A 57,458-nucleotide genomic window follows, 5' to 3' on the forward strand; every position below is an offset into this window, starting at 1 on the left:
GGGGATTATTACGCGGGGCGGAGGGACAGCCCCCTTCCGATAGAAAAGGGGCGGAGCTTTGATAGGAGCCGACTAACCAACGGTCGAGCGCGATGGCTCGATTCCGCCCGACAACTTTTGATATTTTCAAGTCCCCCCCTGCACACATCCCACCTTTCCCCCTTTTGGAAGTTGTGAGCGCAGGAGCCCCGCCCACCACAACTCGGTCGGCCCCTCCTCTGACGTCAGCACTTGGTGACACTGCCATCGAGATCCCTCCTCCTACCGTTTTTTTCCATCTCGTTCCATTCCGGTTGTTGTTGTTGTTCCCCTTCTGTCTACACGTAGAACGACAAAATAAACGCGAGCCAAAGGACCCGCCCAGTCTCGACCCACCTCCCCCCCCCTCCCTCCTGTTTTTCACTTGTGCACAGGAGGAGTCCCTTTGAGGATTTAGGGGAACAACTTGGTAGTAACGGGCGACATTTGACACGACCGACTTGATGCCGAGTGGACGGACGGCCAACTCGCTCCCAGTTTTCACCAAAAAAAAACCCCAACAAATTTGTTTTCCAATTGAAAATCACCAAATCAGACAGAACCAAAAAATCTTGTGGGATTACCTGCGTTTTACAATCGACTTTGCCGCTAAAGTGACACACATTTCGTTCAAAAAACCTCCGTGCCAGTTATTATTTTTTTTTTTTATTCAAAGTGTCGACCGTGTGTTTAGTGAGTGTTGAATTTCCCGCCAATAACCGCTCGTTTGAAAATTTGAAAAAAAAGTTTGTCGTTTCGATCTCGTCACCTTGTCTGCCCCCCCACCCAGTGAACGATTGAATTGATGATCAAAGGGGGTGGCGAGCGCACCATGAGCTGTGCCCAAGTGATGTACCAGCCGTACGTGCCCTACTTGTCGTCTTACGACCGGTCGGCGGCCGCAGCAGCCGCCGCAGCCGCAGCCGCCGCCGCATCGGCCGCCGCCTCCAACGGAGAATCACCCGAAAAGGTAAAAAAACCAAAAACTAATTTCATTTAACCCTCCGATTCTTTTCTCCTTCCGGACTGATTGAATTTTAAATTTCAACCAAATTACGCACGCAGAAATATCGGCTGCATCACGACGGATTGACGGACACGGGGGCCGGCGGCTCAGAGAGCGCGGCCGCCAATTACGCCAGTAATTACCTGCTGCTGAGACCCAATTACTCGTCGGCTTCGACATCGTCGTCGGCCGTTCTCAACGGGCCCAGCAGCAGCAACACAAACACCTCGGCCGGAACGCCCGTGCCGGTCGGCTCCAATCCGTCGTCTCCGGTGGCCGGGCCGTCGTCATCTTCGGCCGGGACCAGCGGCGGAGTCCTGATGCTGGAAAACGTCTCGCCCGTGGGCAATCGATCGGGATCCTCCTCTTCGAATTCCCAGCACCTGATGGTCCAACAACATCAACATCATTTCCAGCAGCAACAACAACAGCAACAATCCAACGAGGATATCAAACGCGACTTGTCCGATATGTGCGGCCAGCAATCGGCCGGCCAGCAGGAAAACATGCAAACCGATCACGACGCCGACGACTCCGACCTACACCACCAACACCACCAGCAGCAGCAGCAACAACAACAACAGCAACAACAACAACACAAAGAAACGCAGTACATTTCGGCTAATTGCGTCGTCTTTATGAGCTACTCGGGCGACACGGCCTCGGTCGTCGACCAGCATTTCAGCCGGGCCCTCAACTCGACTCAGCCGGAAAGCGCCGGCGGGAACAGCGGGTCGCCCTACGCCGACGCCTCATCCGCCGGCAGCAGCAGCGGCGGCGGCGGCAACAACAGTCAGAAAACCTCGTCGGGGATTTCTTTAGTTAAAAGTAAGTCACAAACTTTTTTAAAAAACAAATTCATTTGAAAGAAAAAGTGGCTTGAGGGGTCGTTAGTTACAAGTCGCTTTAAAGGAGGGAGGCGCACGCGCTCGTTACCGGACAAAACATTTGAATGAACTTGGTAGCTGAAGGGGAGGCTGATTTTGTGTGTGTCTACTCGTTTAACGACCTTTAGTTTTTTTCAAAAAAGAAAAAGAGAAAAAAGATTGACGGATTTCTTCCAAAAGTGACTTTGTGTGTGCAATCGACTGTGTGTGTGGAGTAACAATATTCAAATCTAGCTAGCTCTATACAAGTTGGAGAGAGAGAGAAAAAGAAACAAAAGCTTGTATAGTCGTTTTCGTCTTGTACACACGTCGCATTTGGACAGGCTAGCAAACACCCGGAGAATCTATCCTCTGCCCTTCTTCTTTTCAATTCAATTCAATTCAAAAAAAGAAAAGAAAAGAAGGGAAAAAGAGATTAGCATCATCATCACATGTACTAACACACAGAGGGGGGAAGAAAGAAACGGGTTTCCTTTTTCTTTCTTTTTTCGGTTGTTGAGGGAATTCGACTCTAGTCGAACCGAATCAAAAGCCGACGTGAGCCACATTGAATCCAAAAGCCAACTGGGAAAGTGTGAGGAAACATCACAAATGATCTGATGGCCAATGTGTTTCCCTTCTCTCAACTTGATTTGCACAATGTTTTAAACGAGAGAGTCGTATGGTCCGCCATCTGGAAATAGCGCGACAACAGGTATCTGCTTTAGGGGTACATGCCAGTTGTTTAATCATCGGATGGGGAGAGAACAGGTCTTCTTACTTTGAGCGTTTTAAATTTAGCTTCTGCCAGAACTTCTTCTTCTGTTTTTCCTTTCGGGTTTTATAAGCAGCAGCTGCTGCTGCTGTTTGTGGCTGTTTCGATATCGAAACGCAATCTCTCCCACCGAATCAATCAAGAATTCCAATACGTATGTATCAACTGATGTGTCCTGTCTCTCCAAACTCGCCAAAAAGAACATATTTTTTTTAATGACGGAGAAGAAAAACAACTCAAAAAGACAATGACGAACGCAACGGGCAGGTTTTCTATTTCTCTCTCTATACTTTCCCAAATAACGTCGCCCGTGTGTGTGATTGTGTGTGTCGCTTTTCTTCTTTTGTCTTTTTTTTCTTCACTTGATTCGCCTGGAGAAAAACAAGAAACTGGGCGACTCTATACGTTGCATATACCAGGCAGCCGGGCCAGCAAGCGCCCAGCCAGCCAGCAGCACACACAGTCACACACATTCCATTCCGACATGTCGGATGCTTATCGGCTTCGTATCCTTTGGCCTCGTCGATTCATTTTCTTCTTTTTTCTTTTTTTGAATTTCCCTCCTAAATAAATAAAAAAGAAGGGCCTCCTCCTCCTCCACCAGCTCTCTACTCTCACAATAACACTATTACAAAAACACAAGAAAAGTACACACACACACACACATCTCTACCCAGTGTGTGTGTATATATAGCTTTTTTAGAGATTGTGGGGCGGGATCAATCTCTGCATCACATCACGAAATCATCCATCAAATCCGCCCGCCTATTTCCCCCCCCCCTTTTTGGCTAGGGGTAAAATAAAAAATAAAAATAAACGAAAAATTTTTATTTCATTTTTCAAACCAAAAAAATAAAATTCAACCGGCCGACTTCTACAATTTACTATTGGGTTTGTTGGCTAGCGCACCCGTTTTTTTTTTCTTTTATAAAACCATTTTTTTGTTTTATTCCTGTACTCCGTTGCAGTAGAATATTTCGACATCAAAAGAAAGAGAAAGGGAAACGTCTATAAGTGAAATAACAACTGGGAAAAAAAAGGAGAGAGACGATATGGATTGGATTTTTTTCCGGGGATGGATGGCATTTTTCGAATATCAACGGCCGGTCCCGCCGTCAAATTCCAATAAAGAAAAGAAGAACGAATCTATCTCTATTCCTAACACACACACACACATCCCTTCCAGCCATTTTGATTGTTTCTCTCCCGTCCATCCGTCCGTCTATAGTAGTACACTACCCTTTTTTTGATTCCCCCCTCCCGTCTGCGTTCAAAATGTCGATCGAGCCGCCAGATCGCCGGCCACGTCAGGTGATGGAGCACTTGGGGCGCGATAGAACCGATGGATTACACACACACGGGTTCCATCCATCCATGATGATGACCGCCCAGCGAGATGATCTCTTAACTGGCCAACTGGTTGTTGGGTTTGGTTGGGGTGCCCCGTCTGGCGATGCCCGTCTGTCGGATCAAAAAAAACGATCGAAACAATTTTTCCCACCAACAGTCCAGTCTCTTAACAGTAAAACAAAAAAATCGGAATCCCAAATAGAAAAGGCGATAGGATCGTCCGACTTGGCATTTCAGCATCCGACTCTCGGATTCTATGACCAGAAGAAGAGGAGGAGGAGGAGGAGGACAGGCGACAAAGTTTCACGTTCGAAATCGCTGAATGGTGTGCGACTATCGAAGTGAACGATCGATAAAAAACCAAATACCTTCGCATCCTCGCAGCCAAAGGAGAGAAAAGAGAAGAGAAGGAGATCCTGTTTACATTTTCCGAGTAGTTAGACACACAGAGTCAGTAGGACAACAACAAGAGTCTCTCTTTCTGCTTTCCTCTTTTCTCCCATCCAAACGCCATCGCCTCTGATGATCTGACACATAACAACCACCACAACAGCAACAACAAACAAGAAAAAGAAGAAAAAAAAAGACAGGAGAGACGTGTGATTCTCCCATTTTTTCTTTTCCTGACCGTATCTTGTTGGGAAATCATCTTTTTCACGTATCGACGCGTTGCCAGTTACACGTTCGCATTTGATTTTTGAAACTCTGGCGCGAGTTTCTTACCCAACAAATATTTAAAAAAAAGAAAGAAATGAAAACTCGTGTCAAAAGAAAAAGAAATAACCTGATTCAGAAAAACGAACTGGATTCAAATGGTTCCATTGATAATCAAGCGCCGCCGCTTTGCTACCCAACCCACCCAGCACCACCGACATTCCCGACAGTTGGGAAATCACGCCGTTATAGTCCAGTATAGGCCTCGATTGGAATGAATAATTTCATATTTTTTTTTATTGTGTTCACAACCCCTGGGAAAAACAAAAGAAATAAGAAAACCCAAGAAGAAAAATATGAATAAATAAAAAGAAACAAATGAAAGCTTTTTGGTCGCGCTGTGTGTGTCGCCGACCGATCAAAAGATATTTTCGTTGTTGTTGTTGCTGTTGTTAGTTGTTGTTGTTTGGTTGTTTGATAATTTTCCCTATACGGTAGGACAAAAGAAAGTCACCGACAGCCCCTCCGCTACCCAATGACGTACACCAGCACCAGAGAGAGCAGAGACGGACCCAAAAGCCAAAAGGTTCCGTTCGTCGTCCGTCATTTTCGTTCGTTCGTTCGGGACACGCACTGGGAAAAAAAAATGAGAGACAATGGCTTATGCTGTGCGCTTCTATATACCGCCGGGGGAGAAAAACAAGGAGGGGGGGAATCTATTTTCAAACTTTTGCGCACTATTCAAATCATAAATTGATGGCCAGTCCAGGGAGAAAAGGAAAAGAAGAGAGCGCGGCTTCTCCGCCATTTGTCTTTAGAGAGAGAAATTTCGCAGTTGCACTACTCACGTCCTATATGTTATCCATTGGTATCGTGTACAGAATATTACCTCCTGTTTCTCTTTTTTTAATTTTTCAATGTTTCTAATAACGGCCCGCGAATTTTCCAATGTTTAAAAAAACAAAACAAACAAATACTGGAAAGGAAAACTGGATTTGTTTCATTTCGCCGCCGGAAGAGTTCTCCGAAAACTCGGACGTTTTACAAAGGCTTTGGCTGATGTAACCACACGTCTTGGAGACTATCCTGCGAGTCTGTATATAAGTGCCTGCGTCCAATCGTGAAAAAATGGACATTTCACAAAAGTAAAAAAAAAAAGCAAAATCAGAAACGGCAATCAAAAACCCGTTTCTGATTGCGAACAAGTCAATGGAGAAAACCCAATGGAATTGGACATTTTCTCGTTCACTAATCTGCAGAGAGAGTCTATATGACGCAATGTCCAACCGTTCAAAAAAAAAGATGAACTCCCGAACAAAATAAAAATGGCCAAAAATGAGAAGGTCTGACCACCATCGAGAATCTCTTTCTCTGTGTCGGCGAAATAGAAAATCAAATCAAAAAGAGCAAAAAATAGAAAGAAAATAAAAAAAAGATGACACAACGTCCTCTGCCCAGCGTGATGAATAACCTGGCAGTTTTTATCCCGTTGTCTCTCTCTCTTCTCTTATTCTTTTTCTCCAAAGGAGACACATGCACATAATGTCATTCATTTTTTACTCTAGTCGACCAAGTCGGCTGTCATCGTAGCGACCGACTCGTTTTCTTCCTCTTTTGATAAATTCGACGACTGCGCTACTGCATCTTTTCCTTTTTCCCACCATTTTTAGTTTTACCTTCTTTTTCGGTTGGCGAGGGATGGAAAGGTTCTTTTTTCCCCCCTGGAAAAACAGACTGTCGGGTTGGTTGGGTTCAGGGGGGCCCCTCTTTAACCGAAAAGCCGCCGCCGCCGCTGCCGCCCAGGACTCGATGGAAAGAAGAACACAAATACCAGTAGCAGGTAGTTGTTGTTGTTGTAGTAGTAGTGGAGTGGTAGCAGTGGTCGAGGGATGTACGACATCGGCAAGAACAAGGCCCGGCCAGCAACTAAATCAAAATGCGTAAAAATAAAATAGATGAATATTACATATTATTTTTAGCTGGCGAGACACACACACATGAGCATTTGAATCGAAATAAAGGCGGCAGCAGCTTCATTCCCGACAAGAGAAAATGGCTGGGGGTGAATCAAAAAATGATCGGAATGCCAAGAACTCAGCCGAGAGATCTTCCGTTAAATATATCCCTGTTAGACATTTTATTCCGGCCAAAACAAACAAACACCTTCATTCACTACTCTCCGGTCAACAAACAAACAAACAGACAGATAGAAATGTGCGTGATCTTTATTTCGGGAATATTATATATACTATGTAGGCCTATAGCACTAAATAACAAAAAAGGGAGCGATGGATTCCTAAACCGCCTTCCATGTTTTCATTGTTTATCTTTGATTGAATTCCGGACGCTCTTTTTTTTTTCTTCCCACCCGGTTCTTTAACACGCAAGCCGTTGGGCGCATTTTTGTCCTTCCAAAAGTCACAAAACAAAAGGTTGAAACACCAGTTTCCCCCCCATCCGAAAATACTGCACATACAGCCGGGGATGATATCATTAGCGCATTACAAACACCAAACTAACTGGTTTCTTTTTGTTGTCTTTTTTCTTTTGTTTTCTTCTCCCCACCAAAATTCTTCGTGGGCGCATTTTCATTCATCAACTGGTGAAGGCGGAACGTCAATGGCTCAAAGGAGTTTCCCACCGTCGTTTTGGAACAGCAACTACCAGCCGCCAAAGTGTCAGGTGCAACAACTGCAGCAGCACCAGCAGCAGCACCAACAACAACAACAACAGCAACACCTCCACCAGCAGCAGCAGCAACAACAGCAGCAACAACAACAGTTGTACGGAGCGATGGGGAGCAACCAGCAGTCGGCGTCGGCGGCCAATCAGCAGCAGCAGCAGCAACACGATCTGTTCAGTCAGGCCGAGGCCTATCACGCTCACGCGGCGGCCCTCAATCATCATCACCATCATCACGCAGCCGCCCATCATCACGCGGCCGCCCACCATCACGCTCACCTGACTCACGCGGCCCAGTCCGACCCCTGGACACACTACTCGCTCAGCTCGCAGGTAAAATTGAATTTAAAAATGGCCATTTTCAATTTTGGCGGCAAATTCAAATGGGAAAAAATTTCAAAAAATTCGATAGGCCTATTCGGCGCATAATCTTAGCGGAGGTTACGCCGGAGTGTCGGGCGTGTCTGCGGCCACTTCGGCGGCGGCCGCTCGCTTCGGCAGCCACCACCAATCTTACGGCTCTTTCCTGCTCCACCAGACGGCCAATCCGGCGAGTCACCGAGTTCTTCCGGCGGCGGCTGCAGCGGCAGCGGCCGCCGCAGCCGCAGCCGCCCACTGCTCCATCAAATCCGAGCCGTGGACTTCCGTGTCTCACCACCGTTACGGCCACCATCCTCACCATCCGCACGCCCACCATCCGGGCGATCCGCTGGCTCTGACGGCCCACACCGACCTGTCGACGGGTCATCACCATCCGGCCATCGATGCGGCTTCCTACTCCGCCGGCCACTCCTACACCAACATGCCACCAGGTAAAAAATTCTCATCCGACTATTCCGGTTCACTTGATAACGTCCAAAAAACGATCCATCTCGGAGATTCAAAAGAAGGAAAGTAGTCAGCCGATTTTGATTGGTTTCCGCCGGAACGTGAAGGTATTAAATAGTTAGGCCCATGATCAATGACTGTCTCCCGTCAACACCCCCTCGCATAGTTGGCCCATCAGCTCAGACTCCGTTGTGTTGTGCATTTCCAATAAAAGCGGATGACAATCCGATCGAGAGATTTTTCCTCTCGACGCTTTTATTTTGCTTTTTATTGAAAATGCAAATATCAAACGGGGTTGGCGGTAGGAGTGGGGGGAGATCGGACGGTGTTTGATCTCCCCCCCGACATTGTACACGATAAATAATAGGACGGTTATATCTTTCTTCCGCGTCCCTCTCCCTCCCTATACATCTATCCAATATGTCTAAATAGGCGAAAATATCGCAACAAGGACGACACAAAAGATGATCTATAGATCCTACCAACAGCAGAGTGTGGGGGGAAAAAGGACACGTGTTCCATAAGCGACACAACTCTTGATCTCATCTCATGTGTGCGACAATCATTTGTCGTTTCCCCCCCTATAGGTGATGGGTGATAGGGGGGAGCTATTTCAAACTCCAAGCCAAGGTATATTGTTGTACACGCCATGCTATAACATGTAGGCGATAATAGACCGATGGTGGGACATGACCCCCACCGAACGACAGAGACACGCGCCTTCTCGTTTCTCTCAGACTCCCGGTTTATGTCACACACGGCTCTCGCTCGTGACTCTTACTGCGCAAAAGGGAACCTTTTAATTAAAAATCTTGTCAACTACTAGAGACTAGAGACTGGGCGTATTACTAGTGCTAGTTCGCCTCGATATGAGATCAAACTTGTTGTATATTGTAGTACAGTCTAGTGTAGTGCGGACATGGTGTGTGACTGTAGACAAGGTGGTGTCCCCTATACACAATCTACTACATAATATCCCCTACTTGAAAACGGATCCTGCCCACTTGAAAAACATGTGAATACATCCTCCTCCTCCTCCCCTCTCGGAGAAACAAGTTCCATATGTGAGCAATCTCTTCTATGGGCTCCTCTCGTCTAGGGGGGGTACATATAATGTCGACTGGTAAGAAATATTATTTGTTTTTTTGTTGGGCTGCGCATCGAATGCTATTGGACGACTAGGCACAGTTGAATAGGTTACCAGGATGGACGGAACAAGTTAAGTTGAAGATATTATAGGTCTATCTATATATATATGAGATGAGAGAAGAAAAGGAGAACGACATCAAAGAGAGGCCTCCCGATATTGCTACGCCCCCCTGTTCTTCTTCTTCTTCTATGACAATCAAAAAAAGACGACGACGACGACGACACGAGATGGGACCGAAAAAGGACGGCCGAGAGAGAAAATAGGAAGGAACTCAAGCCGAACGAGATCTTTTATATTGCGGGTAGGAGAGAGTGCCGAGGGCGTAGAGGCTTCTGGGCGCATTTATTGCGTCGACGACAATCCAATTAGCTTTGATATTACCATGTGAACGAAAGAGAGAGAGAGAGAAAAAGGCAGTCAGCGACACACACACGATCGAATATATCCAAGCGTTTGGAATTGGATGGCAAATAATTAAAAAAAAGGAGGAATTTTGATGTTTTCGATTTCGATGGTCTTTTTAAAATAAATTCAATTGATATTTTTTGATATTCGATTAGGTTTGGAGGCTGGACAGGTGCAACAAGAGCCGGGCAAAGACCTTTACTGGTTTTGATTGATGACATCATCATCATAATCGTTTGTGTGTGTTTTTTTGTTTTGTGTGGGGGATAATTCCGATGGATCACATGACGCGCGCGGGACGGACGGAAGGATCGCAGCATCGATTATTAAAGACAAAAATTTCGTTTTTTTGGCGCCAATGATTTCAAATCAATTTCACATTTTATATTATCCAAAAAATTCATCACCATTGTGCGTGTGTGTTATTTTCGTGTACGCGTTTACATTTCTTTTGACAAAATAATTTTCTTTCTTTTTCTTGTTTTTGTGTTTTCAAAAACTTTTCCCCTCCCCCCCCCACACTCTTACCGCAAAATTTCTTTCGTTGACGTTACCGGTTCGTATTTTTTAATCAATCAAACCCAAATGACGAGCTATAATAATCTTTATACATATACATTACATACAATAATATGGAAAAAAAAACCTAAATAATTCTCATGTGTGTGTGTGTGTTTGTAGTTTATGGTTATTATATTAATCAGTCGATTTTTTTAAATTGAATTAACGTTTGGACGGGAGAGGCAGAGACTAGGTGACAATTAAACCAAAAAATGTTGGAAGAAAAAAAAACAGCAATTAAAAATAAAAAGTTGTGCAAGTTTTACAGTTCTTTTTTTTTCACTACTACTACCCATTTAAAAACCCGGAAATTTCAAGTTTTCCCAGTGTTTTGTTTTTCTCTTATCTCCGCTGTCGAGCGCTAAAATTTGAATCTGATATGACATTCGGTTTGGCGAGCGTGGTTTTTATATTCTTATCCTTCTCGTCTTGGGTTTGTTTAATTAAATTTCAGAAAACTCTCTCTCTCTCTCTTTCTATGATTTGTGTGTCTGTCATTTTTTCCGTGTCTGTGCTATGGCGAAACAAACAAACAAAAAAAAGAGGCAGAAAAAATGTGTGTTTTAATCGTCAGTGGGACTTTTTTTCGACTAGTCAAATAATGTGGAAAACGGCAAAAAGGAAAAAAAAATCAACAAAAAAATAGATGGGATAATGACATCACCACTACTTTTCCAACCAAATAATTGCAATTAGAAATTTTGAAAGACACAAACACACACACAGAGAGCGCGCGATCCAATCCAAATGCAATCACCAACTGTTCACACGTATCCGTGTAGTAAAATAATCGTCGCTATCGACATTGTTTCCTCCTTCTTTTCTCGATTCTTTTCTCAAATCATCTGTGTCTTTTTAAACCGTTGCTCCTTGATTTCTTGATCAAAAAATTTCTCGATTGATTTCCCCATAGCTCTACTTCACCTCCCCCCTCCAAGTGTGTAAGCCTGTCTTTCTCGACACGCCCACACGATGAATGTTGACACGCCCCTCTCAATGACAACCCCGAAACTCTCCTTATTATACATATTTGTATACGTCCTGGTTTATTAAAATTTCTGTTTGAATTCAAATTCAATTTTTTTCTTTTCAATGTCTGTTGGTCGGTCGGTTTTTTTTAATTATCTCCTTCAAATGTGAAATTGTTTTTTGTTTCTTTGTTATTATTAACTCCCCTCACAGCTGATAGCCACCACCACCACCACGAAAGAAAAAAAAGCAACAAATCCAATAATTATCACGTCAACAGTGTGTGCTATACTACTACTCCTACTACTACTACTATATATTATATATAAATATACATAAATGGAACTGAAAGAAAACCGAGTTTCTTTTCTTTGACTGTCTAAAACCCAAAGTGGAAGTCACACACATGTTTGTGTTGTTGTTGTTTTGATTGGTTTTTCGACGGAGGGGCTTTCCAGCGTGTCTCAACACGTGAAGAAAAAGACGAGAAAATAAAAAAGGGGTTCGAAGACATTTGTGTTGAAGGAAAGAAGAAGTTGTGTGCCTTAATGAGTCGCGCCGTAGACGGACGGACGGATGGAGGGATCGTGATGGATGGGAAGTTCCAACGGATCCTGGGCCGTCGTGTTTTTGGCGCGCTGAACTTTGAACCGTTCGACCGAGAGGTTCGAATAGCCGGAAGAAAAAAGGGGGGAGGAAACATAGCACACAGAGTCCAGCAGCAGCATCCGCTCAATGATGTTGCCCATGTAGATCTATAATACCCCCTTCTTTTTTAAGGACTTTGTGTGTGGGTGGGTGGTGCCTTCACTTGATGGGCCCAACACGTGTCGAGTTGGACTCGTTTAAAAAGAGAAATACTCGGCAACAGCCCCTCGGAAAAAAAAACAGAATAAAAAAGTAGCCCGGCACTAAGACGGGCGACATGTTTACGGCAAAAGTTCCTCGTTTGGATCCCGAAAGGATTTTCCCCTTTTCGCACAATAGAAAAGAAAAGAAGACAAACCCTTTTACACTTTTTCGACCGGCCGAGTGTGTGTCTACTAGCGTACAAACAGTTTCCAAAAAAAGGGTGTGTGTAGGATATATTTAGGGGGAAAACAATAAGAGCAGTAGCAGGAGCAGCACGCGCGTTCTAGGAAAGAAAAGAGCCGTCGCTGGCCCATCAAATAAAGATTGAGCCTTTTGTCTTTGGCTTGAGCTTCTCTTTCAGCTGTTGTTTTTTGGTCGAGTGTGTAAAACAAAAGCCCTTGCTGCACACACACACACAACACAACGCAACTGTATTCTTCTCTTTTTAACTTTTAATGACTTTGACAGTTGGCGGCGCTCTTCAGCTCCTTTCGTATTTTTTTGAAAAGGGCGGCGGACGAAAATGGAGCTGGGATGTGTGTGGATCATTCGACGCGGCCATGTTTGATATCGATCGTGCGCTCACAGTTCCTTCTCTACGTGGAAGACAAGTCCAAGACAGAGACGGATAGTTGGAGAGCGACAAAAGCGGAAGAAGGCGGAGTTTCATCCTTGCCTTCAGATATAGAAGATGCCGGCCTCCCACGCTCGACCGCACTTGCCCGGATTGTTCTACGCCCGGCTCTCTCAATCGACGAATAAGGGGGGACCAATCGTCGTACAAGGAAAAAATGGGAAGCAGCTATAGTCCTGGGCATAGGCATTCCTTCATGCCAATATCAAGAGAGACAGACTTTTCTTTTGTTTTATTTGTATTATAAGATATTCTATTTGTTTTGTACGATCCCCCCCCTCTCCATTTCGTCTTCTTCTTCTTCTTATCAAAGAAAAATCCCGTCTCTTTCTCCGTCACGCTCCGCAGAAGAAGAAGCGGAAATATATATCATCCAGCGCGCGCAACCCATCACACACACAAGACGACTCGCTTCTTTCATTCTCTATCTCTCCGCGTCAATCTCAATTCTTCAAACTTTTATTTGTTTATTTTTCCTCCTTTCGATTGTAAGTTTAATTTAATTGCATTTCAATTTTTCTCGAGCAAGAGCATAGAACGCGGTGGGGAGAGAGAACGAAACAATTCACTTCCGCGCTATTGGAGGCGGGAGATGCGGCGGTGCGCAATCACGCTCTGGAAAACGTCGCATGGAAGCCGACACGCTCTACTAGGCATCAGACACGTCGTCGCGATAGTGATATTATTACTGGAACACACATCTGCATGCGGCTGGGAGGAATAAATAATAAAAAATATTTCTTCACGGTTTGGCGATTCGAAATTCAAATTTTCAACATCTTCCCGCCGAATTTTCAAATCGAAAAAAAAAAAAATTGGTAGACCCCACAACCCCACAAGAAGAGAAAAACAAATAGAAACAGACCTTAATGGGGGTCGCGTACCCTCGGTAGACATACACTACTAGGCCTAGTCTGGAACAACAGCAACATCAATCTAATTGATGTACTACTTGGTGTACTAGCGCACAAATGACCGTGTCACATGGAGTGGTTCACTTTCTCCAGGCTGTATCACTTTTCCCTTATGTCTAGAGCGGGAGTTGTTGAAAGATGAAGAAGAACATCCAACGAGTGGGATGCGGTTGTGGTGACAGACCCCCCCTCTGGTCCTTCTATCCTCCGTTTTGGTGGAGAAGAGAAAAAACTCATAAGACCCCTGACGAATCTTTCAACCAGGGAATCTTCGTTGTGTCGGTACTTGTACAACATCCGGAAAACCAAACCAAACGACAAAGTAAAAAAATCGAAAAAGGCAAACAACCTCCCTCCCAAAAAAATGACGATGCCACCAACGACGTTTTGATAAATTTCTCATCCAATCTTTTTTTCAAATTCCCCGCCATTTCCTCCTGTGGGATTATTATTTAAAAAAGAAAAAAGACTGCGGTAAGAAGAAAGACCCGCTATCGATGATTATCCACCAGACAAATCTCGGCCCATCTTTCTTGTGGAACCGGGAAACGGACCGACACACACAAGAAACCCAGAGGCCATCCACTCTCTGCTGCAGAGAGGAGAAACACGGGAGGTCTTGGAACGTATATAGGTACAAATGGTTATCAGTGGCCGAAGATCACCGAGGCACATCGGAAGATGAAGGTTAACTCCTCATATTCGGACGACAATGAAACCGACCCCCCAAATCAAAACAGGAACCAAAAGAATGACCACTCTATTTCCATCGCAGCATTCATTTAAGTGCCATCCTCCCAATTAAAAAAAGAAAGAAAGAAAAAAGAAAAGTATCGGGTGACTATTTCCATTTTGACAAATGAAATTCGAAGGGAAAAGAAAAAAGCCCCTCCTGACTTTGCCGTTGTCTTAATTGTAACACAGGCACAAGAACAAGACCAAATCTATTATACCTGTCTCTGCTGAGCTCTGAGAAACAGTCGCCGTTGCTACGGCAACGTCATCAAAGAGAGAATGGCTGCTGCTGCCCCACCGGTGTAGTACAGTAGATACGAGAGTCTTGACTGTCTATATTGTCCTTTAGATGATGGACTTTTTGGGCTGCTGCTGCTGCCGGCCGGCCTCTCCTTCCATGTCTCTGATTAACGCGCCCGGCTGGACGATTCTTCATCATCATCAGGTTCTCCCGGTACTAAATAGAAGAGGAACACATATATGTACGCTTTCTAGGTGGAATCAACGTACAAAGGGGGGAAAAGGGATCGTACGTTGTACAGGCGGAAGAGGTTTTGATTACAAGCCGAGGGACTAATAAAGCGAGTGAGCTCTCCTTTCGGCGCTGCTAGAGACGACGACCCCTTTCATTTAATGGACCAAAAATCTTATTTGAAGATAAAGAGGAGGCGCAGGCCGGCCAATATAAACGGCTCGGGGGATTCTCAACAACAATCTTTGGTCTTTGGTCTCTGTGTGTGTTTTCCGGTTTCTTTGGTGATGTTAATCAAGCGAATCAAACGGCAAAGACCGGCTGGCGTCGGCTGGCGTGTTGATTACACGCAGGATCAAGAGCTAGGAGAGATATTTAATGTTTTCAAGCTGACTAAACGATTCGTTTTTTATATTACAATTAACATTAATTTGATTGGCCGCCGAGGAATAAGGCAAGAGAAGGATAGAGAGAAAGAGCTAGAGAGATATTGGCTCTGCTGAAAAAAGACACTCTTATCTCTCTTCTTTCTCTCTAGCTCTCCTTGGAGCTTCTTCTTCTCTTATTATTTTCGAGACTGAGATGTGGATGTCTGTGTAACTATGATGGATGTGGGGGCCCCGGCCTCCGCCGCTTCTTTTTTTTTTCCTCCTTCCAACATTGGAAAATACATCAAACATCAGACAGTAGATAATAATAAGGAGGAGGATCATCTATTTTGGGAGCATTTCCTCAGTTGAGGCCAGTTCCTCCTCCTCTCTGCTCTTTTAATATGCTCCTGAGCTTAGCTCCTGCTGCTGTCCTCCTCATTTATGCCTTTGGTTGCGTTGACGTTTTTCTTTTCGGGTTTCGAATATCGGCGCTTCTTCTTCCCCCCTTATTATTGTAACTATGATTTCCAGTGGCAGTTAAGGAGGGGGCTTTTCTGCTCTTATTAACATATTCATCTTTGTGGCTTTAAAGCTGATGGCTATAAAAGGAGGAGAAAAACAAGGAGCTCAAAGAAGAAGATGGGAAAAGAAAACGAGATTTCAAAGAAGTGAAACACACACACACATACAAAAAAAAAAGCTTTTGAATTGAACCGATGCCGCCGTTGCCCTTCATTTCTATCTTGGAGGGGGGGGGGGGGGGGGGGGTTTCGTTTGTTTCTACAATGACGGATGACTCCCGTCGGTCACCGAATTATAACAAAAAAAAGTGAAAAAAAAAATAACATAGGACGTCCGTTTCTTTTTGAAATTGTGATTATTCCTTGCTCCCTTCTTTCTCAGTCGCATAATTTTGGTCTTCCTTCGTTTCCTTTTTTAAAAATCGTCAATTATTCACGAACAAAAATAAATCTGCAAAAAAAAAAAGGGACGAACGCCAAAGAGAATCTCAAAGATCTGCAGACACAAAATAAACGAAGAGACGGGGATATCTGTAAAATTTTTGTCGGGCGCCAATTTCGTGCCAAATTTGATAGATGACGAATCAATTCCCCAAAGACAAAATCACCGGCACAGCAGCAGGAGGCCTATTTACATAATACACACTATACACCGTTTTTTGTGCGCGACGGGGTGGTGTTAAGTGTTTTAAATGTGTATTATAGGCCTATCCACCGCCCCTATTCGCTCTAGTCGTGTTCTGCTCCGGCGGAGCTGCAAATGGGCGAAGCCGGGAGAGAGAGGGTCTCGCTCAACAACACGAAGAAGAAGAAGAAGAAGAAGAAAAAAAGGAGGGATAGGCAGCAGGAGGAGTAAGAGGATTGCCGAGTAGTCAAGGCGATAATAACACACTGGTCGTAAATCAGCCTACACGCGCACCACATTTACACTACGAGCACTAAATCAACCGCCGTTCAATCACGAAATTCTCCCCCCACTTTTCCTCTATCCGGTTTATTTTACAGTATAGGCGATGATGTCACTCTTAGAACAGGAAGAAAGAAAGAAAAAAAGAACACCATAAAAATATGCAATAAAACTTTCAAAAGAAAACGACATTTTCAAAAAAAAACTAAATGGGAAAGTCGATGGACTCGTGTTCCTGATTTTCCAGTTCCCTTTGTGTCTGTCGTCTTCCAGTCTTCGTATATTCGACCGCCGACGGGCTCACGAAAAATCAATAATTACGGACGTAAATATCTATTATTGGTCGCTGGTATACACGCGCACCCACGGATTTACATTAGACATTACAAATAATCCAATAAATATTCATCTCAAACTGGACACGACAAAGATACCAGTTTAATGGCTCTGTGGTCGTTTTCTTTTTCTTTTCTTTTTTTAAACCTTCCGTCAAACAAATACATTTAAAAAAAAAATAAAGAATCAAATGAACTAAAACTTGCTGTTCTGCGCTCAGCTGTTTTAATTGTTTTTGTTTTTCCGCATCAGCCTTTTTCTTTGGGGAAAACCGAATTTTGCAAGTACATCACGTAATCAGGGCAATTGGCTCTCACATTGGCCAATTAGTACACGAATTGTGACAGTTTTTTCCATCTCAAAAGGGACACCGCCACTGCTGGCCTCAACTGCCGCCGCGGCAGTTGATTGATATTCCAAGGTTTCGTTCGTCTACTCTTTCATATTTCGAGATCCCTTTTGTTCATTTCTCTTTGCGCGTACACAATAACACCGTAAGACTAAGAGTGAAAGTAGAATCAAAAGACCTAACCTAAGCCACTATCTTTTCAGCTATAGCTCTCTCTCTCTCTGTCTATTTCGCTCTGACGGGGGGTTAAAAGCGCAGAAATAAAAAACATGAAAAGACGATAACATTTTTCAATAAGAAGAAGAAGAAGAATAAAAAAGACGATGCACAATGTGCTCCTCTTATCGGGTGGAGAGAGTGCGGTGATGCAACGTGCCCACCGATTTATCATTCCTGGCCGTCGTTGCATCCAAGAGACCAGGGGTACGACGACGAGACGAGAGAGTATAGGTATATAGCAGCTCTTTAGGTGTGTAGAGTAGCTCAGACCCAAACTTATTGCCCAGGAGCTAGTCTTAGCCAAACACCATTTTCTTTCTTTCTTTCTATCCTAGTTTGTTTTTGTTGTTTTTCCCCGTCCAAGAGTTATGCGACCGAGCCCCGGTGTACACAAAATTTCCCACCGTTTCCAGCTCACGTACGAATTTCAAGTTTTTTGTTTTAAGAAATAGAAAAGAAAAAGAAACGTTCAGGTTGATCATGCAGCTGTGCCATAGCTCCTGCCGCCGCTCTTGTGTGCTGTTGGATCGACTAATGTGGATGTGTCACACTGGCCGCGCGGCGGCGGCCCTTACACAAAAGCCGCACCGCGCCGCCATAAGGACAGCCCGAGAGAGAGAGAGAGAGGAACTTGCGCTACTCTACCAGGGACCCAGATCACCGCTTACTCTTCTATATCAAATATAAAAACAGAAATGGGAAAGAAAGGCATCACCGAAAAGTCTCCCTTTGGATTCTGACTGGACTGGCACGGCTGCCAAAAAGCAAAAGAAAAGAAAAAGACATGGGACAGTCTCCAAGAGTCTTGGGAACCACTTTGGTGGGGGATTCATCATTTGACCAAATCAAAAGAATCAACTCTTTTTCTTCTTCTTCTATTTCATCTTCTTCTTCTTTTCCTCTTCATGTCTACAGAAAAGAAAAGAAGAAAAGAGCCGCGCTGACTGTTTCAATGTCTCGAGGAATTCGATAATAGTCCCCACTTTATCTCCCAGCTCTCAGCTCTCGACTATAGTTTATAGAGAAGCATCAAAGTGGACAGAAGTCGTGTACGGTTGTATCAGTCACCTGGGTCACACATCGATGGCTACCGAATTCCCCCTTAAAGAAAAACAGCGCATAACCCCTCATTCAACCCCTCCACCTCCTCCTGAATAATTAATTAATTATTCGTTTTGCGCAGAATTGTCGTTCCGACTCGAGTATCGAGTTAATAAATGATTGCCTCGTCAAAAAACGGTTGGAAACAAACGGAGCGAGGTGCTGACCGATGAAAGGAATGCAGTTCGGACCTTGTGTGTATAAATACAGCGCCGGGGTCTTGTAATAGTTGGCCACTCGCTACCGATGGCCCGTGGGAAAGGAGAAAGAAACAACAATGTCCCACCGTCCCACCATCCCAGCACCAGTCTTTATTAGAGCCTCCACTCTCTCTCTTTCGATCCAATACGGCTGCAGCCCAGGAAAAGGCCAGGCAGCCGCCGAGTCCAGGAGCAAAAGAAGAGAAAAACAGAGCTACTACTACGACGACGACAAAAACAAAATGACTTCCCAATAATTCCGTGATGGCCATCCATTCCGGTAGATAGAGAAGGAAAAAAATAAAACCGAAAATAAAATAAAAAGACAAACCCAACCGGCACTCATCCATTTACGTGGCTGTGTCTTGTGTGTCTCTGCGGCCTAATATAACATGGACGAGTAAAGGGTCTCTCTTTTCCTTTCTCGATTCTTTTTCCGTCCTAAACTTGTTATCTGACAACCGCAATCGGTCGATTTATTTCAAACCTCATACAAGAACTGTAGACCAGTCGTCCCCCCCCCCTCAAGAAAAACCTCAAAAGACACAATCCAAAAAATCAACAACATTATAAAAGAGAAGAAAAGAAAAATTCCCGATTGAATAACAAAAATAATCCGTGGCCGGATGTTGGAGATTGAAATCGGATTGCCGAATGAATGGAGCGGAACAGCCACCACAAGTCAAGTGCAGCCCCCCACCGAAGAAACAAAACTAAATAGGCAGGCAGCCCCCCAGTCGGTGTGTATAGGGTGGATTTCTCCACTCACGAAAAAGAAAAAAAAGAGGTCTATAGCATATCTAGATGTCTATCCCATATGAGGAGAGAGAAAGAGAACGAAGAGAAGAAGAAAAAAACAAACACTGTGTGTGAGGAGATAGAAAAGAATTTCGGGAATGCCTGAAATTCCCGGCGAGTCAACATGAGCCTTGACGTCGGCGTTTGCGGCTCGTTTGGTCGCTGCCCGGACCGCGACACGGATGAAAAGGTAATCAAAAATTGTTTGTTATTATTATTATTCATTTTTGCTTCCCTTTTCCCACTTTTATAGTTTTTTTTTGTTTTTTTTTTAACTCAGCGCTGTTTACACTTTGCACCAATCAGAGAAATCAAAACATCATTTGGAAAGACAAAGAGAAGAAACAAGAAGCTTTGCTAAAGAAATTTAATTTTTTAATGCTTGTTTACTCGTAGATTTCGAGGCCCAGGTGTGTGTCTGGGACCCGACGCACCTGACGTCAGAATTAATAAATAACAAGAGACTCCCACCCGGAGACTCTCTCCTTTGTCGCTGGCAGGGAGGGGGGGGGGGATACGCAATAAAAGTGGATGGATGATTGACATGTGGATTGGAATGAAAAGAAAATTCCCAAACGAGAGGGAAATTACGAACGAAAAAAAAAAATCAATTTCTCCCCGTTTTCGGATAACGACACTGGGAATAAGGGAGCTCTGGAATATGACTAGCGTCTCTCATCATATCTAACTCAAAAAGAAAAGAAGAAATAAATATATATCAAAAAAGGGAGGAGGATATAACATCTGGTCGCCAGAAGTTCACCTCCCTTTCAAGAGGGGGTTAAAGCACTTAGAAATGAAAATCGACAAAAATTGTAATAATATCAGAGCGAAAGAAGGGGGACACAACAAAAAATAAAATGAAAAGAGTTAAAAAGTCCCTTTCATTTTCTTCTTTCAGGCCGTCATTATTTGTCGCCGGATGATATTCAAGCGAGAAAGAAAAAGAAAAAAGTTAGAAAATGAGATCCAACAGAAACCGAAGAAGAGAAAAAAAAAACCTCCGAGACTATAAGCAGCCCCATAAATCCAATTAGATATCCGCTCAGAGCCCATTTCTTTGGCTATGCAGAGTCGCATCTGGTGAGCATCAAAAGACGTGAGTCTGCTCGGCCCTGTGTGCGTGTGTTGCTGGTCCGCAACTCGCACGGCAGGAAGTTGTACATATCCTCAATTCTTACTACTAGACGATTCCACCCTGGCCTGGAAAGGTGCACCGGTCTGATTTTTCTTTTTCGGTTAGAAAACGGAAGGGAAAACGAAAAAGCAAGAGCTGCTGTAATAGAACTTTCGCTTCGTTCCCGAGAAAGGAAAAGTAGACCTCTTATTTAACGCGATTGGAAATGGAGAAATGGAGGTCGCACTTTACGGTAACAACATGGGGACCCGTTACGTTCCAAAACTCATTGTCTCCACCATGTGTGTGTGTGTGTGTGTGTTGAGGACAAGGGTCTCAACAGAGCTCCTGTGTCTATGGCACTTGTCTATTTTTAGGGACGGCGTCTCCAAGTCGTCGTCGTCTAAACTTTTTTCCTCTTTTTTTTTTTCTTCTTTTAATTTTATTTTGCTTATTTGGCGTCGTCGTCTACTTTTTTTTTTCCTTTTTTCGTTTCGGGGGTTGACATTCGGTATCATCCATTTCTGCCCCCGCAGTGATGGAATAGCGCGGACCAGCGAGTTTCAACTTTGAAGTCATCGCTGTGCTATCATCCATACACCCCCTAGCCGACCCCCCTCCCGCCTTTTTTTTTCCAGAGGAGAGAAAGTGTGTAGACGATAGGTGTGTGTTGTAGATTGTCAGCGGATCCTCCTTCCCTAACAAACCCCTACCCCACCCCCCTCTCTTCTTCTTCTTCAAAAAATGTGTATACCAACAACAGTTGACATTGGTTTAAAAAAGTCGAAGAAGAGAGAGAGAAGCTGAGAGACTGATGCGCCTGTGGAGAGTTGCAACGAGACACACAAACAGCCACCAGATAGAAAAAGTTCGAACGAGCGAGAAAGAAAAAGGGAAAGATGTCAAGTCGTTGATGGATCGGGATGTTTCTACCGACGGAGCAAACCCTCGTCGCACACGATCTATCTTCACTCCTCATGTCGGTCAACGGAGACGCACACATACAGAGCGGAAAAGAAGAAGGAGAAGAAGAGTGTGTACGTATGTGTGGGGGAGTCCAAAATAAGCCACAGTTGACTCAGTCTGGCGACAAAATAAAATACGCAAAAATTTTCAAAATTAACCTAGAATTTAGTAGCCTTCCCCAATAAGATATTTTGGTCTCATACATTTGCAACGCGCTGTATTATTACGATAATAATTATCGCCATTTTTCAAATATTAATTCAAAATTGGCGCGGTGAAAGCAATTTCAAATGCACGCTCCTGACATCTAGCGAACAAAAAGCAAACAACGCACAACTTGTGCCCACCTGTTTGGTTGTTGATATTCCAAGTCCACAACAACATACAAACTGGGATTTGGAGCTCGACATTGTCCCAAAAAACGACCTCGATTCAAAAGGAGCGTTGCAATAAGGAGGCGCGACCTACTTGCCCCATCATGAACACTAAAGAGGCAAAAAGTGGTAGGTAGTACAGTTATAAACATGTTCAATCGCCCGATGGGATTGCTGGTCGACTAAAAACGTTTCGAATCCTCCAGGGTAAATACACGTCGACTAACATTCACGCCACGTTATTTGACAGTTCAACACACACGCCCGACTCAGCTAACAAGCTGCTGACGTGAATTTCTTCCATTAAGGTGTGTGCTGAAAAGCAATACAACATTAAAGTGGACAGAAATAAAACAAAAGTTTTCGTCTTGAATTAAGATGGCTGTTGTCAACATGAGAGACAGCAGGGAGTCAGCTTCTTCGCCAACTTTTTTGGCACCCAGGTACACACTTGCATAAAAATGTTATTTTCAAACAAAACAAAACACACCTAACCTCTATTTCTTTTGTCAGCCCACCAGAATGGACTTGGATGTCGTTTCCCAGACGTTACCTCATTGCAATTATGGCCTTTTTTGGATTCTTCAACATCTACTCTCTGCGAGTGAACTTGTCCATTGCAATTGTGGCCATGACTGAGAACCGGACAACAATCCATGCAAATGGAACCATTGGATATGTGAGACTTTACAATAGGCCTGCACACAGTTTTCAATTTAAACATTTGCTTTTTGTTTGCACAGGACCAAGACTTCCCATGGAGTTCTAAAGAGCAAGGCCTTTTGTTAAGTTCATTCTTCTACGGTTACATCACTACTCAATTGCTGGGAGGCTGGTTAGCTCCAAAAATGGGCGCAGGCAAACTCTATGGATTGGGGATTCTCACAACTGCTGTATTGACTTTGCTGACTCCCCTAATTGCTGATTTTGGTCTAGTGCCATTAGTTGCCATCCGCATTTTGGAGGGAATTTTCGAGGTATGCAATAATTGAGGATAAAATCAATGAGGATAAAATTCGTTCAAAACTAAACCACTAAACCACTAGGGGGTCACGTTCCCAGCGATGCACGCTCTCTGGAGTAGGTGGGCCCCACCCCTTGAACGGAGTAAACTAGTTACGATAGCCTACTCAGGAAGCTATTTCGGCACGGTCGTTTCAATGGGAGTTTGCGGATTACTGGCTGAACACCTCGGATGGGCTTCCATATTTTACGTCTCAGGTAATTCAGAAAAAAACAAACAAAAGTAAAGCATCGAAAATCGTCAACATCATTTTGATTGCAGGTACTTTTGCCGTCCTCTGGTGGATTCTGTGGTTCGTTTTGGTGAAAGAATCTCCCCAAGAAGATCGTTTTATCAAAAGAACGGAACTGGATTACATTTCAAATTGCCTCGGCTCAACGGCTGATCAACATGTATACAACACGCTCAAAAAATGCCAAAATCAAAATTTCATCTCTAATTGTTTTCTCTTTTTTCTTTCTTCAGAAATTAAGTGTGCCTTGGAAATCAATACTGACGTCATTACCCGTTTGGGCGACCGTAGCCGCTCACTTCGCCGAAAACTGGGGATTTTACACGCTTTTAACACAACTTCCAACATTCCTGAGCGGTATTAATCTTGTTTTGACACTTTAGAAAAAAAGATTAATAGCTAATGAAACATTCTGACTAAATTTGACAGATACGTCTGACCTCAAACTGGATAAAACAGGATTCCTTGCTGCCATACCGTATCTGGCCATGGCCATAATCGTTCAGACGGGTGGCCAGCTGGCCGACTGGCTCAGATCAAGATGGCGTGTCGAAACCACAAAAGTCAGTAAACATTTAAGATTTCAAATACGAGCCGAATAATAACTTTTCCTTCGCCCACTTACAGGTTCGAAAAATCTTTACGTGCGGGGCTTTCGTTGCCCAAACGATCTTCATGCTCGCCACGGCTTACACTCACGCGGTAACAGCAGCAATCATCTGTTTAACCATTGCAGTTGGTTTTGGAGGATTCGCGTGGTCTGGATTTAGGTAAAAAATTTTAACAACAATTTTTCCCCCATAGTAAACATGCCTATCATATTTCTATTCTTGTTATTTTTTAGTGTCAACCATTTAGATATTGCGCCTCAATACGCATCGCTCATCATGGGATTATCGAATACCGTGGCAACCCTCCCCGGCATTGTGAGCCCCGCCCTAACTGGCTACATTGTTCAAAACAAGGTGATTCCAATTTCTCGCCTGTAAATTTTCGGAGGAAAAAAAAGCATGGGTTGCAAATGTTTTACACTACTAACAAGTTAAAATTGCATGGGATAAGATAAGCTGACAATTGGAATTGGTCTTTTGGTTAGACGGAAGAGGGATGGCATATGGTGTTCATGATAAGCTCCATGATCTATTTATCCGGAGCGAGCTTTTACTGTTTCGGCGCCAGTGGGAAATTACAAGCATGGGCCAGCCAGTCATCCCGACCTCGCAACTTTTTAGACTCGCTAAGTGGCCAGTCCGAGACGACGGCGTTCCTCCAAGAGACGGACGGAGAATAAAATAAAAAGTGCCTTCAATAAAATCTGAATAGACTAACCCGGAAGAAAATCAGAACTTTTTGGGTTTAATTCGCACAATCGTCCTCAAAGAACTCCTATTGCTCATCGCCATTACTTCCAATGTGATTTTACAGACTTCCAGCGAGTGGCATCTTGTGTTCTACATCTCAGCCGGCATTTACATGATTGGTTGTGTATTCTACGCTTTTGCTGCATCGGGAAATCGACAGTCATGGTCCCAACCCACTGAAGATACTGACCCTAAAACAGGAAATACTCTGGCACTGGACTCTGTCAACTAGACGACGAAAAAATCTGAGATGAAATTGACGCTCTCTGTTGCTAGAACTTTTGATACGAACCTATTGACGAATTTAATGTTACATGATCTGATATTTAATGATAGTACGCCCACAAAAGATGAAAGAATAAGATGTTTTCAATCTATGTTTCGGTGCCTTTAAAATATAATTCCGTATAATTTATCTCAATTGAACAGAATTTTTCCTCTTGAAATATTTTGTCTCACACTACCAAAATCAATAATCTCATTTCTCAAGTATGAATGGACTGTTGAAAGGTTATCAAGAACCACTGGCAATGAATATTACGGTTAAGCAATTTGTGAAAAGTTTGTGCTTTCTGTATAAGGAAATACCTGAGGTGAGATACAAGCCCAAATAGAGAAGGCAAAAATTTCAGGATAACTGATATGCAGCAACAACACAAACAACACATGAATATGCATGAACAGTTTTGAACCTGCTTTAAAAAAACCTGATCGTATTCTTTTTTTGGTCAACAGACTACTTGAAATAGTCTAATCAAATTTCTTCAAGGTACTGGTGGTACAACACAACTCTTGTAGCAGAAAGTAATTGATCAAGTCCTACCTTTCAAGATGTGCTGGATGTAGGACACCGATGAGTTCTTGTAAAGCCCCAATCTTGACAGCAGTAGCAGCAGCAGCAGTAGCACCTTGACAGAAGTATCACATCAAGTTGTGCTCCTTTAGAAACACACTGTTAAATAGTGTTTGTTTTGAACAAGGTTCCAAGTTAAAGAAACTAGAGACACTTTTCCAGAGGCACTGTAGGGAATATTTTAACACGTGGTCTTTGGTAATACAGCCAATATTCGAAAACTTAGCGTTTCTTGGTCCAAGGCAGGCATTACAGCAGTAGCAGTACCCACAGTAAAATACCGTTTCTACAATAGTTTAATTGAAATTCATACGTATGTGGCCTAAGTCAACAATCACTAACAGAACGTATGTGGATACTGGATAGTTCGACAACTCACAAATTTCATGTCTTACCCGACAAGAAGCACGAACATTTCTGGCAATGCGCGCCAAATTGAAATAACATGTAATTAATGCAACATTGCAACTTATTTCGAAGTTTTTTTATTTCATTTTCCATTTTCCAATAAAATGAAATGATCGATCTTTCATTCTTTCGGATCTTTCATTCTAAATTTAACTCTGCTGCTGATTAAGAGATAAAGTAATGGAAAATTCATTATCTGTTGTAATTTCACAATTTTTTTTAAGAATACTGGTTTGACAAGGGGCAAAGTAATACAGAATAATAATTGACATAATTTCCTTTCTCTGCCAGAAGAATAGAGAGAGATTATTATTATTATATTACTGTGCCAGGGGTGTGGAGGTATGACTAGAGTCTGTAGCCCATAGCCAAAAATTAAAAATTAATCATGTGGCAAAAAATGTTGTTTGAAAAGCACAGGTTATTGTTAGATCAGAAAAAGTTCAAAATTCGGGTTTTCGTACCTACTTTGGCTTGGAGCAAATATCAGCGAACACATCAGCATAACAGGTTTTTCTAGATCAAGCCAGAATAAGCATTGAAATTTATATGGGGACAAACCATTCGGATCAGTTGGAGTGAGAACTCAGACCATTAACATCATATCTCCTTGTTCGGTCGAAATAATGAATTTTGTTGAACTTTTGTGCTATTTTAACGTGTGTGCGCTCTCAGATCGCTCGCCAATTGTGACAATTCCGGCGCTCGGTGAAGTGCGTGGGTCGAAAATGATTTCTTCATCCAGACGAAGTTTTTTTGCTTTCAGAGGTATTCCGTACGCCAAATCTCCTGTGGGAGAGCTTCGTTTTAAGGTCACTCTAACGCAAATTTAAAAATATCGTTGTTAACACCATCATGTAACATGGGAAAATTTAGGATCCCGTACCTGTCGATCCGTGGTTTGGAAATATCCTTGATGCAAGTCGAGAGGAATCGCCTTGTATACAATATAATGGGATGTTGCAAAAGTTTATGGGTGTCGAAGATTGTCTAACGTTGAACATCTACACGCACAATGTAGGCTGGTCTTTCTATCCAACATTTTCGTGAAATTTAACTTGGATAACTTAGATGACAAAATTAAAAAAAAAAACCTGTTTTCGGTTAATATTTGCACGTAGTTGGTTTCTGACGACCCGAGACCAGTTATGGTGTATATTCATCCCGGTTCGTTTTTCTTTGGAAGTGCCGGGGCGACAACTGATCTAGCAGGTCCTGGTTATTTCCTTGATCGAAACATCGTCCTTGTGACAGTGCAATATAGACTTGGCTCTTTTGGTTGGTAGGCCTACATGTTTCAGCTTAAAGATGAATCACTAAATCCTATTATAAAATGCTTTTATTTTTACAACAGGTTTTTTAAGCACTGAAGATAGTGAAGCTCCTGGAAACTACGGTCTTTTAGATCAGACCATGGCTTTAAAGTATAATTTTTTTAATAATAAACATTTGATCCGCTTTATGATTTCCCTACAATATTTGCATTTGATTTTCGACCAAGATGGGTGCGTGAGCATATTCGCTCTTTCGATGGTAATCCCAATTCCGTTACACTTTTCGGATCGAGCGCTGGCGGTGTCAGTGTCCATTACCATTTATTATCTCCACATTCCAAAGGTAAGGCAGCAAGGAAATCGATTTCTGATGTTGAAACACCAATTTAAAAAATCTGCAAGTCAAAATAAAAATTCCGTTGGTTACTACATTGCAGGACTGTTTCATCGGGCGATTTCTCAGTCGGGCACATCGCTAAACTCTTGGGCGATCAAAAAATCTGTTGGGCAGTATACCCGAAAATTGGCCAATTATTTGAATTGCCCCCAATCGAATTCCAATGAATTATTGGCATGTTTGCGAGAAAAACCAGCCAGGCAAGTAGTTCAATTCCAAAAAAAAATCGAGGTAAAAATATGGATTTAAAAAAAATCGCCCAAGAATTTTTTACATTAACTAGAAAAAAAAACACGACTTTAACATCTTGTTACAGATAATGCAAGTTTTTCCGGTTGGATTTGGACCTCGTGTTGATGTCGAGAGGGAATCCCCGTTTCTTCCAGCCAAGCCAAGAATTCTCATGGAATCAAAGCAAATCAATTCAGTGCCTGTCATTATTGGAACTAACAGAAACGAAGGCGGTTCAATGATCCGTAGTAAGTCTGAAATTCCGCAAATGGCATCTGAAATTCGTTGATTTCCAATTATGAATTTTTGGTGTGTACTAGGGCTTCTTTCTAGAAACGGTAGGCTATTAAATAAATTTGTGGAAAACCCCGTTAAATACTTTAGCTACATGACGGGCATGGAAAGTGACGACGACCATCGCGACCGTCAAAACCTCAAGATTCTAAACGAGATATTAACTCGTTACTACAGTATAGGTGACCCGCGTCAGCCGCATCAGTTGAATGAGCTGGGCGATGTAACAAAACATGCACCATTTCCACACTTAAACTTTACATTACATAACTTGTTGCGTCACTGTTTCAGCTATTCACAGACTACATGTTCCATCAAGATATTGACCATTCCGCTCAGTTGCTCAGCAAATATAGCGAACAACCCATTTACTATTATTTCTACAACCACAGTTTACATATTTCGATAAATAGATTTATGGGGATATCAACTGAGGTCGACCTGGGTACGCCTTAAATACTTAAATCATAATAAATAAATTATAACTACCTTTGTTAACCATTTCTATCCAATTGTTTGTGTAGGCAGCGGTCATGCATCGGAACTGCTACTTATGTTTTCCAACGTGTTCTTTCCTCGACTGCATTCGCTGAAGGATTTGAAAGTTTCAAACATGTTACTCGATTTATGGACTTCATTCGCAAGCGATGGGTATATTAACTATAATAGTCAAAAAGCAAATTACCCATTCATCTTTTTGGTTTGAAAATTGTGAAAACTGCAGTGTACCTCGGAGTGATTTCTTACCTAGTGATTGGATCCCTACTACGGAAAGCCAGACACGATATCTCAGGATAGAAGCTGCACATCCTTCCATGGTGAACGACTCGCTGCCATTTCATGAACGCTTACAATTTTGGAGAGATAAGTTGAACCGAATTTAGTAAAAGTTTTCTTGCCACATTTCGTAATCTTATTTAACACGCATAACGTAATACAAGTTCGTCGTACATTGGAATACGTCAGACGATACGCATGTGGCTTTTTCTGCGTCATTTCCACGGACTTACCGTGTCGTATTCATCTGGTGTCAAGCGTTCTTAATAGTGTTCTTCTGGTCCAGTACAATAGAGCCAACGTAATTTTTGGTTGAGCGCATCCTGCAAAACTCGAAACATACCAATTTGTTATAACCAAGGGGATCCGTTGGTGAAGATAAAGGTAGTGGGTTGAACAACGGATGTACGGGATTCACGATAACGATATCAATTACAATTTAGCTACCTGCAAAGATCCTATCTAGGATCAGCTGTCTGCAAAATTGTTGTCGTGAAATTTCTGGAATGAATCAAACTGAAAATAATGACTGTTAATTTCTTCAATTATTCTTTTAATTATCAAATAAAAGAGAACTACACAACGATATTGTAATTAGGAAGTTAGTTACATCACATTTTTCAACTTGAAACGCAATGCGAAGTAGCCCGCCACTCTAACTACAAGGAAAAACACAAGCAGGCCTATCACAGACCAATAATAAGAGCTCTGATCCATGTTGAACTCTTCGAGAATCCTTTGAGGATTACGAAACTGGCAATAAACTTGTGAGCAGGCGAGAAAAGGTCGGCCAAATCCGTAAACGGATAGCATAGATCCCTCGAAACTGTAGTGAAAGAAACTGACATAAATCAACCCTTTCAAGTAATCCGGAATAGAGTCGTATGTGGCGTTGAATCCGGAGAACACCATGAACGGCATTAAGCAGGACAGCGCAAGGAACACAGCCAGTTTGATGTTAAAAGCGGCTCCAAATAAGAGTCCGACGCCTTGTCCAACCAAGGACATACAAATCGTAATGGCCAGTAACATACCGAATCGATCCATGCTCATTGGTTGATTGGTCATCAAGTAAACGATCACCAAATAGACAGTAGGGAAAATCATTTGGAAAGGAATGTCGGCTAGCGTTTTAGCGAGGTAGTAGGCTTTGAGGCTGTACCAGTGATTCAAATGTTCCCGGAAAAGTACCTTCCTTTCTAACGGAACTGTTAAAAAAGTGAAATAAATAGTAATTATATTTTTTCTTAGCGATTAGTTCAATAGGAAAAGGTAGCGCATATACGTACAGGTAATGACAGTCGGCGTCAAGGAGGTAAACAAAATGAAAAGTTGGTTGAAGAAGAGCAATCCCGCGTTGCTTAGGATGGCATTTGCGTCGTTCCCAATAAACCAGAACAGCATTCCAACCAAAAGGCCAATCAAGACGTGAGCGGCTAAGCGCATTGTAGTTAGCATCTGTTAAGTTGTGAGACAAAATTATTGATCACATAGAGGATTTTGAGATAAACGGTATACCTTTTCCCTGCATATAGTTCTCCAAGTTCGGCCAAGCAAGACAATAACTTGAGTATGAAAAGGAGCAGCGTAATTACATCTTCCTAGACGTTTGACCCCTTTCTTCCGGCCTTCCGGAATGGAAACATCCTCGATTTCATTGCAAAATTGAGTATCTGGTAACAAGAGAAACGTAAGCATGTAGAGAAATAAATAACAAAATTAATATACCGTTTGATGAACTAGGTTTACAACTGTTTTGAAAATTGAGTCGACCGTTTTTGACACCAGAAACCAAATCTGCGAGCACGATTCCGTATTGTCCGCAAGCGACATCCATCGCTATCAGTTACACGGGATGGAAAGATTTGCTATATTTTAAATTTCAGATGTTATTGAACAAAATTAAAAGCATTACCGAAATCGATTGGGTTGTGGTAACTGGGGCAGATCAAGTTCATTGATTGGAAATAAGGTACCAAATGTCTAACGGGTCCTTGATAAATGCAAAATCCACCCGCCACGATGTACAGGTGGTCGAAGTATCCCAACAATCGCGAACTTGGCTGATGGATGGTGGTGACCACCTGTGCCGAGTACATAGTTCATCAATTGAGAATCATTATAGAAGAACCCGTATCGTTTCGGAATTTTACTGTTCGCCCACTCCTAGCAATTTCGCCCAGCAACGCCACACAATGCACGGTAGAAGAGCTGTCCAATCCACTACAGATAAAAGTTGGAATAATACAAACAAAGTTACCACAGGTCAGATTTTTCAATACTATTCACAGATAACATGAAGTGCAATGACATAACGGTACCAATTGTTACATGGTCGTTGCACTTAAAGTGATAATGTCTCAATAAAGTCAACATTAAGTCTTGAAAGAAAGCTAGAGAGATGTCTGAAAACGTATTTGTTTGCTTAGTATTATTTAAATACGACTCTGACACCATAGAAGTAAACAGAAAAAGTCGTGGACTGTACAACACAAAGGTTAAACAACTTCGATCGTTCGAGCAGAGATAACTGAGGAAAGAAAATTCAAATCTCGTTCAAATATTTTAATTACCTGGTTGGTTCGTCTAGAAATAAAATGGATGGATTATTGATGATTTCCAGTCCGATGGAGAGTCGTTTGCATTCACCTCCAGATAAATGGGAAACGCGGGTTTGCCGGCTATCTGCCAGCCCTAATATTTTCATGGCATGTTCTATCTATGCACAAGATTTAAAACAATAGATGAATCTCCCATCAACATAATTGCAATTGAAAAGAAAATTTAAGAGACTTACTGTCGATTTCTTTTCTGATTCAGAGACACCGTTTCCCAATTTCAAATGAGCTGCAGCCAACACGTACTCTTCGACAGTTAAATCTTGCAGTAGATGATCCTCTTGTGTGATGAACGCCGACTGTTTGCGAAATGTTTTTAAATTCCGTTCAGAGCCATTAATCTCCACTCGGCCTTCCACTCCGGTTTTCCTGTTGGGAAAATACGCACTGTAATAATAAACCGCACTTAGTTTTGAAAATTTATTTTCGACTAACTTTGCGCCAGCTAAAATGTTCATGAGCGAAGTTTTCCCTGCTCCAGACGGCCCTAATACGGCAATCAATTGGCCAGACTTAAAGGTGCCACTCACTTGGTGTAAAATTGTCTTTGCACTTGCACCTAAATAATTAAACGAAATTTTCTGTTTTATACACTCAGAGAACAAGAAGATCCAAAATTTTACTGATAGGTTGTTATAAAGATCAATGAGTCTCTTACCTTTCCCAGTGGTGTAGCTCAGATCACGAAAATTAAGATCCAGCAACGTAGGTTGGCTAATTTGGCTCCGTTGTAGTAGCATTGGTGTAGTTGAGCTATTCCACTCAATTAATTTGGTCTCGTCCATTCCGGTTGCGTCCATTTCAAATGTGATAAATTCAGTTTAGACAAAAACTAAAACGGTAAACAGTTAGTCAATCGACTGCCTCAGTTTGGGCACTAAGACTATTTCAACAATTAAGGGAAGGCTCTGACACCATTTCATTTGATAATCAAGGTTGCATTTGCATCTGCGGTGGCAACAGTCGAGAAAGATTCCCGACTCGACGACCAACCTTTGAAATTGGATTTCTCAAATACCGTACCCTGACATAAAAGAGGCGTAAACGCCCACCAGATAAAGAAACTCGAGTCTTTATTACATTTTTAAACATCCTGTTACATAACTTCTCTATTTTTCATCGATTTCTATTGTCAAATATGGTACCTAAATTTAATCAGAGAAAAAAATTAGGAAAGCGATCCTAAAATAATAAACAATACACGCATTTTGATGTCACACATTCTAACTATCAAGTTTCTTCCGTTTCTTCACCATATAAGAGTGAACACGAATTATGACGTATCCGCAAGGGCTCCAAATAACAACTGATAGCATCAACCTTAAGTATACGCCCAACTGAACAAAAACATGTCATTAGGCTTCACGTTGAAAGGAGGAGAAGGAAAAATTGGCCTGATGGACTGGGTAAGGAAAAGGTGGTCAAGGCCGATGAATTTGTTAGGTTAGGTTGTATTTTTCTTTTGTGTGGCTTATTTTGGAGTAGAATATTTTGGCTTTTAAAAAAGAACTGGCATTTTTTTTAACCACTACTCAACGCACATGTCTCAGTTTGTAACGCAGCGCGAAATAACCAGCTACTCTTATTAGGAGGAACATAATCAAAAGACCGACAACATTGAAATAGTAGGAACTTTGAGCAAAGCCAAAATATTGCAGGAACTTTTGAGGATAGCGAAAATGGCAGAAGGAGTCTGAACAAGCGAGACTCGTTCGATTGTTATCGTAAACCGACAACATCGATCCTTCGAAACCGTAACGCAGAACACTGAAATAAGTTAGCCAGCTCAGGTAAGACGGGATATGGTTCAAATGGACAAAGAATCCTGATAAAAGCAGAAATGGAATGGTGGCGATGGGGGCGATAAAAGTAGCTACATCGATGCTGAAAACAGCTCCAAAGAACAGTCCAAATCCTTGCCCAATCAGCGATATCCAGATTGTGATGACCGACAGCATGCTGAAGCGTTCAAAGTCTATTGGTTGACCCGTCATGAAGTAGACTATCACCATGTAGACCAGCGGTAGAATAATCTGGGACGGAATGTCGGCCAGCGTCTTGGCAAGGTAGTACGCTTTGAGGTTGTACCAGTGGTTCAAATGTTCCCGCACCAGTACCTTCCTTTCCAAAGTAACTGATAAAAAAATAATAGTTTTTGGCATGAACTAAATGAAGAATACGGTTCTGTTTCTTACACGTCAAAATAGTTGGCATTACAGCGGCGTAAAGAATGAATATCTGGCTGAAAAAAATCATGCCAGCATTGTTAAATATGAAGGCTGCGTCGTCTCCGACTTGCCAGTAGAGAAGGCCCATCAGAATCGCCACGAATACGTGAAGAATAAAGCGCATCCGAGTCAAAATCTGATCGTTTGAAAAAATAACAAGATATTCATTCAAAAGAGAAATGAGATGGCCGAGATATTATTAATGTAGGCCTACTACCTTTTCTCTCCACATAGTTTTCAACGCTCGTAGAAGAAGAATAGTCACTTGAGTATGAAACGGAGCGGTGCCCATAAATCGCTGTTGAATTCCATCTCCAGTCTCTGCTTGTCTGCCTTCCTCTCTGCTGAAGTTGTCATTCTTATCGTTACAAAACGTTGAATCTGTTACAATGAATTTCTCAGTCAATAAAGATGTAACGAAGAAAAATAAGTTATTTCGTTCCTACCGTGACTAAAGAATGCTGCTGTTGATGCAGGGGATGACGAGGGATATTCCCGGAAAACTCGGCGACCGTTTCCAATTTCAGATATCAGTTTGGGCAGGACGTCGCCAAATTCTCCAGAAGCCACATCAATTGCTGCAATAATAATTTGAATTTTAAATGTCTTCAGAAAGGGATAATAAAAACTAGGGCATATTACCAAAATCGGCTGGGTTGTAGTAATTTGGACATTTCAAATTCAGGCTCTGGAGATAAGGGACTAAAGATTCGACGGGCCCTTGGTACATGCAAGAACCGCTAGTAACAATGTACAGATGATGGAAGTAATCCAGCAACCTGGAACTTGGCTGGTGGATGGTAGCGATCACCTTTCATCGAACAGATGAGCAGAAGTTTAAAGTGAATTATTTCAATGCGAATAATAAATTAATAATGTAGCGCATACCGTCCGACCACTCAAGGCGATATTGCGCAACAAATCGATGCATTGCAAACTCGATGAGCTATCCAATCCGCTATTGAATGAACTTTGATTATGATACTTGGCTTTGCCAAGCCTGTCTCTTGAGGTTGTATGGCTACTCTCCTGTCTGCTTATTTGTTTAACTATTTCAAATTTTAACTCGTTACCTGGTTGGTTCGTCCAGAAAGAGGATGGCAGGATTGTCGATTAATTCCAATGCGATGGAAAGCCTTTTACGTTCACCCCCGGATAAGCACTTCACTCTCGTCTGCTGTGCTCTCGTTAAACCCAATGTCTTCAAAATTTGCTCAATCTGTCAAGAAGTTCAAGATTGATTACAACACAAGAAATGGACAAGAAAAAAAAATGAAAATCAATTTGGGCACATACTGTAGATTTCTTTTCCTTCACGGAAACTTTGTTGCCCAATTTCAAATGAGCAGCGACAGTCATGTACTCGTCGACGGTTAAGTCTGACAAAAGATAATCTTGTTGCGTGATGTACGCCGCCTGTTTGCGGAATGTTTTGAAGTCTCGTTCAGTCCCGTTGACTTCGACTCGACCTAATATCCCACTTTTCCTGTAATTGAAGTTTTTGATTATGTTCTCGTGAACTCAATTTTCTGAAATGTGGATGCAACATCAGCTTACTTTAAGCCTGCTAAAATGTTCATCAAAGAACTTTTCCCCGCCCCAGAAGGTCCTAGAATGGCTGAAAGCTGACCCGATTTGAAAACCCCACAAATTTCGTGTAAAATTTGCTTACAATTTTTTCCTAAAGCAAATAAAAAAACAAATATGTTATTTCATTTTTGGGTTGATGAAATAAAGGTTTGCTATTATTGATTTAACCGGAATGTTACCTTCTCCGACGGTATAACTGAGATCGCTAAACGTGAGATCCAATGACGTGCGCGCTCGGTATTTTCGAGTTTCAGTGGTCTCCGAATTCCGTTCAATTAAGTTTTTGTCGGCATCCATTTTTGTAATAAGCTGAAGAAACAGAACATAAAGTTTTCCTTTTTTGAATAAGCAGCACCTAACAAGTCAATTTAATGACAACAAGATGGATTTACCTGACTATTATTTACTGTTCTTCAACAGGAATCACATCAGATGTTTAACGGCTTAAAACAGGCAAATAACATACGTAGCACTTTACGTAAGATTCTGTTATTAGACAGAGAAATTAAAAATGTTGGAAATGAATGATCATTTGAATGAGCCACAGTAAAAATGATTCAAACCTAGCTTTCACAAAGATAAAAATGCAATGGCCTCGCATTATGCATTAACACGCCATGCACACGTAAGATACACAAAAAATTATGTTTACATCCGTTAGGTGGCCCAATCGTTCATTTTCCCATACGACACGCCCATTCTTCCAAGCGAAAACACTATTTTTTTCCCATTATCTTCCGCTCTTCCCAATAGACTTTTCGTTGTTACGAATTAAAAGAGAACTTAAAAGAACCAAACGTAGAAAAATATCCACAGAGTCTAGGGCGTTTCCTGCTTTTTTAAATTTTGAATCGAAAATTATAGTCGCCCATCCTTCCCTTCTTCGTCCGACAAAAGATTTTTCTCCTTTGCTGTGTGCATCTATTTCAGGGAAACTTAATTGTTGGATCACTATTCAAAATCCCAGCTATTCTGTAATGAAAGACAGAATCTAAATAAATAATCGCTCAAACGATTTAGATTATTGAGGGGGAATCAAAACATCTTTTGGGAAGAATAGTGTAGCTTGCACAAATTTTACCTTACTCGTCTTACCCATCATTTCACAGGATCAGGTACCATTAAAAAGAAACTACGATCGGTGACTTCAGGCGGGCAGAGGAAGCCTCTTATAGAGTTTTAATTAAGATCCACAGCAGCAATTAAACGAACGCCACCAACGAGGAAATTACGACATGTGCCGTATACGCCCCCCCCCCCCTCCTCAGCTCAATCAAGTAGCGCAACACCTGAATACAAAGCAAACTAAGCCATCTGACGGGCAGTGGGGGAAAATGTTGGACTGAACAAAAATATAAACATGAGCTATACTGGACTGCCATAAAGCATTGGCCATTTGGCAGTTGATCATGGTAATACAAGGGACAGTTGTTCTTTCGCTCTAAAGTGTTCGATTTTTCTTCAGAATTCGAAACGTTCTTTCGCAAGTGCAGTGCAACCTTGGTGAATTTCTTACGCAAAATGAAAGTTTATTAGGCAAGACTATTTAAATAAACTTTGATTCTACATTCACGCAATTAGCTTGATTTTTAATCGCCGCATCAGAAAAATAGAATGAGTCTAAGCCAGCAAGAAACAATCAATCTGAAAGTCCCACAGGAACTCCAGGCCAGCACTTCATTGGATTTTAGTTTCCATAATGTGTCTTACACCGTCGGAAAAGGTAAATTGAGAACAAAACGGTAACTCTAGTGCAATTCCATTAATATTTACTAGCGCATTTTCTGGTATCCAAGAAATGACAGGACCCGTAATAAGTTAATTGTCAGCAGATCAGAACAATATTAGTCTAAATTATGTTAATAGATAACAAATGATTAGCTGTCTATGTAGACACTCACAGATAAGAAACAGAACTGTCTGTACTATACGGACATTGACCTACACTACCGTACATTTTCTTAACGTAGTGTAAACTTCATGTTGCTATAGGTAAAAATGTTAAAACAATTTTACATCAAATGAGCGGAATCTTCAAGTCCGGTCAGCTGACGGCCATTCTAGGGCCGTCCGGAGCGGGAAAAACTTCGTTAATGAATATTCTAGCCGGCTTAAAGTAAGCTTTAATTATCTGCGAACGTGAAATGGCTAGTTGATAAGTGAATACTATTTTTTGACAGAACAAGTGGAATCGATGGACACGTTGAAGTTAATGGTGAAACACGGGAGTTGAAAACATTTCGCAAACAATCAGTTTACATCACACAACAGGATCATCTGTTACAAGACTTAACCGTCTACGAGTACATGATGTCTGCTGCTCATCTGAAACTAGGCAATAAATTCTCTGACAAAGAAAAGAAATCCGAGGTATTTGAAATTTTGATTCTCAAGTTTACCTATACTTAATATTTCGGTGTGATAGACTAAGCTGGTTATGAAGACATTAGGCCTGATAAATAGTAAACATACACGAATTTCCTACTTGTCTGGAGGGGAACGTAAGCGGCTCTCAATTGGAGTGGAGTTGTTTAACAATCCTTCCATTTTATTTTTGGATGAACCGACAAGGTATTAAATTTAAAAGAATAAATTAGAAGCAATCGTCTGAGAGCTGGTGAGCCCAAGAATTGATTCAAATGAATCTTAAAACTATTTTTTTTTAATTTACAGCGGACTGGACAGCTCGTCGAGCATGCAATGTGTTACATTATTACGTGAAATCGCCAGGAGCGGTCGAACAGTAATGATCCAAAAATAAACAAGAAAAGGGTTACTAGCCTAAATACCATTTTTAATTCTGTTTGAGGTTGTTGCCACTATTCACCAGCCAAGTTCACGATTATTGGACCAGTTTGATCAATTGTACATCGTTGCAAGCGGATCGTGTATTTACCAAGGGCCAGTAGAATCTTTAGTGCCCTATTTAAGGATCATCAACTTGAGATGCCCCAGCTATCACAATCCGGCCGATTTTGGTGACAAAATTCACTTTCCGTGTTAACGATTCCTTCAAACTAAGTTAATCTAACACCTTTTATCTCATCTCCAGTAATGGATGTGGCTTCTGGAGAACATGGTGACGTGCTACACCAGTTGACGTCAATTGTTAAAAATGGTCGTCTCATTTACAATCAAGATTCAGAATCTGGTTCACTTGCTATACCGTCTAGTGAAGGTAAAGCGCTGGAAATCTTTAATTATTTGTCACATATGAATTCACCTACAAACGACACTTTATTTCATTAGTAGACGAATTGAAAGAAGATCTTAAAAGAGACAACGACAAAAAGAAGCCGAATAAGAAAAATCGACCGGTGTACGCCGTACCGTTTCATACGCAAGTGTCTGTCCTGCTCAATAGAACCTGGCGAACTATTTGGAGAGAGAAGGTAGGCCTACATAATAAAATCAATTTTGCATATTGTTAAGAAAAAAATTCGATTTCATCGACGTTATAATCGATCGTTTTTCAATCAACAGATGCTTACGAAGGTGCGCTTTTTTACTCATGTTATATTTGCTGTCTTTTTCGGACTGATGTTCGGATCCGTCGGAAACGACGCCACCTATACCTTAAACAACGCTGGAATGCTCTTCTTCAACCTCATCTTTATTGTGTTCACCGCCGCCATGCCAACCGTCGTGACCTGTAAGCCTATAATATCCAACCTTTTCAACATAGATTTACTCGTTCAAAGAAAATGAGTTGACACGATTTTTTCCCAACAGTTCCGCTGGAGAGGAAAGTTCTGGCTCGAGAGCATTTGAATAATTGGTACAGTCTCAAAGCGTACTACATTGCCAAGACCCTCGCCGACATTCCGTTCCAGATATTATTTCCTACCGTGTACTTGGTGATAGTCTATATAATGACTAAGCAGCCGATGAGCATGGAACGTTTCATCATGTTCCTGTTAATCGTGATCGGAATATCGCTGGTGGGACAAGGAGTGGGACTCTTCTTCGGCGCCGGGTTTGATATCCAAGAAGCCGTTTTCCTCGCGCCAACAATGGCCATTCCTTTACTGATTTTCGCTGGTTTCTTTATCAAATTGGGTGCCGTCCCACCGTACCTGAACTGGTTGACATATGTCAGTTTCTTTCGCTACGGTTTCGAAGGATCCATGTTAGCCATCTATTACGGACGCCCGCCTGTCGATTGCTTTCAACCTTACTGCTACTTTCGTTCGCCTTCCAAGTTATTGGAGCAATTTGACATGAGTCAAAGTTCCTATTTATTGTGCATTGCTGGACTGCTGTTTTATTTTGTTGCCATGCGATTTGCTGGTTATTTTCTCCTGCGCTTCAAGCTGAAGAGTATGCGTTAAATCGTCTTCTGGGTTGATATATCACAAGTTCTTTTTTGTAACGATCACTCGTAATATTGAAGTGTGAAATCATCATTATTGATCATACTTTGACGAAATTGATCACGATAAAACCAATAAACAAAGGACTGTTATGCACGAATTCGTTTTTTTTTTGCACTGCACTGCACAAAACAGGTTTGCTGTAGATTAATTGACAAGAATTCAGCCGTAAAAATCTAGCTAGTATAATTTTTTTATGTGCGGCTTGGGCTTTTAGTCAAAAATTGAACAAGAAAAGGGTAAAAAAAAAATCGCGTTTTATCTTAAAATCGAAGCAACATTATCTAAGTAAAGCAAGCTCCAAGTCAAACAACATTGAAAGTCAATTGATTGTGCGAAAGACGGACCATGGACGGACTGGAGGGCATTAGGCTACAAGTGGCTCACGATAAAAGATAACCAGCAAGAAACAACGTTTATTGCGGACTAGGGGTCCCAACTGACACGAAGTCAAAAGTTTTTACGAAGACGACGAAATTGAAGTGAGAAAACGGCGAAATTCTAAGGTAAAGATATTTTCTATTGAATTTTAACCATAAAGATTCTACCGGATTCTACGTACCAGCAAATATTTCTCTTTTAAAAATTTCACACTAACGAAAGAAACTATTAATTATCGGCAATAGTTGCTGTCGTCGTTTGAAGTTTGGTCGTCGCGGGAAAAAAAAACAGCCATGGAAGTAACGAAACAGACGGAAAAATGTAATTTAACGGAATACAAAAACTACGCAACTAAAGCTTTGGATATAACTTTTGACGACATCTCTTATACTGTGGGAAAAGGTAAATACAGTACGCAATGTCTAAAAGGTCATTCGTCTATAAAAACATACGTCTGTCTTACATTGTCAGTCAAAACATGACACAACGCGTTATCAGCTTGCTGTAGAGATAAAGAACAGTAAAAAAAAAACGGCGTGATTATGTCATGATAATTCAGCTACGGCAATGTATGATATTGTTCCTACGGTAATCTTTACTATGTACTGTCGCTAGGGAAAAATGCTATACGGATTTTACACAAAGTAAGCGGAGCCTTCAATTCCGGACAATTAACGGCAATTCTAGGGCCGTCTGGAGCGGGGAAAACTTCTTTAATGAATATACTGGCCGGTTTAAGGTAAATTTCTTGTATATAAACGCTGATGACTTTATGAATCGGATTGTTGTTTGACAGGAACAACGGGATAGAAGGTTGCGTCGAGGTTAACGGCGAAAAACAAGATGTTAGAACATTCCGCAAACAATCTGCGTACATCACACAAAAGGACCATCTATTACAAGACCTAACTCTCGAAGAATACATGATGGCTGCTGTTCATCTAAAGTTGGGTAATAAAGTCCCAAACAAGGAAAAGTTATTCAAGGTATTTTTTTCATATTATGCTTTAGAATTAAAAAAAAAATAGCAAATTAACTTTGAGAAAATTCGGGTGATAGGTCGAAACGATTTTGAAGACATTGGGACTAGTGGGTAGTCAACGAACAAAAATTTCGCGGTTATCTGGTGGTGAATGCAAAAGGCTTTCGATTGGAGCGGAATTATTGGACGATCCTGCCGTCTTATTTCTAGATGAACCGACAAGGTAAAAAATGATTCAAACAGCTGAATCATTAAAAAATTTTATGTGAAAAACTGTGCTAATCTTTATTCTTTCTATAGCGGATTGGATAGCTCTTCCAGTCTGAAGTGTGTCGGTTTACTACGTGAAATTGCTAGAAGTGGTCGAACTGTAAATGAATCACAAAATTATCGATAAAAATATTAGCGAAATAAAAAATTTTATGTTTTTCACCATTTTGGAAAGGTTGTAGCAACAATTCATCAGCCAAGCTCGCGATTATTGGACCACTTTGATAATCTTTACATCGTGGCAAAAGGATCGTGTATCTACCAAGGACCCACCGGATCTTTAGTTTCTTATCTAAAGACCGTAAATTTGAACTGTCCTAGCTATCACAACCCTGCTGACTTTGGTGACTAATATTTTACGTTGACTTGGATCCATTAAGTTAATTTTAAGAAATTTTGGTGGAAAATTATTAAATGACACCTTTGGATTTCCCCTCCAGTGATGGATGTGGCCACTGGGGAATATGGTGACGTGTTATTCCAGTTGACATCCGGAATTGAAAATGGCCGTCTCATCTACAACGAATTTTCAGAAGCTATTCCCGTTACGCCATCACATGACGGTAAAATTAGATCACAAAACCAATTTACTTGGTCTAGCGGTAAACATTTAAGTTAGAAGGGAGAAAATAAACAATTGAGTTCGATATTTAAGAGACCCGGAGAACTTCAAGTATAAAAAAACGACCTGAAAGTCTGAACAAAGTCGATCAAGAAAACAATGGTTCAAGGAAAGATCGACTGACGTACGGCGCACCATTCCATACTCAAGTGTCTGTTCTACTTGAAAGAACTTTCCGTACTATTTGGAGAGAGAAGGTAAGTTAGCAAATTTCCCTTTTCATTTTTCTACAACAAAAGATGTTGACATATTTCGTAACTGCGTGCTATGCTAGATGCTGACTAAAGTACGCTTCGCTACTCACATTGCATTCGGTCTCTTCTTTGGACTGGTGTATCAGTTTATCGGGAACAACGCTAACCTAACCATAAACAACGCTGGAATGCTGTTTTTCAACCTCGTTTTTATTGTGTTCACCGCCGCCATGCCAACTTTAGTAACTTGTAAGTTTCACAGAAAAAAACAATGTTATGCTCGTGTTCTAATAATTTTTTCTCTACAAATTTTAAAAGTTCCGTTGGAGAGAAAAGTGTTGTTTCGAGAACATTTGAATCATTGGTACAGCCTCAAAGCGTACTACCTTGCCAAATTGCTAGCTGACATCCCGTTCCAGATTATCTTTCCTACTGTGTATTTGGTGATCGTCTATTTCATGACTGGCCAACCGTTGAGCTTACAACGTTTCGGTATGCTCCTGTGTGTCACAATCTGTATGTCACTGACTGGACAAGGAGTGGGACTTTTCTTTGGCACCTCTTTAAGCATTCAATCGGCAGTTTTTCTGGGACCAACCTGCGCTATTCCGCTTTTTCTTTTCGCTGGTTACTTCATCAACTTAAATTCTGTCCCATCCTATCTGAGCTGGATCTCATACATCAGTTTCTTCCGCTACGGTTTCGAAGGATCCATGATAGCCATCTACGATTACGACCGCCCACCACTCGAATGCGTCCAACCTTACTGTTACTTTCGTTCGCCCCAAAAGTTTCTGGAAAATTTCGCCATGGAACAGAGTTCGTACCTTTTTTGTATAGTTGGCATGCTTGCGTATTTTATAATACTACGAATCCTTGGTTATTTTCTTTTACGTTACAAGCTGAAGATGATCCGTTAAAGCTCTTAGCACTGTATATTACCAATGTTTAAGTGTTTTAAAAAATGGTTTTCTGAAGGTACCGTAATTTTACAAAAATACATTTTACAAGATCCCACAAAAAAGTTTTGGTTGACGAGAAACAGCTCTTGGGCTTTCAAATTCACTCCCTTAACATGCGCACCGGAAAATCGAACTATCTTGTTCAAATTGTAATATGTCGAGTTTATGAGGGGACGAAATAGTATTTTTAGTCTGGACCAGAGGTCTGGACTTATTACCGAAAAGGAAATTGCGGGTTTATTCGGTGGCAGTGCAGGTGTTCAAAGTTGCTCGAAGTTTGAACCTGATGGGCACGCGTCTACAGTCCACACGAATACTTTTACAATGTTAAAATTCAGTCGCTGTGCTAAACACTTGAACAATAATTTGAATGATTAAAAATTCACACGTAGTAGAGAGATGCACCAACTGCGTAATCCGAGAGTATGAAGTGCCGATGTGGCAGCAAGACACTCTTGGTGGAAAAAAATTGTTCTAGTTGCACTTTGCTTCAAGTGTTTCAAGTTCAAATATTAAATTTGATTGTTTACTCACAAACAAAGTTGTGAAGTACAAAAACAGGCCTTATCTGCAGTCGTTCTACACGTGTGCTATTTAATGAACCCTGACTGAGAAAAACCTAAACAGCAAGATAAAACAGTTTCAGCCAACTGCATGGCCCAGGAATAATCGTACTCCGTACTACATAACGATTTAAAATCAACGCCACATAATTGTCAAAAAGGGGAAGAATACAGATGAATTTGTCCTACCTTTAAGCCTGGGAAATACAGCCAAGCATCCACAGGTGCTCCATCCACAGAAAAGTTGAATCCACCAGGAGGAATAGGTAAAAGGGAGTCCTCGTGAATACACCCACATTCACATGGGCGTACACGAGGACATTTTTAAAAGAAAGGGGAATCGAAGAGATTCTTAACTCGGCCGACACTGGAAGTTCCTCCAATTAAACGGGGTGCTGTTTTCTAAATAAAAAATGAGTTACGAAAAATATTTAGAGAAACAATAACAAGCAAGCAAAATTTGGCAAGTCACATGCAGGTTAATAAAAGTAACAAAATTATTACCTAAGCAATGATACTGTGAATCTGTGACGATCTGTGATTGTTGCTAATTACAAGAGGTCATCATTCAAATCATATGACTGGAGGTCCAGCATAAGCACAACTTTGCTGTTAACGAAAATTGTTAAATACTGTAGTGTATTGTGAAAAGAGAATCATAATTCACCGAAATCTGTCGGATTGTGTTGACTAGGACAGTTCAAATTCATCGTGTTGAGATAAGGGACTAATGATTTGACAGATCCCTGGTACATGCACGAACCATCTGTGACGATGTAAAGATGATCGAAATGTTCCAGTAATCTAGAACTGGGCTGGTGGATGGTAGCGACCACCTTAAATAATGAAAATAAGAGGACATTTACCAACAGTTTTAAATAGTGTCTTTAATTTTACTGTTAAAATCTATCTCCGCTCGCCACGATGTACAGGTGGCCGAAGTATCCCAGCAATCGCGAACCTGTTGATGGATGGTGGTGACCACCTGTGCCGAGTACATAATTCATCAATTGAGAATCATTATTGAAGAACCCGTATCGTTTCGGAATTTTACTGTTCGCCCACTCCTGGAATTTCGCTCAGCAACGCCACCCACTGGACGGTAGAAGAGCTCTCCAATCCCCTAAAGATAAAAGTTGGAATAATACAAACAAAGTTACCAAAGGTCATCTTCAATATTATTCACAGATAACATGAAGTGCAATGACATAGCGTGTAAAAATTGTTACTTGATCGTTGGACTTACAGTGATAATACGTATCTCAATAAAGTCAACATTAAGTCTTGAAAGAAAGCTAGAAAGATGTCTGAAAGCGAAATGCGACGATATGTCTTGTGGGACAAGGAATTGGACTCATCTTCGGCGCCTGGCTAGATATTCAAGAAGCCGTTTTCCTCGCACCAATAATGACCATTCCTTTAGTCATTTTTTCTGGTTTCTTTATCGAATTGAGTTACCTCAACTGGGCTCATATTTTTTGTTTACACGTAAGCCACACAAAATATTCGGTTTAAATCCGATAGACAAAATGGCAAATTTCGCTCGTTTTCAGACACGCACAATGTCTTCTTTTCATCTTCTGCGCTTCCCGTCTTATTAGATAATGCTGGACTACAAAAGTCCCCTTTGGCCTTTACCGATGCGATATTATGAGAACGAGACACAAGGTAACTGACAAGAGCGCTAAAAGAGACACTTGATTTTTTTTGTTTTCAAGAGTCTTTAGGGCGTTTCCTGCTTTTAGGTAAACATCCTATTAAAGTCGACACTGCAATGCAGTCGTCACAAAGTTACAGACTTTGCACACACAAAAACAAGAGTGCTCTTTCCGAATCAAGTAAAACGCGATGTAACCAGAAGATAGAGGATATAAGGACATTCCGGGAAACCAAAAAAACAAAACTATTTTACTATAAAATTCTCATTCGACAAGGTTATAGTGTAGTGAACGCTACATTTTACCTTGAGCATCTACCTTCCATAGCAAGTAACACCTGAACACAAAGCAAATTAAGCCATCTGACGGCAGTAAAAAAAAACTTAAACTTCACTGAATCCCCCCTCCTCCCCACCCCCCAAAAAAGTGGGCTGCGAACTGATATGAAGCATTAGGCAGTTGATCAGCGGTTGCATCGCTTGTCTTGTTCAACCGAGGTGGAACATTTTCTTAAATAAGCGATTGTGGTTTGTAGATCTAGTGGACGTAGTTATCGTCTGAAAAATGAAAGTTTTATAAGGCAACAATTCGAAAAAGCTTTTAATCTACATTCACTTGTACAATAAACTTAAATTTCAATCGTCGCGTGAGAAATATAGAAATGAGTGTAACCCAGCTAGAAACAATTAGCCTGAAAGCCCCACAGGAACTTCAAGTCAAAACACTGGATTTCAGTTTTCGTGATTTATCTTACACCGTCGGAAAAGGTAGATTAAGAATAATTCAAAAAATTCCTAATGTAAAATCATCAACATGAACTGTCCGTACAATACGGACACTGGCCTACCCTACCCGTAAATTGCTTACATAATGTGAACTTCATGTGATTAGGTAAAAATGTTAAAACAATTTTACATCAAATGAGCGGAATCTTCAAGTCCGGTCAGCTGACGGCCATTCTAGGGCCGTCCGGAGCAGGAAAAACTTCGTTAATGAATATTCTAGCCGGCTTAAAGTAAGTTTTACTTGTCTGCTAATCTCAAATGGCTAGTTGATAATTGCACATTGTTTAACAGAACGAGTGGAGTCGATGGACACGTTGAGGTTAACGGTGAAACACGGGAGTTGAAGCATTTCCGTAAACAATCGGTTTACATCACACAGCAGGATTATCTGTTACAAGACTTAACCGTCTACGAGTACATGATGTCTGCTGCTCATCTGAAACTGGGCAATAAAGTATCCGAAAAAGAAAAGAAATCAGAAGTATTTTGAATTGATGTTGTCACACTGATTTACGGTACCTAAAATTTCGGTGTGACAGATCAAGCTGGTTATGAAGACATTAGGTCTGATAAACAGTAAACAAACGCAAATTTCCTGCTTGTCTGGAGGGGAATGTAAGCGGCTCTCTATCGGAGTAGAATTGTTTAACAATCCAGCCATATTATTTTTGGATGAACCGACAAGGTAAGAAAATTTAAAGAAAATTTAAAGCTATCGTCTGTACGAGAAATGGTCCAATTAACTCTTTAACACTGTTTGCTCTACAGCGGACTGGACAGCTCATCGAGTATGCAATGTGTTACATTATTACGTGAAATCGCCAGGAGCGGTCGAACAGTTAAGATCTATAAATAATAAACAAGGATTGTAAACAAGAAAGGGGTTACTACTATTTTAATTGTGTTTAAGGTTGTTGCCACTATTCACCAGCCGAGTTCGCGATTATTGGACCAGTTTGATAATTTGTACATCGTGGCAAGCGGATCGTGTATATACCAAGGGCCAGTCGAATCTTTAGTGCCCTATTTAAAGATCATCAACTTGAACTGCCCCAGCTATCACAATCCGGCCGATTTTGGTGACAAAAATTACTTCAACTGTTAACGATTCTTTCAAAATTATTAAATCTAACATCGCTTTCTATCTCATCTCCAGTGATGGATGTGGCTTCTGGAGAATATGGCGACGTGATACCGCAATTGACGTCAATTGTTAAAAATGGTCGTCTCATTTACAACCAAGATTCAGAATCTGGTTCACTTGCTATACCTTCCCATAACAACGAAGGTAATACGCTTAAGGCATTTATTTGCCAAATTTATTCTTCAACAAAAGACACTCTATATAATCACAAGACGAATTTAAAGAAGAACTGACAACAGACAACGACAAAAAGAAGCGGAATAATAAAAATCGACTGGTGTACGGCGCACCATTTCATACACAAGTGGCTGTCCTGCTTAATAGAACCTGGCGAACAATTTGGAGAGAGAAGGTACACACATTTAAATTTCGAAATTTCCACTGTGCATCTTAAAAACCGATTGCTCTTCGTCCATAGATGCTAACAAAGGTACGCTTTATTACTCACATTGTGATTGGGATCTTTTTGGGACTGTTGTTTGGAGCAGTCGGAAACGACGCCGCCTATACCGTAAATAACGCAGGATTGCTCTTCGGTAACTTAATTTTTATTGTGTTCACCGCCGCAATGCCAACTGTTATTACTTGTAAGCATTTCAAACCTTTCCAACATAGATTTACTCGTTATCAAAAATAAATTTACACTTTTTTCTCCTAACAGTTCCGCTGGAGAGAAAAGTTCTGGCTAGAGAGCATTTGAATAATTGGTATAGTCTCAAAGCGTACTACATTGCCAAGACGCTCGCCGACATTCCGTTCCAAATATTATTTCCTACTATTTACTTGGTGATACTCTATATAATGACAAAGCAACCAATGAACATGGAACGTTTCATCATGCTCTTAGTAATAGTGATAGGGGTATCACTGGTGAGTCAAGGGATTGGACTCATCTTCGGCGCCTGGTTTGATATTAAAGAAGCCGTTTTCCTCGCGGCAACAATGGGTATTCCTTTACTGATTTTCGCTGGTTTCTTTATCAAATTGAGTGACGTCCCACCGTACCTGAACTGGATGACGTATGTCAGTTTCTTTCGCTACGGTTTCGAAGGATCCATGTTAGCCATCTATTACGGACGCCCGCCTATCGACTGCTTTCAACCTTACTGCTACTTTCGCTCACCAAACAAATTATTGGAACAATTCGACATGGATCAAGGATCCTATTTATTTTGTATTGCTGGGCTGCTGTTTTATTTTGTGGTTATGCGATTTGCTGGTTATTTTTTCTTACGTTCTAAGATGAAAAGTATGCGTTAATCGTCTTTTGGGGTTTTGTTTTACTTCTTTTTTTGTAACTGTCATTCGCAATATTGAAATTTGAAATCTGCTGCTATTATGGTTCTACTTTGACGAAATTTCAGCGAAATTTAGTTAATAAAGGACTGTAATGCATGAATTTGTTTTTCAAATTTTATACTTTTAGGATTGCGCAAGAATGGGGAATTAAAACCTGTTGCAGATTGATCGAAGGGATTTCAGCCCTAAAAAATTGGAAGTACTTTAAGTGCGCCAGCATTTTGCATTTAACCGAAAACCGGGGAAGAATGGAGTAAAACAATGGAAATGATCGCGTTTAGGGCTTTAAATCGAAGCAGCGTAATCTAAATAAAACAATCGCTAATTCAAACAACATTGAACGTTGATTATTGAGTGAAAGACGGACCAATGGACTTACATTACGTACATTAGGCTGTTCCTCACGATAAAAGATAACCAGCAAGAAACAACGTTTATTGCGGTCTACATTTCTACCTGACATGAAATCAAAAGTGTTTAACCAACACGGCAAACTTAAAAACGACGAAATTCTTAGGTAAAAGGACGAAACTTTCTGTTGAATTTTTATCGTTGAATTTTTACCGATTTTTACCGCACCACAATCGACCGCAATCGACCACAATTCTACGTACGAGTAAATAATTCTCTTTAAGTTTCACATTAACGAATAATGATCGCTCTGAACTATTCATTATTGACAATATACTGTAGTTGTTTTCCTCGTTCGAAGTTAACTTCGCCGGGCAAAAAACAGCAATGGAAGTAAAAAACACACGGGAAAATTTAATTTAACGGAATACAAAAACTTTACGCAAATAAAGCTTTGGATATAACATTCCACGACATTTTTTATACCGTGGGAAAAGGTAACTACAATGCGATATTTCAAGGGTCATTCAACTTTAAAAATTCAAAGTGCCATATTTAAACCTGTTTAAAGAGTGTCAGTCCAAACTTGACATAATGCTTATCAGCGTGCTGTCGAGATATCAAACAGTAAATCAAAACAAAAAAAATTCTAGGGCCGTCTGGAGCGGGAAAATCTTCTTTAATGAATATATTAGCCGGCTTAAAGTAAACTTATTAAACATCTACGTTGATGACGTTATAGCCATCCTATATGAGCTGGATGGCATACATAAGTTTTTTTCCGGTTCGGTTTCGAAGGATTCATGATAGCCATCCGTAGCCATCTACGACCGCTCGCCTCTCAAATGCGCCCAACCTTACTGTAACTTTCGTTCGCCCCTAAAGTTTCTGGAAAATTTCGCAATGGAACAGAGTTCGTACCTTTTTTGCATACTTGGCATGCTTGCGTATTTTGTAATACTACGAATTCTTGGTTATATCCTTTTACGTTACAAGCTGAAAATGATTCGTTAAGGCTCTTAGCACTTTATATTGTTTAAGTGTTTTACAAAATGGTTTTCTGAAGGTTACCCACATTATTGGGAAAGATTGTACCGCAATTTTACAAAAATACATTTTACAAGATCACACAATTAAGTTTTGGGTGAAGAGAAACAGCTTGGGCTTTCAAATGAACTCCCTTAACATGCGCACCAGAAAATGCCGGTGTGGCGGCAAGACCCTCTTGGTGGAAAAAAATTGTTCAAGTTGCACTTTGCTTCAAGTGTTTCAAGTTCAAATATTTCTGAATTTGATTGTTTACTCACAAACAAAGGTGTGAAGTACAAAAACAGGCCTTATCTGCAGTCGTTCTACACGTGTGCTATTTAATGAACCCTGACTGAGAAAAACTAAAACAGGAAGATAAAACAGTTTCAGCCAACTGCATGGCCCAGGAATAATCGTACTCCGTACTACACAACGATTTAAAATCAACGCCACACAATTGTCAAAAAGGAAGATTACTCAGTAGAGATGAATTTTTCCTACCTTTAAGCCTGGGAAATACAGCCAGGCATCCACAAGTGCTTCATCCGCTGAAAAGTTGAATCCACCAGGAGGGATAGGTAAAAGGGAGTCCTCGTGAATACATGCACCCACATTCACATGGGCGTACACGAGGACATTTTTAAAAGAAAGGGGAATCGAAGAGATTCTTAACTCGGCCGACACTGGAAGTTCCTCCAATTAAACGGGGTGCTGTTTTCTAAATAAAAAATGAGTTACGAAAAATATTTAGAGAAACAATAACAATCAAGGAAAGGTTGGAAATAATCAAATAAGACAGTTGTGTAAACCAAGGGTATACCCTAATTGTTAATAAACAGGAGAATTGAAGGCTTCCATGAAATACACTGCATTTATATAAGTCATGCATCATCGTGCAAAATTTGGTAGGTCACATGCAGGTTAATAAAAGTAACAAAAATAAATACCTTAGCGATGATACTGTGATTGTTGCTAATGACAGGAGGTCATCAGTCAAATCAAATGACTGGAGGTCCAGCACAAGCAAAACTTTGCTGTTACGATGGCTGGCTCAGGCCTCCAATCTGCACAGAGGAAAAGGTTACATAAAGTGTAAACAAACTGCCATGCATGGACATTGGACTAGTCACAAAATTGGAACAAGTTGAACTTTTCTATTCAAGCTTCCATAGTCAATCCCATTTTTATTCTGAGTATTTACCCGCCAAACACAAAACAGCATGGAGTGGAGAGCATGGAAAGCTTGGCATGGCGATGACCACATTTTTGTAATTTTATTTTCGTGCATCCACGTGACTAGTTTGACCACATCCAAAAAATAATCGTTCCAATTTTCTTTGAAATCTTTTCCTTTACGAAACTTGTATCTCGTATCATGCTTGTTAAGCTTGTAAACGAAAACGAGAGCAGACGACACTAATCGGCTAAATAATTAGCAATACTTAAGATATCGATTAGAATTTATTAAAAATCGATCCCCCCTTAAATCCAAACCGAACGCAAAAAAGCTGTTTTCTCCCCCTGCATTCGACATCCGCTCAACGCGTTGCAGATTATTTTATTACGTCATTGACAGAGGTCGATAAAAAATGACAAAAAGAAAATAAAAAGGGGGAAAGAGATCGGAAAGAAACTTTAATGGCCTTTCCATGACCAGGATTCAAATCTAGGAAAGCGATCGAACCCTGCCTACCCAATGATGCAACCTAAATAATCAACCCCCACCTCCAATCCATCGTATTAACGTATCCGTAGCTTCGTTGAGATATTTTCTAAATGAATTAGGAAATAATAAATCCTATAATAATAAAATACACAATCGCAGTTTGCATTCTGTTCTTCATTTTAGTTGCTTTTGTTGATTTATTTAAACAAGGGATGGATTGTTCAACGAACTGAATTACACAAATGAATGAAGGGTGAAAAAGTAGAATAAAGAAATAACGGCTCAACGTATGTGTCGCAATTTGAAAAGCAACGCGAAATAGCCAGCCACTCGTACCACGATAAAACACATCAGCATTCCAACTATTGCCAAAAAGTAGGAACTCTGAGTCAAGTCGAATTGTTCCAAAAACTTGACGGGGTACCGAAAATGACAATACGATTGAGAGCAACTGAGCGGCGGACGCTCTCGGTCGTAGATGGCTAACATAGATCCTTCAAAACCGTAGTGTAAGAAACTGAGGTAGGTTATCCAGCTCAAGTAAGATGGAATAGCGTTAAATTTGAGCATGAAGCCCGATACTAGCAAGAAGGGAATACAGCTGATTGGAGCAAAGTAGGAGGCTACTGGAATGTCAAACGCGGCACCGAAAAACAGTCCGATGCCTTGTCCGACCATGGACATTGCGATTATAATGGCCAGCAGCATACTGAAGCGTTCTATGCACAACGGTTGGTTACTCATGAAGTATACAGGGATTAAGTATACAGTAGGAAAGACTATTTGAAAAGGTATGTCGGCCAGCGTTTTGGCAAGGTAGTACGCTTTGAGACTGTACCATTGGTTTAAATGTTCCCGAACCAGTACCTCCCTCTCAAGTGTAACTGTAATAAAGGAATTCATTAAATATTGTTACTCGCTTGATTTGTAAATAAATGATTGACTTACAAGTCAGAAATGTTGGCATCATGGCTACGTACAAAATAAAAATTAGACTAAAGAAAATCATGCCGCTGTTGTTGAATATCTCATTGGCGTCGTCCCCGATCTGCCAATAAACTAAGCCCAACAGGATGGAAATGCAAACGTGAAGAGCGAAACGCATTGTCGTCAGAATCTGCGTATCACGAAAGGAATGAAATGCCAGATTTTCCGAGAAAACACTCAAATAGAGTAGTACCTTTTCTCTCCAAATAGTTCGCCAGGTTCGTCCAAGTAGAATAGAAACTTGATAATGAAAAGGTGCACCGTACGTTAATCCATCCTTATTCTTTCCTTTTTTCTTCGAGCGGCCGCCTAACATGGTGTCATTTTCATCACCTTCATCAAGTCTAAAGTCTAGAAGTAGTTGGATGATCTTAAAACATTATCTGCAAATTGTGAAATGGTCTAAGTTGCCATACCGTGGCTTATAGACGGTAATGCTGGAGTTGATGGCGAATTTTCCTGATAAATACGCTTTCCGTTTTCTACACCAGCTATCAGTCCGGGAAGGACGTTACCGTATTCTCCAGACGCCACATCAATTGCTATTAACGAAAATTGTTAAATGCTGTTTTAGCTACGTGAAAAGAGAATAATAATTCACCAAAATCTGTCGGATTGTGGTGACTAGGACAGTTCAAATTCATCGTGTTGAGATAAGGGACTAAAGAATGGACAGATCCCTGGTACATGCACGAACCATCTGCGACGACGTAAAGATGATCGAAATGTTCCAGTAATCTCGAACTGGGCTGGTGGATGGTAGCGACCACCTTGAATAATGTAATTGCGGAAATATTTACAAATACTTATAAATAGTGTTTTTAATTTTACCGTACGTCCGCTTCTGGCGATGTCACGCAATAGCGTTACGCACTGCAAACTGGACGAGCTGTCCAAACCGCTGTCGTCAAAATAAGATTTTGTAGTGGTCTCAGAGGGTTTCAATCCTGGTATGTCTGCCAGATTTTTTCATAAGGCAGCATGTTTTAAGTGGTTCAACCAAGTACCTGGTTGGTTCGTCCAGAAATAGGATGGCGGGATTGTCGATTAATTCCAATGCGATGGAAAGCCTTTTACATTCACCACCGGATAAGCGCTTCACTCTTGTTTGCTGAGTGTTCGTCAATCCTAATGTCTTCAGAACCAACTCAATCTGTCGTATACAATCATTCAGTTTTAAATGAACCTTCTCGGTAGAAAGTAAAAATTAAGTAATTGACTAACCGTTAGTTTTTTGTCTTTTTCAGAAGCAGTGTTTCCTAATTTCAAATGGGCCGCGGCAGTCATGTACTCATCGACAGTTAAGTTTCTCAAAAGATGATCTTGTTGCGTTACGTAAGCCGACTGCTTGCGGAACGTTTTGAAATTCCGTTCGGCGCCATTAATGTCGACCCGGCCTTCTATTCCACTTTTCCTATCGCACAAGGCGCACATTATTCATTTAATTGTACTTACTCTCTAGATCCAGAAAATTATAAAACTTACTTTAAACCAGCTAAAATGTTCATAAGGGAGGTTTTCCCTGCTCCAGAAGGTCCCATGATGGCCGTCAGCTTGCCCGATTTGAATGTGCCACTCATTTGACGTAAAATGTGTTTTGCATTTTCTCCTAAAAAAATTAATTCATTTGTTTAACAAAACAAGTGTTTCTAACGTAGATTTTGCTGTTATTGTCGGTAAATTTTTTAAATTTTACCTTTTCCTACAGTGTAACTCAGATCATGGAAAGTCAGATCAAATGATGAGCCCTCTTGATATTTCCGAGATGATGTCGTCCCTCGACTTCTGTCATTTATCGTCATGCCAGCAGTATCCATTGTATCTAAAAAGGGTACATCATAAAATAAATGATCAAGACAATACTTTAACTTCAAAATTTAACACTGTATGAAAATCGTGAACTCACAAGTGGGCAATTAAATAATAAAAATTCAATTAGGTCAAGTAGCGGATGTAGCTGTTACTTACTGTTTTCTCTCTCAGCAGTGGCGCTCGGAGACTGTGGACTTTGTATTGAACAGCAGATTATATTGCAGAGACAATACGATACTGTAAACAACTAAACATCTGTTGGTATGTTCAAATTCTACGAATTTCGAATAGATTAGAAATGGTTAGCTGACTACATTCGCAGAACAAAATAATACTGAATAAGAGAGCCTGAAAATCTGCTGTTTTGATTCTACAAACAACAGCAGCAAATGTCTTTCCTCCTAGCTTTTTACACAGAACTGAAGTCCTGCTGTTAATGCAGAACACACGTTTCACGCACAATGAGGATCGCCCCGGAATGCGGCGCCTGCGCAGAGAGCTCGGCAACTAGGTCTGACTGCGCGGCGCATAGCCTGGCAAATACCCATATAGTATATACCCATACCCGGCGGCTACCACACAGACAAAGGAGCGCTATATAGAAGATACGTTACTAGGGCTTTAAACTGTTTCGTACAGCGTTTCACTCTATTTTTAAATTTTAAAACGAACACAACACAAGACTACGGAAAAAGAAAGTCGCAGTTTCTCCCGCTTCCTGCCCGTTCCCTTCTTCCAATTGTTATTTCACTACCATTTTTAAGTGCTGCCACCTATTTGGTTGTATTAAACTTGACTTTCAACGACTTCTAAATGTTCGAATGAGAAATCTTCAATCTTAATAATAAATAGCTATTCATTTTTTGTTGCTTTTGTTGAAATTGATGAGCGAATTTTTCGACTTAGATATTTCGACTTGGAAATTCAATCAATTATTATTACGCGGAAAAAAGGGCAATCATGTAGTTCAGATTTATAGCGCTTGGTGCAGAATCGTCGCCGTAGGATTTGAATTTTAGGCGGTTTAAGAAAATCACTCGCTGCAAGCTGCCGGATGTCCATTGCTTAGTATATACCACTGTACCTTATATCTTGTATTTTGCCGCAAGCAACCCTACCTTCTATTCAATTTGTCCGCATTATTTGAAGTTTGGGTTTGTGAGTTTACAAATAATGACATAGCGAGCGCCAAGCCAGCTTGAAGCTTTGCTGGCTACTGCCTTCCTGATTTCTTTTCAACATGTTTAAGCAAAAAACGGAGACTTTAGTGTAACCGACAGAATACAAATGTTTTCTAGAATATGTTACTAGCATCGAATTTACCTAACTGTGTTCAATAGTCAATTCGACAACTTCACATTTTTCAAAAGTTTCTATAAAAAGATGCCTTACGATTGAAATGCTCTATATAGCGAATTTACGGAATCCATCATGATGCAATACGTCCGTAAAAAATAATGCTAAACTCTGAATAATGATTTTAACGACCAACAAATAAGAAGAAGATAGGACTACCGAACACAATGTGAGTAGTAAAGCGCACCTGAGTCAGCTGTGTCGTGAAAAAGAAACCATGGTGAAATCAGCAACTACGTACCTTCTCTCTCAAATTGTTCGCCAAGTTCGTTCAGCAGGACAGACACTTGAGTGTAGAATGGTGAGGCATGTGTCAGACGATTTTCCCTATTTTCCATCTTTTCATCTTCGTAAATGATTCGCCCATTTTTTTATTTCCGATGATAACTGAGTCGAACGTCCCCGTATCCTCGTGAGGCTACATCCAATACTATAGGTAAAAAAACGATTTGAATATTCAAATAATGATTTGAGCTAATAAGAAATAAACAAAGTTACCAAAATCAGCTGGATTCGTATAACTGGGGCAATTTAGATTGACTGTTTTCAGATAAGGCACTAAGGATCCGGGAGGACTAAAGATCCACTTGCCACGATGTATAGGTGATCAAAGTGCCAAGGCCTAGGTGATCAAGTCCAATAATCGCGAACTTGGTTGATGGATTGGTTGCTACAACTTAAAAAAACAAAACAAAAACGAGTCATTCCTTTTCCAAAAGGAAAGGTAAACTATTAAAAACTATTAAGTTCTACCGGTCATGGCGATTTCACGAAGTAAGGCAACACATTGGAAAGTTGACGAGCTGTTCAGTCCGCTCTCCGCTGCAAAGATTTAAAAAGTCATATAGTATTGATGTTATGACAATAATATGTACGTAGGCCTTACATACGGATGTTATAATACAACTACTGATTTTCTTCTCTTGATATGCATTAACCATTATATTTACCTGGTTGGTTCATCAAGAAAAAAGATGGCAGGATTGTCAAACAATTCCACTCCGATAGAAAGCATTTCGCATATCACATTCACCTCCAGACAAGCAGGAATGAGTCTGTTCATTGTTTGACCGGGTTTGACAGTTCTAATGTCTTCATAATCACTCCCTATCTATTGAAGAGGTAACCCTACTAGCACACATTGTCCATAGGACGTCCATTGGATATCCGACGGTCCATTTTCCGTTTGTCCGTTTAGCGTTAGCTACGGATATCCTATGGATGGTATATTTTGATCCAGATAACGGTTGGTCGCGGATGGTCATACTGGGATGTCCTATGGATGTCCATCTGGTACCAATCTCGGATGTGAAGTCAGCCGTACATTCGTGATGAGTATTGGACATCGTATGGATATCAGACTAAGGATCTGAAACGAACGATTAACTTCAAATCCCAGATTGGTACCGATGGACATCCATAGGACATCCCAGTATGGACCGTGTTTTCTTGATCCAAACATTCCATCCATAGGATATCCGTAGCTGACGCTAAACAGACGGACGGTTTTCGTTCACAGGATATCCATAGAACGTCCTGTGGACATTGTGTGCTAGTAGGGAAGGTTGAATATCCCCTTTGTTTCATATTAATAAGAACAAGTATAG

General features: G+C 41.1%; 9 protein-coding genes and 2 long non-coding RNA genes across 18 annotated transcripts; 6 read left to right on the forward strand and 5 right to left on the reverse strand.

Annotated features, from left to right (window-relative positions):
- The first annotated feature begins 420 nt into the window (after window positions 1-420).
- Window positions 421-11,614, forward strand: LOC124199778 (AF4/FMR2 family member lilli-like). Its single transcript, XM_046595710.1, has 5 exons — window positions 421-988; window positions 1,084-1,852; window positions 7,278-7,684; window positions 7,764-8,163; window positions 9,890-11,614. The coding sequence occupies exons 1-5, from the start codon at window positions 824-826 to the stop codon at window positions 9,943-9,945; spliced, it is 1,797 nt and encodes a 598-aa protein (XP_046451666.1). The 5' UTR covers window positions 421-823; the 3' UTR covers window positions 9,946-11,614.
- On the reverse strand, window positions 6,049-25,941 carry LOC124199780. The gene is made up of 3 exons (XR_006877001.1): window positions 25,571-25,941; window positions 14,618-14,856; window positions 6,049-6,595 (listed from the first exon to the last, which is right to left on the reverse strand). It is a non-coding gene; the product is annotated as an uncharacterized LOC124199780 (long non-coding RNA).
- LOC124199779 (sialin-like) lies at window positions 22,099-25,168 on the forward strand. 2 transcript variants are annotated; one of them, XM_046595712.1, is made up of 12 exons: window positions 22,099-22,259; window positions 22,337-22,438; window positions 22,509-22,573; window positions 22,644-22,809; window positions 22,874-23,107; window positions 23,177-23,351; window positions 23,416-23,546; window positions 23,620-23,743; window positions 23,816-23,949; window positions 24,014-24,156; window positions 24,231-24,351; window positions 24,483-25,168. In XM_046595712.1, the coding sequence occupies exons 3-12, from the start codon at window positions 22,509-22,511 to the stop codon at window positions 24,675-24,677; spliced, it is 1,488 nt and encodes a 495-aa protein (XP_046451668.1). In that variant the 5' UTR covers window positions 22,099-22,259; window positions 22,337-22,438; the 3' UTR covers window positions 24,678-25,168. The 2 variants fall into 2 exon arrangements, with proteins under 2 accessions (XP_046451668.1, XP_046451669.1); XM_046595713.1 differs by having other exon boundaries at window positions 24,812-25,168.
- Window positions 25,942-26,634: 693 nt separating the features above from the next.
- LOC124199792 (venom carboxylesterase-6-like) lies at window positions 26,635-29,162 on the forward strand. Its single transcript, XM_046595743.1, has 11 exons — window positions 26,635-26,820; window positions 26,885-27,025; window positions 27,130-27,286; window positions 27,363-27,432; window positions 27,510-27,625; window positions 27,720-27,910; window positions 27,996-28,158; window positions 28,231-28,427; window positions 28,496-28,649; window positions 28,729-28,855; window positions 28,929-29,162. Exons 1-11 carry the CDS (start codon window positions 26,635-26,637, stop codon window positions 29,086-29,088), a joined length of 1,662 nt encoding a protein of 553 aa, XP_046451699.1. The 3' UTR covers window positions 29,089-29,162.
- Window positions 29,163-29,517: 355 nt separating this feature from the next.
- On the reverse strand, window positions 29,518-32,511 carry LOC124199785 (ATP-binding cassette sub-family G member 1-like). The gene is made up of 10 exons (XM_046595727.1): window positions 32,258-32,511; window positions 32,035-32,158; window positions 31,779-31,968; window positions 31,555-31,700; window positions 31,135-31,204; window positions 30,897-31,065; window positions 30,710-30,820; window positions 30,500-30,654; window positions 30,271-30,439; window positions 29,518-30,189 (listed from the first exon to the last, which is right to left on the reverse strand). Exons 1-10 carry the CDS (start codon window positions 32,397-32,399, stop codon window positions 29,588-29,590), a joined length of 1,878 nt encoding a protein of 625 aa, XP_046451683.1. The 5' UTR covers window positions 32,400-32,511; the 3' UTR covers window positions 29,518-29,587.
- Window positions 32,512-32,650: 139 nt separating this feature from the next.
- On the reverse strand, window positions 32,651-44,164 carry LOC124199783 (ATP-binding cassette subfamily G member 4-like). Of its 4 annotated transcripts, none has more exons than XM_046595721.1 (12): window positions 43,954-44,164; window positions 35,810-35,903; window positions 35,597-35,726; window positions 35,385-35,508; window positions 35,124-35,313; window positions 34,901-35,046; window positions 34,716-34,797; window positions 34,470-34,638; window positions 34,274-34,405; window positions 34,045-34,208; window positions 33,795-33,963; window positions 32,651-33,733 (listed from the first exon to the last, which is right to left on the reverse strand). In XM_046595721.1, the coding sequence occupies exons 3-12, from the start codon at window positions 35,712-35,714 to the stop codon at window positions 33,132-33,134; spliced, it is 1,896 nt and encodes a 631-aa protein (XP_046451677.1). In that variant the 5' UTR covers window positions 35,715-35,726; window positions 35,810-35,903; window positions 43,954-44,164; the 3' UTR covers window positions 32,651-33,131. The 4 variants fall into 4 exon arrangements, with proteins under 4 accessions (XP_046451677.1, XP_046451678.1, XP_046451679.1 ...); XM_046595722.1 differs by lacking the exon at window positions 43,954-44,164 and adding an exon at window positions 36,513-36,645; XM_046595723.1 differs by lacking the exon at window positions 43,954-44,164 and having other exon boundaries at window positions 34,716-34,785; window positions 35,810-36,003.
- On the forward strand, window positions 36,817-39,882 carry LOC124199790 (ATP-binding cassette sub-family G member 1-like). The gene is made up of 10 exons (XM_046595739.1): window positions 36,817-37,140; window positions 37,410-37,533; window positions 37,598-37,787; window positions 37,843-37,988; window positions 38,091-38,160; window positions 38,227-38,395; window positions 38,470-38,595; window positions 38,667-38,809; window positions 38,901-39,069; window positions 39,150-39,882. The coding sequence occupies exons 1-10, from the start codon at window positions 37,032-37,034 to the stop codon at window positions 39,746-39,748; spliced, it is 1,845 nt and encodes a 614-aa protein (XP_046451695.1). The 5' UTR covers window positions 36,817-37,031; the 3' UTR covers window positions 39,749-39,882.
- On the forward strand, window positions 40,135-43,217 carry LOC124199788 (ATP-binding cassette sub-family G member 1-like). Of its 2 annotated transcripts, none has more exons than XM_046595730.1 (11): window positions 40,135-40,296; window positions 40,417-40,573; window positions 40,787-40,910; window positions 40,968-41,157; window positions 41,231-41,376; window positions 41,454-41,523; window positions 41,599-41,767; window positions 41,864-41,986; window positions 42,079-42,242; window positions 42,320-42,488; window positions 42,558-43,217. In XM_046595730.1, the coding sequence occupies exons 2-11, from the start codon at window positions 40,465-40,467 to the stop codon at window positions 43,157-43,159; spliced, it is 1,866 nt and encodes a 621-aa protein (XP_046451686.1). In that variant the 5' UTR covers window positions 40,135-40,296; window positions 40,417-40,464; the 3' UTR covers window positions 43,160-43,217. The 2 variants fall into 2 exon arrangements, with proteins under 2 accessions (XP_046451686.1, XP_046451687.1); XM_046595731.1 differs by having other exon boundaries at window positions 40,179-40,296; window positions 40,414-40,573.
- Window positions 44,165-44,474: 310 nt separating the features above from the next.
- On the reverse strand, window positions 44,475-50,574 carry LOC124199793. Its single transcript, XR_006877002.1, has 3 exons — window positions 50,532-50,574; window positions 44,662-44,887; window positions 44,475-44,600 (listed from the first exon to the last, which is right to left on the reverse strand). It is a non-coding gene; the product is annotated as an uncharacterized LOC124199793 (long non-coding RNA).
- On the forward strand, window positions 45,887-48,750 carry LOC124199791 (ATP-binding cassette sub-family G member 1-like). Of its 2 annotated transcripts, none has more exons than XM_046595741.1 (10): window positions 45,887-46,189; window positions 46,314-46,437; window positions 46,499-46,661; window positions 46,747-46,892; window positions 46,976-47,045; window positions 47,118-47,286; window positions 47,364-47,495; window positions 47,564-47,703; window positions 47,770-47,938; window positions 48,013-48,750. In XM_046595741.1, the coding sequence occupies exons 1-10, from the start codon at window positions 46,084-46,086 to the stop codon at window positions 48,609-48,611; spliced, it is 1,818 nt and encodes a 605-aa protein (XP_046451697.1). In that variant the 5' UTR covers window positions 45,887-46,083; the 3' UTR covers window positions 48,612-48,750. The 2 variants fall into 2 exon arrangements, with proteins under 2 accessions (XP_046451697.1, XP_046451696.1); XM_046595740.1 differs by having other exon boundaries at window positions 45,888-46,189; window positions 46,499-46,688.
- A 1,275-nt stretch (window positions 50,575-51,849) lies between the features above and the next one.
- On the reverse strand, window positions 51,850-55,366 carry LOC124199786 (ATP-binding cassette subfamily G member 4-like). Of its 2 annotated transcripts, none has more exons than XM_046595728.1 (11): window positions 54,652-55,366; window positions 54,380-54,505; window positions 54,169-54,292; window positions 53,908-54,097; window positions 53,691-53,836; window positions 53,515-53,584; window positions 53,285-53,453; window positions 53,100-53,225; window positions 52,877-53,034; window positions 52,645-52,813; window positions 51,850-52,580 (listed from the first exon to the last, which is right to left on the reverse strand). In XM_046595728.1, the coding sequence occupies exons 2-11, from the start codon at window positions 54,498-54,500 to the stop codon at window positions 51,979-51,981; spliced, it is 1,875 nt and encodes a 624-aa protein (XP_046451684.1). In that variant the 5' UTR covers window positions 54,501-54,505; window positions 54,652-55,366; the 3' UTR covers window positions 51,850-51,978. The 2 variants fall into 2 exon arrangements, with proteins under 2 accessions (XP_046451684.1, XP_046451685.1); XM_046595729.1 differs by having other exon boundaries at window positions 54,380-54,511; window positions 54,652-55,048.
- Between the last annotated feature and the right edge of the window lie 2,092 nt (window positions 55,367-57,458).

The sequence above is a fragment of the Daphnia pulex genome, chromosome 8, assembly GCF_021134715.1.
Source record: "Daphnia pulex isolate KAP4 chromosome 8, ASM2113471v1".
In the NCBI taxonomy this organism is placed as follows: Eukaryota; Metazoa; Arthropoda; class Branchiopoda; order Diplostraca; family Daphniidae; genus Daphnia; species Daphnia pulex.

Coding starts and splice junctions, on each gene's coding strand:
- LOC124199778 (XM_046595710.1), top strand. CDS start 824: ATGATCAAAGGGGGTGGCGAGCGCACCATGAGCTGTGCCCAAGTGATG. Junction 7,685..7,763: donor ACTACTCGCTCAGCTCGCAG/GTAAAATTGAAT, acceptor AAAATTCGATAG/GCCTATTCGGCGCATAATCT. Junction 8,164..9,889: donor CTACACCAACATGCCACCAG/GTAAAAAATTCT, acceptor ATATTCGATTAG/GTTTGGAGGCTGGACAGGTG.
- LOC124199779 (XM_046595712.1), top strand. CDS start 22,509: ATGGCTGTTGTCAACATGAGAGACAGCAGGGAGTCAGCTTCTTCGCCA. Junction 23,744..23,815: donor ACTTCCAACATTCCTGAGCG/GTATTAATCTTG, acceptor TAAATTTGACAG/ATACGTCTGACCTCAAACTG. Junction 24,157..24,230: donor TTCGCGTGGTCTGGATTTAG/GTAAAAAATTTT, acceptor GTTATTTTTTAG/TGTCAACCATTTAGATATTG.
- LOC124199792 (XM_046595743.1), top strand. CDS start 26,635: ATGAATTTTGTTGAACTTTTGTGCTATTTTAACGTGTGTGCGCTCTCA. Junction 27,287..27,362: donor ATATAGACTTGGCTCTTTTG/GTTGGTAGGCCT, acceptor TTTTTACAACAG/GTTTTTTAAGCACTGAAGAT. Junction 28,159..28,230: donor AGGCGGTTCAATGATCCGTA/GTAAGTCTGAAA, acceptor GGTGTGTACTAG/GGCTTCTTTCTAGAAACGGT.
- LOC124199785 (XM_046595727.1), bottom strand. CDS start 32,399: ATGGACGCAACCGGAATGGACGAGACCAAATTAATTGAGTGGAATAGC. Junction 31,969..32,034: donor AACATTTTAGCTGGCGCAAA/GTTAGTCGAAAA, acceptor TTTTCCCAACAG/GAAAACCGGAGTGGAAGGCC. Junction 31,701..31,778: donor AATCAGAAAAGAAATCGACA/GTAAGTCTCTTA, acceptor TCTTGTGCATAG/ATAGAACATGCCATGAAAAT.
- LOC124199783 (XM_046595721.1), bottom strand. CDS start 35,714: ATGGATGCCGACAAAAACTTAATTGAACGGAATTCGGAGACCACTGAA. Junction 35,314..35,384: donor AACATTTTAGCAGGCTTAAA/GTAAGCTGATGT, acceptor CTTCAATTACAG/GAAAAGTGGGATATTAGGTC. Junction 34,406..34,469: donor CTACAACCCAGCCGATTTTG/GTAATATGCCCT, acceptor TTATTATTGCAG/CAATTGATGTGGCTTCTGGA.
- LOC124199790 (XM_046595739.1), top strand. CDS start 37,032: ATGAGTCTAAGCCAGCAAGAAACAATCAATCTGAAAGTCCCACAGGAA. Junction 38,161..38,226: donor TCGCCAGGAGCGGTCGAACA/GTAATGATCCAA, acceptor ATTCTGTTTGAG/GTTGTTGCCACTATTCACCA. Junction 39,070..39,149: donor CATGCCAACCGTCGTGACCT/GTAAGCCTATAA, acceptor TTTTCCCAACAG/TTCCGCTGGAGAGGAAAGTT.
- LOC124199788 (XM_046595730.1), top strand. CDS start 40,465: ATGGAAGTAACGAAACAGACGGAAAAATGTAATTTAACGGAATACAAA. Junction 40,911..40,967: donor AATATACTGGCCGGTTTAAG/GTAAATTTCTTG, acceptor GTTGTTTGACAG/GAACAACGGGATAGAAGGTT. Junction 41,987..42,078: donor CGTTACGCCATCACATGACG/GTAAAATTAGAT, acceptor TCGATATTTAAG/AGACCCGGAGAACTTCAAGT.
- LOC124199791 (XM_046595740.1), top strand. CDS start 46,084: ATGAGTGTAACCCAGCTAGAAACAATTAGCCTGAAAGCCCCACAGGAA. Junction 46,689..46,746: donor AAAAAGAAAAGAAATCAGAA/GTATTTTGAATT, acceptor TCGGTGTGACAG/ATCAAGCTGGTTATGAAGAC. Junction 47,046..47,117: donor TCGCCAGGAGCGGTCGAACA/GTTAAGATCTAT, acceptor ATTGTGTTTAAG/GTTGTTGCCACTATTCACCA.
- LOC124199786 (XM_046595728.1), bottom strand. CDS start 54,500: ATGGATACTGCTGGCATGACGATAAATGACAGAAGTCGAGGGACGACA. Junction 54,293..54,379: donor GAGTTACACTGTAGGAAAAG/GTAAAATTTAAA, acceptor TAATTTTTTTAG/GAGAAAATGCAAAACACATT. Junction 53,035..53,099: donor ATTACCGTCTATAAGCCACG/GTATGGCAACTT, acceptor AACTACTTCTAG/ACTTTAGACTTGATGAAGGT.